The 52,581-nt window shown below is 50.2% G+C and overlaps 1 protein-coding gene across 1 annotated transcript; it reads left to right on the top strand.

The window, feature by feature from the left end:
* Nucleotides 1-10,854: 10,854 nt before the first annotated feature.
* LOC144149059 (leukocyte elastase inhibitor-like) lies at nucleotides 10,855-44,208 on the top strand. The gene is made up of 4 exons (XM_077680603.1): nucleotides 10,855-12,141; nucleotides 21,346-21,504; nucleotides 37,002-37,157; nucleotides 42,824-44,208. Exons 1-4 carry the CDS (start codon nucleotides 11,779-11,781, stop codon nucleotides 43,361-43,363), a joined length of 1,218 nt encoding a protein of 405 aa, XP_077536729.1. The 5' UTR covers nucleotides 10,855-11,778; the 3' UTR covers nucleotides 43,364-44,208.
* The last annotated feature ends 8,373 nt before the right edge of the window (nucleotides 44,209-52,581 follow it).

Raw genomic sequence — 52,581 nt, 5'->3', positions numbered from 1 at the left:
CGTAAACTTCGCTCAAATAAGCTACATAATTAGGAAAAACGGGAATGGTCATGCGACCCACCAGCTCATTTCCCGCAACAGAACCTATGATGTCACATGAGCTAAGCTCTGCGATTGGCGGAGGCTGGCAGAAGCAGACGCAAATTAGGTAGAGCTTACAAACTAGACGAACGAGCGATTTGCGCCTAAATTTAGGGCACATTCTTTATAAAGCAATAAGAATGATGGGACAAACAGTGGAAGTTACGAAAGCACATGTAAACATAGACGTACTGATGCGTTCTGCTGTTCGTACTGCGCACAGCATGCTTGGTTTAGCTGCACAGCACTACGGGGCTTAGGGTTGTCTCAGACGACACTGGCCGATTGACGCAAGCAACGGTGTCTTACGTGACCCCATTTGTCGAGCGAGCACTGTTTCAGGGAACGAATATTTTCTCCCAGAACAAAAACAAGCCAGGTTTAAATGCGGGCAAAAACAAACCAAACGCTTGCCACGGTATGGTGGCGCCATCTAGGTTACGGAACGTAAAGAAACGCGGAAACAAACCAACACCGCTGTACAGGGTGGAGACAACCTTTGAACGGTCCCGTGCCGCCGCAATTGGGCCAACGGGCTCAACGCGTTATTCTTTTCGTTTCCCACGAGACCTAGCAACGCGAAACAGACAATATGATTCAAACTTCTTCAGTAAACCGCGTTGCGGCGATACTTTTAGCGCGGTTTTGACTCAATGACTTGCTTCGGCGGCGAGCGAGTGACTCAAAATGGCGGCGCCAGCGTATACGTGTCTCTACCCTGTACGGCGGATGCGTGAATGAAGGTACTCTAGGCTGCAGAGCGGTCGGTTCCTGTGATGTCATTTGGGACCACAAAAACGCACGATTGAGCGGGAAAATCAAAATTTTAACCTAAATTGTTTAATTTCTCAGTGAATAAAGCACCGTTTGTATCCGGACAAGCGCTGGGGGCACTATAAAACACGAAATCTTTCGAATAAAACCAACTTGCAATTTCTCTTCATGGCTCCTTTAAGGGGGCAGTTGGGTCTTTGGGGCCGAAAAACGGTAAAAAAAAAAGCGTTTTCTGAAAAATGGCATTTTCGGCCTCCGCGGTCATTTTTCTATAAGTCTGTAAATTTCCTCATTAAAAGGCACCATATTTGGTTGTTGTTATAGTATTATAATAGCATTTTAAAGTGCACTCTCCAGCTCAGTTAGCGCAGAATTCGATGGTGAAACGGCACTTTTCTTGCAATGAATTAAGCTAGCATTTCGTCCTCAGGTATCTCGGCACCCAGAGCAGGTACAACTGTAATTCTTTGCTTCTGCTACCGAAATGTGTGGAGAATACAATGTTCGAAACAAATTTTTTCAAATGGAGGCTTTGGAAAATTATTATTCTTTCAAGTGGCACCACCTGCGAGCCATTTGTGGCAGAGCACGGGAGAAGTGAAGTTCAGTGTGTTGTAAAATGACCAGAAATAGCTGATTCATCAAAAAAGTTCTTCCTACGTTGTATTCTTTAGTAATTTGTCTGCCTAGCCACGTGGTTATTGCCATTCTGTATGTAGTGGTTATTTTGTAACTGTGACCAGAAATAATGGCAATTAATCATTAATTAGCTCAAAATATAATCAACTTACAAAAAATCTAATGGCAGATTTGAAATCAGCACAAAACACTCTATAATGCAGGGCAGTTTCATTAAAATTGGTTGGTAAATAAAAAAAATAGCTCTAAGACCAGTCTGCCCCCTTAAAAGCTCGTGCGTAAATTTTAAGCCTGTGCGCTAAGGAGCGAGCCACTGTGGCTTGCATCCTCTGGGACTGCAGAACTAACCCGCGCGAAGCCAACGAGGTGACGACGATCCCTCCGCAGCTAGAAGCTGCCACGAGGTACTACGATCCAGACATACAACTTCAGGCCGTCCAGCAGGTCTCGGCAGCCCTGGAACGACAGCGACCGAACGAAACCATGGACAAGAGACGCGGCCCCCCTGCCAAGGGGCGGCGGCCCTCTCGAGTCCCCGGGAGTAGCGAGGACGCTCGACCTCTGGGAGCAGGAAGTCGAGATTAACGTACAGGCCGCGTTGGAGTAGCATTTCCCCTCTCCGCGTGAAGGAAGTGCTTACTTCTGCAGGCAACTCAATAAAGTTGTACTCTCTCTCTCTCTGAAATGTAAGTGGCTGAAATCTGTTCAACAAACTGTGTTCCTAAACTATGCAAAGCCAGTAGAAAAGACACTGCACGCAAAAAGAGAACACAAGGACAGCCAGTGGACTTATAACAAATGTTTACTTAAAAAACTCCCTCAAACAGTTTTCGCCTCAAAACGGCACAGGGGAAAATGGCACTTCACTGCCTCCTTTTGTTTTATTGTACTATTTTTTCTTTGTTCAGTACAAAAGAAGGCTGAAGAAGCCTCGGCACCCTCAAACACGTGTCGCCCATGTCCCGCACGATTTCTTTATCCATCAAAAAATACTGTTAAACTAGCGCATTTTTCTCATTTCATCATCCGAAAAGCTTCCAGAAGTTCCCACTCATGCTTGGACACAATGCCCTACAATAGTCCACACCTGTAAAGTCCATAGTGCAATTGCACTAACTGTGTTCCCTTACAAGGGAGTGCGTCAAATTTTTCTTGGCTTGGTGCAAGTGCTCCGTTTAAATGTAGGAATGAGGCTTCGCAGCCTTCTTGCTCCCATTTACTAAGTTGTCTTGAGGCAAGTTGCAGCCTTGACAATCATTAGACTGGCAGCATTGCTGCAGCGATTTCTTTATCCCTCAAAAAGGACGACTGTTGAACTCGCATTTTTCCTCGTTTCTTTATCAGAAAAGCTACCAAAAGTTCCCACTCATGCTTGGACACAATGCCCTACAGTAGCCCACAACTGCCAAGTCCATAGTGCAATTGCACTAACTATGTTCACTTACAGTGCAATGCGTCAAATTTTTGTTGCCTTGGCGCAACTGCTCCGGGTTGTCATTGACCACGGGGCGACTGTTTACACCGAAAATCAAGAGAATAGTTAGCTTGCGACCGTCGTTTGCCTGGAAATCATCTGCATAAAATTCACATCATCTGGGATGGCAGCGGCCTGGTGGCTCGGCCCTATGTCACCGGCCAGTCCGCAGGCCGTCAGTACGACGGGGAAGCCGTCCCTAATGGTAACAAGGACGTCCTCGCGGCACGTGTCGTTCTCCAAGATGACACGAACACTGGCGCTTCGCTTGATCTTATAATCTCGGGTCGCTCTCTGTCACTGGCGATTCGTAGGTGATCTGTGCGTGTTCATCAAACTCCGCAGGTACAGCTTCTGAGACGAGATCCAAAGCTGTGAATTCGATCTCGTCCTCTATCCCGTAGCCGGGCTGTCTGGGAGGGCCGCTGCGTGCTTCCAGAAGAGCCTCGGTGTTCAGCCATCGAGGAACGTGAGCTTGCTTCGTGTTGCTGTTTCCGAGCCCTGCTGGACAGAGATGCGTCGCTCAGGAGCGAGTCGGATATTTGAGCCGCTCTTTTTAAAGAACGATTTGTCGTGGCTGAGTAAATGCGAACGACGCAGTGACCAGGTTGAACCGAGTAGCAGCGCCAACTGAGCGGAAGGCCATACGGATGTGGAAGACCTGCCAGATTGCCGAATGAGCCAGGTCTGATGATAATGATTAAGAGCCTCCTCTTCTAGTCTGGGTGACGGCATGCACCACCTGGCCTACGGTATTGGTGGTGGTGAAACTTTATTTCCAAAAAGGTTCCTGAAGGACACCTGACCGGTGTCAAGGTGTAGAGGGCATCTCCCACGTCGGGACGGGGAGCCCGAGACTCTCCGCCGCTACGCGGGCCTTCTGGACAGCCCAGAGTTGATCGTTAAGTTCACTGCTCCTGAGAGCACTGTCCCACTTGACCTTATCCTCCAGATAGGAGGCTTGCGTAGCACAACCACACAACATATGACCCAAGTTCACACGCCCATCACACTTTGAACACGTAGCAGTTCCGTCGTAGTCCGAGTCGATCGATGTTGGCCTACGGTATTCATTTAATTAAATTTAGCTGAGCTACCATTCCTATTTCCCTTTAATTCTGCCCTGCCGCTATCCCTGGCTGTGATGACCCTTTCTTTCCTACCCTTTTTCCACCAGTACTCTAGTCGCCGTTTTGTAATATCCACCGCTGACCCGGGAATGCTGCCCTCAACTGCGAATTCCAGCGCCTCAGGAAGTACGACCATGCCCCCAATTCTAGCTGGCTGGATCTGTTGGCATTCCATTACTACATGGTTGATTGCTTCTTTATCCCTGCCACAACCCACACGTCTCGTCCTGTAAGCTCGAGTTCTCAAGCCGCCAGCCTAGCCTCAAAACAACGCACTGCCTTTATTGTTATCACGAAAGTTCTCTCTCCTGATATCATGTTTTCCTGCTTCATAGGTGGTGGTGGTAGAAACATCATTTATCTGAAGCTGTATGGAAAGAGGCGCCAGTTGAAAGCACCGGCACACTGCAGTCCCATAGTGCAGTCCTCTAGGCGTGTGATGCGGGCGCATGCGTGATTTACATCAAATATTCTGCGGTTGATTCGTCTGTCATAGGAATTAGCAAAACACGAATGTGAAATGTGCAGCGAAATCTGCAGCTGAGCATGATTTGCGGGTTGGCGGCTGTCTTGTGGGTGTGCTTGGCGAGCGACGTCATGCTGGCGGGCCGCTTCGGCAAAGGTGTACTGGCGTCATTTCCGTGGCGGTATGACGTCAGTGAAATCTTCGTCTATACCGGCGTAAAACGCTTTTGTGTAAAACGTAAATCCCCAAAAAGAATCACCCTAAGCATAACGTGCTCTCAAAGGGACATTGAAGTGAATTTGTCAAGCTTCTGGTTTTGCTTTGGCTCAAATTACCACACTTCATCGTTTATCCGGTTGATAAGTCGGTAATTATTTTACAAAGCGGGAAAGAAGAAAAACTTCCATGCGCGGTCTGTGGCGGCTGCACCAACTAAAGGGTGTGACGACAGCAGTAGATGCACCTTGATTGGACGATGTGCAAGGTTAGCATTCAAATAAGTTTCGGTTTCGGTTCTGTAAAACAACATGTTTGACATCCGACGGCATCGTTGGATGGGCATTCTCGATATCTCAGTAATCGTCGTACCGCCCTTCTGCCATGTTGTCGGCTGTAAAATGTCTAAGATAAGCCTTCCAGGACGGCTTAGAATCGTAGCAATCACTAGCCGATGCCTACGCAGTGGATGAACGCCCTCCGCGTCACCGCAGACGCTCAAATGCCATGCGCTTTTCCCCCATCTTTGGAGCTTGCCTCTCTCATGCCTGTATCGTAAAAAGCGTGTTCGCACCAGGCCAAGGGTTTGCTGATTCTGGCCTGTGCCCACTGCCCGCAAGTAGTCGGTGCTTGTGGCAACAGCACGCCAACGAGAACTTGCTAGCGCGTCAGTGTCGGTCTGCGAGCGTTCTGCGTACTCGCCCGTGGAGCAGTGATCGTTACGCCCCAAAAATGGTGAACTCAGTTTAGAAAACATCGGCCGCAAACGAAAAAATCAACTTAAAAACAAGCATTTAGCCTCGGGGATTCGAACTTGCGACTTGCAAAACACTTATCCTAGCGCTTCAGACCACTCGTCCAAGAGCCAGCGCTGCCGAGGTTGGATATATAATTAAGGTGTATAATGTACAAACAGTTCACACTTTTATTTAGTTTTAGCATTTCAAGTACCTTAGGTGCACTATTTATTGTATAGCGATCGTGCAGTAAGCGTCCGTCCGCCAAACTTCAACAATATCTTACGTCTAGCAGTTGCGTTTCTTAGACGGAAAAGCGTTCGCAGATGTGTGGTCATGCTGCTGACCGCTGTGCTTGTTCACCCAGCGCAAAAAAGTGCTTCCTGTTCCCTAGTTTTGCGCTGTACGGCAAAAGTTTCAGTTTTTATTTCCCGAGTACCTATATTGACTTCGCTGACACTTCTCCCGCCTTTAAGTGGCCTTAGATTTTCCTACTAGCGTACCAGTCAGCGAAGCGTCGCATGTGCACTCGTGCAGCGCTTGTGTGGAGCGACCTTGACTCGGAGATCGATACAGTGTACAAACTAACAAAGTAAAGAAAGCCACATTCTTCCATTCACAAACCTGTTGTAGTTTTAACTGAGCGAGCGAATTGCGACGACCCGTCGGCGGCCGGAGGACTAAACGCTAGGCCGACTGACTCTGTCGGAAGGTCGGCGAGCTGTGCAGTAGCGCAGCCAAATGCCAGCTCATCTCCTCCTGACGTCACACGAAAACGACACAGAAAATGGGCGAGGGTGCCGAGAAGAGGACAGCATTTTCGAATTGATTTTTCTACTGAATAAATTCGCGTGAACGCGCTCAGAGTGGTCGAAACATGGCCTAGGGACTCCGGACTACAATTTGCGCTAGTAATCCCGCAATGTTTACAAGTCACTTCAGTGTCCCTTTAAGTACCAAAGGTTGCTTCTCCGCAAGAAAACCCTGAAGCTGGCCTGGGTGGTACCGGTGCCTAAACCTAACAAAGATACAGCAGATCTCTCATCATACAGGCCGGTGTCGCTTACTGCTTGTGTCTCAAAGCTCATGGAAAAGCTAGTCTGTGCCAGACTGATGTGGTGGCTAGAGCATTGGAAAAAGCTTCCTGCCTGCATGACCGGCTTCCGCCAGCGGCTGAGTGCCCAAGACAGTGTACTGGATTTGGTCAGCCACTTGGAACGTAATAGAACTTATGGCTTGTCCTCCGTTGCGGTGTTTCTTGATGTCATACGACTCTGTCTTGCCAAGTGCTATTTTGAGTCATCTGCAAGAAATGGAGGTGACAGGACACCTACTCCGCTTCATTCGAGTCTTCTTGACCGACCGCTTCATGCAGGTGCGGATAGAGAATGTTTTTAGTTCAAAAAGAACTGTAGTACGAGGCGTTCCACAGAGCAGTGTTCTGTCGCCCATTCTCTTCAATGTAGCCTGCCCTGCCTTCTACGCTGAAGAGTCATCGGTCAAAAGCTCGTCTGTCAATATGTGCGGATGACATCTGCATCTGGCTCACCGGATACCAGACAAAGCAATTGCGTGTAATAGCACAACATGCTGTTTCATCTGTTTAAGCGTATCTTTCAACAGTAGGGCTGACTATATCAGAGGAGAAATCGTGTTTTGTTCTATTTCCTGGTGTACGACGCCAGTCTGCGCGTCTCAGGATAGAACTGAATGGCATCCCCATCCGCCAAGCTACTCATGTTTGATTTCTAAAAATTGTTCTCGACCATATGTTGAATTGGCGAAAGGCCGTCGACTCTATGGTTTCCTCTGTGGCGCCCAGACATAATGTACCGCGGAGAATTGCCGGTGTGACGTGGGGAAATCACCCAGCCTCTATGGTCAAGTTGCACGAAGCCTTGATCTTGAACCGCATGCTTTATCAGCTGCCTCTCATATCGCCTTCAGAGACACAATACGAGTGGTTGGAATCCTCACACAGGAAACGGCTTAGGCTGTCTCTTGGCGTCCCTCAAGCAGCTGGAAACAACAAGATCCTCCATGAGGCGCAGTCAACACCTCTTCGTCTTCAGGCGTCTCAACGTTTGCTTATGCAAGTGCTGCGCCTCGGAGAAACAAGTGCTGGCTTAGCATTACTGCGGCATCTACGATTAAGGTTACAGTCTCGTGTTCATGCAACCCTAAACACTCTTGGAGTGCTGTGTCCCAAATGGCCTGGGAAAAGGGCTACTTTGGACTCGCCTTGCTCCCACGAGAGTGTGGATTGTGCATTGACCATCCCTCATATGCGCTCGAAGCGTTGTACACCTATTGCTGAAGCACGATCGTGCTTCAGCAATCGCTGGTGCTGGAGCATTTGGAACGGGAATACGGGGACTCTGCACATATACACTGATGGATCGGTTGACGCAAAAAGTGGGGTGTGCGCGGCGGCTTTTTTCATACCCAGTTTGAATATTTCGTGGGCTGCCAGGGTGACGCCTTTGGTTTCATCTACAGCGAGTGAGTGTGTTGCCATAAAGCTGCGTTGCGCCAACTGTCATCGTTTGAAAGACAAAAAGTCATAATATTCAGCGATTCAAAGTCAGCCATTCACCTGTTGCAGCCGGGTATACCTGTTGAAAAGACCTGACAGCGATCCCTAGTTCTACTAAAGCGGCTTAAGCATGAAGGCTTCACCGTGTAATTCCAGTGGATCGCACGTCGGTGTAGCGGGAAACGAACATGCTGACAGCTTAGCCAAGGACGCCTTATCTTCTACAAGGACGGTGCAAACGCGGTGCGATTTCCAACGCATACAGAAACAGACCGTTCGCGAGCAATTTAGGCAGCTGTGGCGACCGGTACATCAACCAGTCGTGACGAAAGGCCTGAAAAGAGCCGAAGCCTGTCTGCTCCAACGAGTAAGAACAGACTCAGCCCGTACACCAGCTTGGCTACATAAAATCAACATTGTTTCGTCCCCTTTGTGCCCCTCGTGCAGTGTGACTGGTGACATTGATCACTTCATTATGAACTGCTCCAAAACCAACCCTGAGCGGGCGAACTTTTTTCGTGATCTCCAGAAGTTAGGAGTGCCCCATGCTACATCGGAGGACATTATTTTTCCTAGGGACCACTGGATTGTGCGAAGAGATGTGTCCCATCTCCTACTCGGATTCTTGCAGTCCACAGGACTAAGTGAGGTGTGGTGACATTGTGTGTCTGTTATTTTAGGACTAAGTGAGGTGTGATGACTTTGAGAGTTTTGATATGGTATTGGGGACGATTAGGCGGAGCAATTGCCGGCAGCTATGCAAGGCTAAGTCCGCCTTATTCAACAATACTTACTTACTTACTACCTGTGCGCAGAGGTGCACCCTTGTCAGGCCACTTGCTTCGTTGCACTGGCGTCACTTCCGTGACGGATATGACGTCAGGGAAATATTTGTTGCCCCGGAATAAAACGCTTCCGTGTTAAAAGAAGAAGAGGACGAGCGGTAAGCTATTTGCCGAGGCCTCTTGACTTCTGCTGAAGAGGCCCGGATTCTTGAGCGCTCTGCTAGAGGTCTTGCGGTTCGCTTTTCTTCTCGTTGTAATAACTTCCGTCTTATCGGTCCTCCAGAAACGGATGATTTTATGCCAGTCTCATCTTGTGATCTGACAGAGGCCTTGTCCATCACACGTTCTGCGGCGCCGGGGCTTGATGGCGTGACTGTCGGTGTTATTAAATTTTTGGCTGAGGAATTCCAACCGGTTCTATTGAATGTGATAAATTCATCCCTCAGGTTTTGTTGGATTCCACTCAACTGGAAAGTGTCCAAGATAATTTTGCTCCAAAAAAAGCCAGGTCAGGGTTTCGATTTAGACAAATTAAGGCCGATTGCTCTGACCTCCAACATGATAAAATTAATAGAGCGAATACTTTTTAAACGGATGACTTCTTTCATGCAGGACAGGCAAGTACTCAGTCCTGCTCAGATTGGCTTTAGGCGGGGATGTTCTATTTGGAACGCTCATGTGGACTTAGAGGCGAGGATCCGCTTAGCACAAAAAGGGAACTAGTGCCGGCACTAGTGACCTTAGATGCAGCTAAAGCTTATGACAGTGTCGAGCATGGTATCTTACTTGACAAACTAGCGCGTATAAACTTGCCTACATATCTTTTTGCTTGGATTGGGAAGTTTTTGGCTGATCGGGAATTCTTTTGTACAAACGGAAGGCTATCTTCAGGAAGATTTTCACAAACTAGAGGAGTGCCTCAAGGATCGGTTTTATCGCCTTTACTTTTTAACATCCTTATGAGTGACATTCCTATATTCCCAGATGTAACAACCTACGTTTATGCGGATGATATAGCGTTTTTCGCGGCCGCAGTCGACATTCATTCGCTATATGACCGTTCGCAGGCCTATTTATCTGTCTTGGAGACATGGCCTGACAGCATTTATTTAACGTTAAATGTGTCGAAGAGTGCTTTACTTGTCTTCCCGGTTGCAGAAACAATTTCAACTTCTCTCGCTTACAAAAATCAAGTCATTCCGCAGGTGGATTCGCTGAAATATCTTGGTGTTACATACACGTCTGCTCTTGATTGGAAGGCACACTTAACGCATCGGTCACAAAAGCGGAGAGAGCATTTGGTCGCATGAAAAGACTATGTGGGAAACGAGCAGGAACGCGCCGGGACACACTTTTGCTGTTGTACCGAGCCTACGTCCGGCCAGTCATGGAATTTGGGTGCGTCTTGTTTTGCAGTTGTCCTATCTACAAACTGCGTCCGTTATACCTGTTGGAGAGGCGCATTTTTCGACTTTGTCTTGGCCTTTCCCGGTTCGTTTAGAACCGAGTTCTGTACTTAGAGGCACGCGTTCCTGAACTTAGGGTCCGTTTTCTCTTGCTGACCGTGCAAACTTACCTCCGCATGTACGAAGCCCCCTCTGGGGCTGCCAAGCCTGTATTTATTTGTGAGCCGAGTATATTTTTTACATCTCCGTGGCCTAAACGTATCTCCCCCCAAGTGCTATTCGTTCAATCATGCCTGGATTGTATTTCTGTTAAGTTATATGAGGTCATTCCGGTATCCACAATCGAGCGAGAAACTGAGTTGTACTTTCAAAACCCCTTCCCTTCCGCTGCAAAACTTCTACCACGCTCGCTATTAGCCGCTATTTTAAATGAATATTTATCGAAGTATCCTGCTTCTTCTGTGATTTATACTGATGCATCTCAAAATGGTGAGAAAGCTGAAATTGGTATTTTTTCACAATCTTTAGACTGGAGTTATTCGCTGCGAATCCCGGATTACACACCCATTTTTATGGCCGAATTGTTAGCAATAGCTCTCGCTGTATGCAAAGTACCGCAGCATGTATCAAAAATCATCATATTATCTGATTCGAGGGCAGTTATATCGGCGTTAACTTCCTCTTCGGACTCTCCATTGTACCGCACACTATTATTTTTTGTTCCCAGGCACGTGAAGGAGGTACGCTTGTCTTGGGTCCCTGGCCATACGGACATCAGGGGCAACGAGCAAGCGGACCATTTAGCTAATCTCGCCGTCACAGCTCCCATTCAATTCGGAATTCCTAATCTGGCTCTATTTGCATCTGCGAGACTAAGACGATATTGGCATTTAGACGCCACCCGTTCCGATTCACTTTTATCATTTGAAGAGTTCCAACATTTAAAGTTCGGGTGGAATGTTCATTTTTGTGGCTCTCGGCAATGCGAGGTGACCTTCACCGAGCTGCGCTGCAGGGTTCCAAGGCTTAATTTCTATCTGTTCAGATCAGAACTTTCACCTACAGAACTATGTGTGCGGTGCCAGGTCCCCGAAACAATCGAACATTTTTTTCTTCTCGACTGTCGCCGTTTCTCAACAGCTAGACAACTGTTTTTGAAGGAACCGATTGAGCGGTTGGGGTTGACTTTATCGATAACACTTATATTATCTATTGGCGCATCAAAGCTGGGGTTTGCAAGAAGGGATATATATAATTGCATTCAAAATTTTCTTTCTGCCTCAGGTCGTTTGAATTGCTAAACGGTGCTGATTAATGGGTAATTCGGGTTTCATTCACAACTCTTTCCGGAAATAAGTATTTTGAAGTCCCCACGTTTTTAACCGGTTTAGCCCTGGCCAATCCCCCTTTGTGGGTATGTGCCAAAATATTTGAGGACATCATCATCATCACCAACAGAAATCATCATCTCCAGCCTGGAACGGGGTGCCTGCCCCTAGAAGAACGAGAAGGGCCGGAGCGAGGCACCGCGTTGATGATGGCCTCGGGCAGCGCTAATCACCCGATGTTCTCCTCCACGAAGGACGGCCAGCGCAAACTAAACCCCAAGGAGCCGCCGTCACCCGCGGAGGGACCCGCGCGCCCCTTCTGCACGCTGACCGACTTCAGTATCCGGCTGATGTCGTACTTCCTGAATGAGGAAGGCGGCGCCCAAGGCTGCAACGTGTGCCTGTCGCCGTTCGGCATCGCCGTCTCGCTGGGCATGGCCATAGTGGGCAGCGGGGACCCCTCCGTCGCCCAGGTGGTCAAGGCAGTGGGTGCCATCGACTCAAACAACATGTACCGGACCTGCGAGAAGGTCCTCTCCATGCTCAACGACGCCACGCTGAACACCAAGGTGGGATATACACCGCACTGGAAATGTGGCCAGAAGTTATGTCGCATGGGTCCTATATACGTGTCAACCGACTGGGGCAGCAGCTTTTCCGGGATACAGAATGTCGTGACCAGAGGATATTAAAGCGAAGCTTTAGTATCCTCGCTCATGACGTTCACGGCTGTACGCCCTGCCGGAAATTCACCTTTCTCTGTCGATGTTGATGAATAATAATGGGTAAAAGGAATGAAAAAAAAAAAAAAACGCGTCCCATGGTGGTAATCGAACCTGGGTCCCTCGCGTTGTGAAGCTGGCGAATACTCGATTGCAACGCCAAGCAGCCGATATACCGATTCGCGCCGTACACCCCAAACCCAAACGTTAGGCCTACGGAGTGCACGCCAGAGAGCTGCTGTGGGTATTCCAGAAAAGTGGTGCACGTGGGTAATCCCACGTGGGATTACCCAACCAAAGAATCCATCACGAGACAGCTTCGCTTTCAACCATCCTCGTGGTTAGGTGGAGACATGCATGCTTCTTTTTCATCTAGGACAACAACGCAGCAGTTCAACTTCAAGTGATATTTCGTGCAGAACCCGAAAGTGCAGTTTACACCGAGTGTGACCTGCAATCGTTCAAAGCTATACCAATGATCTCGAGCGGCAGACCCAGCGATACATAGGGTGTGGCATGGGCGTCGGCAGGATTTTGTCTTGAGGGGGGGAGCAAACCCATTGTATTGAAGGGAAAGAGGGAGAGGGCAAGGGGGCGGGGCAGTTGTTCTGGAGTGTCTTGGAAGGTGGGCAAGTGCTTCGTTTGCACACCCATGCACGTACCTACCCAGGGGGCTTGTCATACCGGTAAAGATTACGGCTGCGTAAGCTACTCCGAGTGCAAAAGTACCCAACAGCATAGAAATCACGTAGTGACGTCACCACACTTTCATATATAAAAAGGGAGACCGGTATAGCCCCTTCTTCGTGTCATTCCAGGCTACCTGGTAGGCCGCGTATATAATGTAAAGACGCCAGAAGAACAGCCAGAAGAAGAACATACGACCCAAGCAAATTTTTGTGGCAATGTCAGCAGAAAACTCTCATCATTCAGAAGGCCCCATGGGCGTTGGCAGGATTTCTTGAGGGGGAGGGGGCAAACTCATTGTATTGAGGGGAAAGAGGGAGAGGGCGAGGAGGCGGGACAATTGTTCTGGGGTGGCTTGGGTGGGCGAGTGCCCCTTGTCCACCCCCCTGCCGACTCCCATGGGGTGAGGGAAAAACTGAGGCCAATATTCACACAATTACGTTTGTGGCTGTAGTTCAAGCACGGCAGCACCAATAGTGCCCCTTTTGGCATTCCCTGATTTGATTGATTGTAGGATTTAACGCGCCGACGCAGTGCAGGCGATGAGGCGCGCCGTAGTGGAGGGCTCCGGATTAATTTTGACTACCTGGGGATCTTAACGTGCGCCGAATTTTGGCATTCCCTTCTTGATACCTTGCTGAAATCCGCTTCGAACCTAGAGATTCGTTACTGGCGCGCCGGGACTCCAGCAGCCAGGCATATGATCGTGCGGGCGCGACAAAAAGTGTTCGCGCTATAAAAAAGAGCGGTGTTAAGCCGCAACGGCCATTTGAGCACGCTCGTCTAAACGACAATTCTTAAAGGGATACTGACACAAAAATTTTGCATCTTGTTTTTTTTGTTGCGATAAGTAGATAGTGGCCTACTTATAACCTGTAGAAACCTCATTTGATTCAGCGTGCGACGGTTGTTTAATTAGAGGCATTTTCAATGCGGCCAGTCGCAGTTTCGGTTTCAGCGAGTGCCGCGAAACGATGGATTTTGTGGATTTTGTGCGAACAAAGCTGACAACGTGAGCGCTTTCCATTGGGCGAACAGGAGCACTTCTAACTGCACCCAAAGTGCTCTCGCGAGTTCTGGCGTCTTCCAGTGGTCGGGCAGGAGCAGGGGCGTTGTGTTTCATTGGTCGAGGAGGAGCACTTTTTTGACGCCGAGAGCAGTTCTCGGTGCTCCGTCGCCAGCGGCGGAGTAACAGGGGACGCCGAGGAAGTCACATGACCTCTTTTATGTCATTTCTGGTTTTATTCCCGGGTGGCGGAAGAAAAATGGCGGAATCCAGCAGCTGCGATAGTCGCTCAGTGCGTACGGCAGCAGCTAAGCGCGGCCGTCTGGACGATGCTGCTACCTTCAGATCATGAAAGCACCACAGATTCAAGCGCAAACTCATCATCGGACAGCAGCAGCAGCAGCGACGACGACGACGCTTTGACATTGCATGAGTTTATGTTCGAGCACCTGTTCACCCCGCCGGAGCAGCGACCGAAGGTAGAGTCGTATTTGGAAAAGACGGCGGATGCTGTTATCGTTCGCAGCTAATTTTTGGGAGATACGATGGTGACCCTATCATGGACATGAACATCCGCTCGGCTTCTTCATTCGTCGCCATGCCGTAGGCAGACACAAAACCACCGGCACGTATCTGGCAAAAGTGGCGAGGAACAGCGTGCCGACAACAGGAGCGCGCGAAATGCTCCGGGAAGCGAGAGCGGGAAAAGTTTGGTCACATGACTCTTGACATCACGCCCTCCCCCTCTTTTCACTGCTCCCGGAGCAGCGCGAATGTTTCATTCGCGGAACGAAAGCACACGCCCCCGTTACTCCCGTGTGCTGCTCTGGCTGCTCGCTCCACTTGCTCCTGTTCTCCCAATGGAATTCGCCAACAGAGCAGAGCCGCCGTAGCACTGTCGAATCCGCATCGACGGCAGTTTCTGCGAATGCCCCCACGTACTGATCTCGTGAGGCGCTTAATTAAAAAGCGACCGTGGATGTGACGCAGGCGCTGCGAGTGCAAATGCTACCGCGGCTAAAGAACAACGCGCGACGCTCGAGACGGTGGGTGGCAAGACGCGCGCTGGGAGCAGCCGGCCGGTCTGCCTACAGGTCCGCCTACAGATGTGTTCGGCTTAGCACTGCGGCGGATATTCGAGTGCCGCTCTCGTAAGCGGTGCAGATGACAATTTTTAATGCAACCCGCCATCGCATCATTAACTCCTTTCTCATGTAAACCGCCATGGTCGGGACTTGGGGACAATTTCGTGCAGCGGTAACAAGCTATCACTCGAGCTACCTGCGCCGGCCTGGGCCACTTCGCGGCCGTGCACAGCGACCGTGCGGCTAGCTCAGTGGGCTTTTCGTGCCTCCGGCGCGTTTTCGCATCCCATGGTAATAAACAGTAATAGAAACAGAGTGCCTGGAATCGCTATATAACTTTGGTCGCGGCCAGCTGCCCGATGAGCTGACGAAATCACGGCGCCTCCGCCGCCAACGATCGGGTCGTTCGTTCTCGAGAGCAGAAGCTCCGCCCTCCGGCCCTCCGATTGGAGCGGCGAGCCGGGAGAGCCGGCGAAAAATGCCGGCATTGCGGAAGCGGCAAACACAAACTCGTGACGTGTTTGGATGTTGTTTATTTACACAATATGTCGATTGCGCGTGGTCCTCTGCTGGCTGCTCGGTTGCGTTTCGCACACTTTAAAATTGATTTTAAATATGTTCTAGGCTGTATTCGCCGCTGATATTTTGCAGATGATGTAAATGTGTTCCCACCAATCTATCTCCGAAGTTATCTCGCCTTCAAAATTTTGTGTCAGTGCCCCTTTAAAGGAGTACTGACACGAAAACTTTGATTCATTTTTATTGCTTTTATCGATGCTTAATGGCCTGGCGAACCAGACACAGCGCTTTAAATACTTCAGCGCGCGATACTTAATCACATTGAACGGCCTGAAAATTGTTCGTTTCAGTTTCCCGCGCTTTCACCGCGAAAGGCGCATATGACCGAATCCCGGCATGACCTCACCGCTTTGTGCGGACGTCAAAACACTGCGGAGGCCTGCGGGGCGTTGTTTCGACCGCGCCGCCGCCGGAGCTGAACGGCTGAACTACCTGAAGTTGCTAGGCCTACCATTGCGGCGGAAATTCGATGACCGCTTTCAAGAAAAGTCCTTATGGCGACTTCTATTGCGATTCCAGGCTAGATTATCGCTTCCTTTCCCGTGTGTGGAACTTTACTTTTGCCAACAGTGCCTTTCTGGGCAGCGGTTATGCCTGCAGCTCTGGCTACGTACACCCGTTTGTGAATGCGCCGGCGAACGCTCGCCGCTCGCAAGGCCGCGCGCGCGATGTGACGTCACGAGTTTTTGACGAGCGCTGTCCGCGTCACTTCTTTTGGCTAACACGGCATGATGTCACGCTGACGTCAATTTGCCGAATGCCGTTCCGCGTGCTGTTCCGTCGGCGCGATAAATGAGATCCAATTAAAGTATGTTCTTCGCGTCGCAGGCCGCTCATATTTCAGCCAGAGTATATATTCTGTTGAGCAAAGGAAGCGAACTGTGCAATAATAGTAATGCCGAAAATTGGTGTCAGTACTCCTTTAACGTTTACGACTGTTACCGTAAAAGTAACGGTTTGAGCAATAAAAATGATGCACCCCTCCGTCAAACGACGACGACAGTTGAACGCGAAACTTTCTCTCTACGGATTCTTTGGCTGTCGTCTGAGTTTTCCAAACTGCCTCGTTCATGGCGAAGTGCAGCAATCGGAAAGAAGCCGAATTCATGACGCGAGGGACCCAGGTTCAATTATGGCCACGGGAAGCGTTTTTAGAGAACCAATTGGGTGACCAAAGGCCCCGCTCCTACGTCACACGTGTGGAGACCTAACTAGGCACCCCTGTCAACCGTCCCCATTGGTTTTGGCAAGACATTGGACGGATCCGCCAAGGCGCCGCTTTTGGCTTCCTCAGACTGCCGATAATACATTCATGACGTCTTTCTTCCGCCTCTCAGCCGCCGTAGTGGTTAAATGATTGCCGTGGCGATTTCGTGTTCGTTTTGTGGAGTCGAGACGCCCCGAAGCTACAGGGCAAGACGGGAAGATAACAAGAGAGTGGAACCTCCTCCAGTTGAATGCAGTTTAATAAAGCCCCGTTTGCAATGTATACGTGGAGCCCACTAACAACACGGAACAATGCCACTACCGGTGGCCAACTAACTGCTGAAATTAGGAAGTCATCTTTCTGCACATACCACCTCCCTTAATTTCGCAAAAAGAAAATATGAAACCTGAAGACGATTACAATGAATAATACGCAAGAAAAAGCGCCGATTTAAACTTGGAAGTGGGTCGGGGGTGCGCGCACTTTTCTTGAGCCCCTTGTCTCGGGACGCATGATGATTCAGGCCTTCAGTTCGCTTCACAGTGCCGATGGGCTCCTTTTTTAAAACGGTAGTATTTCCTGGGCTGTTTAAACGAAAATAAAAATTGTTGTCTGTCGTCTGTACCTCGATTCAGCTTTCCGGCCAAAAGTGAAAACATTTCCTCAAAACAAAGTTCATATAAGCAAATTTGACGAATAGCACACATAAACGGGGACGAGAAAAGACACACGGACAAGCCCCTGTGCGTGTTTCCTTTCTTGTCCCTGTTCGTGTGCGCTATTCGTCAAGATGCATCTATTCCAACTAGGCCGGCCCGCTGATATAAGCAGAACCTTTACAAACTACAAAAACTACCACAGAAATTTAGGTATATATAGGCATAAGAAACTCTAGTTTATGCATAAATAAGCCCAATTCGTATTTACTTCAGCAGCGTATTTTGAGACAAATTATTCGTTGATTTTGATTGTAGGGTTTAACGCGCCGACGCAACGCAGGCGCGCCGTAGTGGAGAGCTGCAAATTAATTTTGACCACATGGGGATCCTTAACGTGCGCCGAAATCTCGTACACACGGGCGTTTTTGCTTTTCGCCTCCATCAGAAAAGCGGCAGCCGCGGCCGGGAATCGAACCCGCGACCTCGTGCTCAGCAGCGCAACGCCTTAGCCACTGAGCCACCATGGCGGGTGGACAAACTATTCATTAGCAATAGAAACAGCAAAGCGGACACATCTTGTACTATGGGAAAGTTTTTTTTCGTGAAAATGCGCCATGTAAGAGTTGCCATTTGAACAGATTTACGTGAAATTCGGGTGATTCGGCCCTAAAAGAACGGCTTAAAATGTATGCGAATTCAGCCGTGACAATGTTTTACGGCACGAAGTTGTAAATCCTCTCAGTCAATATTTATGTGCAAAACACTCAACGTCCCCAATGTTGGCAAAACACTCAACGTCCCAGCTAGGAGGTTGGCTTAGCGTACGCCCCATGATCTAATTCCAGCTGGAATATTAATGTTTGTCGCTCGTAACCTTTGGAAGTTCTTTCAGCAGAGAGTATCCAGGAGCTTTTTTTTACGTCTTTATTTTTGCATTTAAGAGGTTACAAACCTTGCGACAGAAATAGGCTTTATGTGATACGTCCCACATAGATTTAAGATTTCGGATGGCTCTATCACCAACTGGTGCTTTGGGGATGGCGGCGGACGTGTTCAGCATTCTCGGCGGGCGTGTTCAGCATGATCGAGTTCAGCATTCTGATTTAGAGGGGTGCCCAAGTTATCCGTGGGTGAATGCTTTCCGCTCACAGTGTGAAACAAGCACACAGATGTGCCAAGTTGCTCTCCAGTGTAGCGTGGTATGGAATTGTCTGGGGCGCAACGCTCTTGTCTGCTGCGAAGCCGCGAATAACCCGGAAGTGTTTGCTGTAAAAGTATTGCACCACCCTTAGGCGTGTTCCCAGGGGTAACAGCAGGCTCTAGTGTAAGAGGCACAATCGGTAACTGCTCCTTGACGACAAAATCGGTGAATACCGAGAATACAATCCCACAACGCCGATGAATCTTATGGATAGCGCAGTAAGGTGCAATAATTCCGGACAAGAAAACTGCTTAATGCTGTACTGCAGAACTGGATGCCCAGTAGGAATACCACTCAGAAGCTATCCTCTTTAGATCGATTAACATTAGACAGCACGCCAGATTATTTACAGCGAACCCTTGCAGCTGGATTGTAGACGAGCCTGAAAGTTAACCGAGACAGCAGATTTTTTATTTTTTTTTAATTTTAAATACCCTCAAGGCAACTGCATTGAAGATGGGAGTGAGTCAATAGATTACAAGAAAAAAATTGCAGTACAAAGAAAGTAATATGAGCACATATCACTTCTAAAAACAAATGTAAAACAAGTAAATAAGGTTCCAATCATTTTTTACAACGTTAGAAACGCGGCTAAGGTGTACACGTTGTAAGGAGTAATACAGGAGGTCAGTTGCAATTTCGTGTTAGTTTTGTAATTCCTGGCAAAACCACTGAAAATAACACAACAAAACAAGAGGGATTGGCAGGAACCAATGTATCGGTACACACAATAGACAAATCTAGGTGATAACGTTACACACAGCGGTACGAAACAATTTCGGGTTGTTAATCGTAGCGATATCAGAAGGAAGATGATTCCAGTTTGTGGAATGAAGGAATGAAGAAAGGCTTTAGTGTTGCAAGAATGAATGCCAACGTTGCGAACATGGTCTAAACGCGAAGATACATATGAAGGGGGAGTAAGTAATGCGGGATAAACCATGCTGTGAGAATAAATTTTATGGAATAAGCCCAAACGTGCAGTATTGCGTCGTGACGCCAGAGATCGGAGATTCAAGTTCGTTTTCATCCTGGAGACACTGGCTGCTCGCTGGTAATTGGAAAGAATGACGGTTCTTTCGACCAGACCGAAGCAGTGGTGAGATATTCGTTCTATAACCTCTTAGTCTAGTTCCTCCTTTGTGCTATACGTGCTGCGTCTTGATGGCTGGATATGTACCCGTGATCGGCTGCTGGTTGTGCGCGTGTTTGTGGCGTCACCTTGAAACTTTCGTGCGTGACATGTCCACGTGGTTTTCCTTGATTGGTATCTTTGACCTTGGGAGGCACATGGGCGGTTGTGTTGCGTCTTATTTGCTTGTTTTCGTATTGCTTACGCAATGTCAGCAGAAGTTTCGCCACTGATACTTGGGCACTACGCGACAGAATAACGTAGAATAATAGAATAACAGAACTAGAAGCGCGTACTGACAACCAGCGGTGACGGGGACTGCGGTGTCGATGTGATCGGGCCCCTGGCGGCCTAGTTTAGTTGCTAGGCGTGCTCAGGAGAGGTGGCGGGCGTGTTTGGCATGGTGCATGCATTCTCCTCGCAAGCAGCGTGAGACAAACGCCGAGTAGTAGGCTTCTGAACTTGGAGTAGTTTAGGGGAACATGAACGCGAAAAACCTCAAAACAGAATGTCTAACCAAAAAAAGGGTATTTTGGGCACTAAAAAGCCCACATAGGCACGAACCTCAAAATAGGCACTTATAGGCACGAACCCCAAAATAGGCACTTATAGGCACAATAAAGTATTGCTTATAGTGTTTCATTTCCCTTAGTTTACGCATATATGTACAATAGGCTTGATACAGACTCAAGCAAAAAAGAAAGCAGCGGCTTAGCTCGGCTATGCCAGGATATACGTAGCGTGAGCTAAGGTTCAGCTGGTTATTCTTAGGTTTCCTGGTTGTCTAGGATTAGCTGATTATCATGCTTACTTCTGCTAAAACTATATCCAATCCAATCCGATCCGATCCAATCCAATCCAATCCAATCCAATCCAATCCAATCCAATCCAATCTAGTCCAGTTCAGTCCAGTCCAGTCCAGTCACTGCTCCTCGCGCATGCGCAGCACGGCTCTCCAGGAGCAACGCGAAACGGCTATCAAGCGGCTCCGGCGCAGCGTCAGACTTGGCTACTGCGCAACGGAGGCGCACAGCTGGGCACGCGCCGGCGGCAGTGCGTCTGCCGCGGCTATGACGTCACACATCTGGAATGCGCAGACCGGCGAATGCGTAGACCAAATTTTTACTCCAATCCAATATAATTTAATCCAATTCAATCCAATCCAATCCAGTGCTCCTCGCGCTTGCGCAGTACGGCCCTTCAAGGTCCACGCGAAACTGCTCAACCTCGGCCAGTGTAGCTTACGCTACAAAATCGGCATTTTGCCTGAAGTTCCGGTCTCTAATGATGGCTTTCCTTCTCTTGTTCAATCAATGAGTCCCTCGTTTCCAATTATGAATAGCGAGCAGCCTTTTTGTTGCGCCGCATCAGCAGAACAACACAATAATCACTGCGAAGCTTTGAACAATTGCGTTTTGAGGATTTCACAAAGGTATACCACGAAGAGAGCGGGAATTTCTGCGCTGGCGTCGCTGGAGAGTGTTTTTCTGGGCAGGTATCGATGGGCAGCAAGATGTTCGTGTCGTCAGAAGTCCCGCTGCTTCCGGAGTTCAACGAGACGGTGATGGAGACCTTCTCAGAGGGCGTGGGCCGCATGGACTTCAAGGGGGATCCGAAGCAGGCCGCCAGGAATATCAACGATTGGGCTTCCAAGGCAAGTTACCAGAACTTCTGACGTGGATGGGTCGCATAGCCGCCATTCGATTGTCTTGTCACCGACACCACACACACACGAGGAAAATTCGCCGACTAATAAAGCCAGTAAACGCGGGCGTGGATCAAACCTTCCTTTCAGACGTTTGCACTGGGCCCTAACAATGGGAATCGACACGGCACTCATGAAAACTGTCAACCTATTCCACTGTATTCGGACAGTGCCTTTAGATATGGCTTGTCTGAGTTAACCCTACACCCAGGTCGGCGTAAGCAGTCATGAGTACAGTTATAACGAGTGAGTACACACATGGCTAGATAAATGTACCCGCCAGTACCTACTCTACTTGTATACGCATGCGAACATACTCATGTGCACATACTTTGAGTTTGAGTACACACCCATGAATTCGTACTAATTGGTTGCAATGCTTTTTGGCAAGAGAACTTCCTCACGAATACGTCCGGATTATGCGTGCTTACTTGCCACCTCAAATAGAGTCATGGGTGCGACTGTCAGCAGAAAAAAAAGTCATTAGCCATGCTACTCTGTGAAGGTGGATGACCAGCGAAGCCGAGTTGACACAGAATTTCGAACAAATGTACGAACTCATTATTATTAAAGGCACGCAGACACACTTATTGCCTTGTCTTTCTGGGTACCTTCGGTGGCGAGTTATGGCTGTGAAAATGACGAGGGGGCGGCGAGTTATACCGATAAAAATGGCAAGGGTATATAGCCTTACATTCGGAGGCGAGTTACGGCTGTGAGAATGACGAGGGGGTGGCGAGTTATACCGATAAAAATGGCCAGGGTATATAGCCTTACATTCGGAGGCGAGTTACGGCTGTGAGAATGACGAGGGGGGTGGCGAGTTATAGCGATAAAAATGGCAAGGGTATATAGCCTTACATTCGGAGGCGAGTTACGGCTGTGAGAATGACGAGGGGGTGGCGAGTTATAGCGATAAAAATGGCCAGGGTATATAGCCTTACATTCGGAGGCGAGTTACGGCTGTGAGAATGACGAGGGGGTGGCGAGTTATACCGATAAAAATGGCCAGGGTATATAGCCTTACATTCGGAGGCGAGTTACGGCTGTGAGAATGACGAGGGGGTGGCGAGTTATAGCGATAAAAATGGCAAGGGTATATAGCCTTACATTCGGAGGCGAGTTACGGCTGTGAGAATGACGAGGGGGGTGGCGAGTTATAGCGATAAAAATGGCCAGGGTATATAGCCTTACATTCGGAGGCGAGTTACGGCTGTGAGAATGACGAGGGGGTGGCGAGTTATAGCGATAAAAATGGCCAGGGTATATAGCCTTACATTCGGAGGCGAGTTACGGCTGTGAGAATGACGAGGGGGTGGCGAGTTATACCGATAAAAATGGCCAGGGTATATAGCCTTACATTCGGAGGCGAGTTACGGCTGTGAGAATGACGAGGGGGTGGCGAGTTATAGCGATAAAAATGGCAAGGGTATATAGCCTTACATTCGGAGGCGAGTTACGGCTGTGAGAATGACGAGGGGGTGGCGAGTTATACCGATAAAAATGGCCAGGGTATATAGCCTTACATTCGGAGGCGAGTTACGGCTGTGAGAATGACGAGGGGGTGGCGAGTTATAGCGATAAAAATGGCAAGGGTATATAGCCTTACATTCGGAGGCGAGTTACGGCTGTGAGAATGACGAGGGGGTGGCGAGTTATAGCGATAAAAATGGCAAGGGTATATAGCCTTACATTCGGAGGCGAGTTACGGCTGTGAGAATGACGAGGGGGTGGCGAGTTATACCGATAAAAATGGCCAGGGTATATAGCCTTACATTCGGAGGCGAGTTACGGCTGTGAGAATGACGAGGGGGTGGCGAGTTATAGCGATAAAAATGGCCAGGGTATATAGCCTTACATTCGGAGGCGAGTTACGGCTGTGAGAATGACGAGGGGGTGGCGAGTTATACCGATAAAAATGGCCAGGGTATATAGCCTTACATTCGGAGGCGAGTTACGGCTGTGAGAATGACGAGGGGGTGGCGAGTTATACCGATAAAAATGGCCAGGGTATATAGCCTTACATTCGGAGGCGAGTTACGGCTGTGAGAATGACGAGGGGGTGGCGAGTTATACCGATAAAAATGGCCAGGGTATATAGCCTTACATTCGGAGGCGAGTTACGGCTGTGAGAATGACGAGGGGGTGGCGAGTTATAGCGATAAAAATGGCCAGGGTATATAGCCTTACATTCGGAGGCGAGTTACGGCTGTGAGAATGACGAGGGGGTGGCGAGTTATAGCGATAAAAATGGCAAGGGTATATAGCCTTACATTCGGAGGCGAGTTACGGCTGTGAGAATGACGAGGGGGTGGCGAGTTATACCGATAAAAATGGCCAGGGTATATAGCCTTACATTCGGAGGCGAGTTACGGCTGTGAGAATGACGAGGGGGTGGCGAGTTATAGCGATAAAAATGGCCAGGGTATATAGCCTTACATTCGGAGGCGAGTTACGGCTGTGAGAATGACGAGGGGGTGGCGAGTTATACCGATAAAAATGGCCAGGGTATATAGCCTTACATTCGGAGGCGAGTTACGGCTGTGAGAATGACGAGGGGGTGGCGAGTTATAGCGATAAAAATGGCCAGGGTATATAGCCTTACATTCGGAGGCGAGTTACGGCTGTGAGAATGACGAGGGGGTGGCGAGTTATACCGATAAAAATGGCCAGGGTATATAGCCTTACATTCGGAGGCGAGTTACGGCTGTGAGAATGACGAGGGGGGTGGCGAGTTATAGCGATAAAAATGGCAAGGGTATATAGCCTTACATTCGGAGGCGAGTTACGGCTGTGAGAATGACGAGGGGGTGGCGAGTTATAGCGATAAAAATGGCCAGGGTATATAGCCTTACATTCGGAGGCGAGTTACGGCTGTGAGAATGACGAGGGGGTGGCGAGTTATAGCGATAAAAATGGCCAGGGTATATAGCCTTACATTCGGAGGCGAGTTACGGCTGTGAGAATGACGAGGGGGTGGCGAGTTATACCGATAAAAATGGCCAGGGTATATAGCCTTACATTCGGAGGCGAGTTACGGCTGTGAGAATGACGAGGGGGTGGCGAGTTATAGCGATAAAAATGGCAAGGGTATATAGCCTTACATTCGGAGGCGAGTTACGGCTGTGAGAATGACGAGGGGGTGGCGAGTTATACCGATAAAAATGGCCAGGGTATATAGCCTTACATTCGGAGGCGAGTTACGGCTGTGAGAATGACGAGGGGGTGGCGAGTTATAGCGATAAAAATGGCCAGGGTATATAGCCTTACATTCGGAGGCGAGTTACGGCTGTGAGAATGACGAGGGGGTGGCGAGTTATAGCGATAAAAATGGCCAGGGTATATAGCCTTACATTCGGAGGTGAGTTACGGCTGTGAGAATGACGAGGGGGTGGCGAGTTATAGCGATAAAAATGGCAAGGGTATATAGCCTTACATTCGGAGGCGAGTTACGGCTGTGAGAATGACGAGGGGGTGGCGAGTTATACCGATAAAAATGGCCAGGGTATATAGCCTTACATTCGGAGGCGAGTTACGGCTGTGAGAATGACGAGGGGGTGGCGAGTTATAGCGATAAAAATGGCCAGGGTATATAGCCTTACATTCGGAGGCGAGTTACGGCTGTGAGAATGACGAGGGGGTGGCGAGTTATACCGATAAAAAAGGCCAGGGTATTTAGCCTTACATTCGGAGGCGAGTTACGGCTGTGAGAATGACGAGGGGGTGGCGAGTTATAGCGATAAAAATGGCAAGGGTATATAGCCTTACATTCGGAGGCGAGTTACGGCTGTGAGAATGACGAGGGGGTGGCGAGTTATACCGATAAAAATGGCCAGGGTATATAGCCTTACATTCGGAGGCGAGTTACGGCTGTGAGAATGACGAGGGGGTGGCGAGTTATAGCGATAAAAATGGCCAGGGTATATAGCCTTACATTCGGAGGCGAGTTACGGCTGTGAGAATGACGAGGGGGTGGCGAGTTATACCGATAAAAATGGCCAGGGTATATAGCCTTACATTCGGAGGCGAGTTACGGCTGTGAGAATGACGAGGGGGTGGCGAGTTATAGCGATAAAAATGGCCAGGGTATATAGCCTTACATTCGGAGGCGAGTTACGGCTGTGAGAATGACGAGGGGGTGGCGAGTTATACCGATAAAAATGGCCAGGGTATATAGCCTTACATTCGGAGGCGAGTTACGGCTGTGAGAATGACGAGGGGGTGGCGAGTTATAGCGATAAAAATGGCCAGGGTATATAGCCTTACATTCGGAGGCGAGTTACGGCTGTGAGAATGACGAGGGGGTGGCGAGTTATACCGATAAAAATGGCCAGGGTATATAGCCTTACATTCGGAGGCGAGTTACGGCTGTGAGAATGACGAGGGGGTGGCGAGTTATAGCGATAAAAATGGCCAGGGTATATAGCCTTACATTCGGAGGCGAGTTACGGCTGTGAGAATGACGAGGGGGTGGCGAGTTATAGCGATAAAAATGGCCAGGGTATATAGCCTTACATTCGGAGGCGAGTTACGGCTGTGAGAATGACGAGGGGGGTGGCGAGTTATACCGATAAAAATGGCCAGGGTATATAGCCTTACATTCGGAGGCGAGTTACGGCTGTGAGAATGACGAGGGGGTGGCGAGTTATAGCGATAAAAATGGCAAGGGTATATAGCCTTACATTCGGAGGCGAGTTACGGCTGTGAGAATGACGAGGGGGTGGCGAGTTATAGCGATAAAAATGGCCAGGGTATATAGCCTTACATTCGGAGGCGAGTTACGGCTGTGAGAATGACGAGGGGGTGGCGAGTTATACCGATAAAAATGGCCAGGGTATATAGCCTTACATTCGGAGGCGAGTTACGGCTGTGAGAATGACGAGGGGGTGGCGAGTTATAGCGATAAAAATGGCCAGGGTATATAGCCTTACATTCGGAGGCGAGTTACGGCTGTGAGAATGACGAGGGGGTGGCGAGTTATAGCGATAAAAATGGCAAGGGTATATAGCCTTACATTCGGAGGCGAGTTACGGCTGTGAGAATGACGAGGGGGTGGCGAGTTATAGCGATAAAAATGGCCAGGGTATATAGCCTTACATTCGGAGGCGAGTTACGGCTGTGAGAATGACGAGGGGGTGGCGAGTTATACCGATAAAAATGGCCAGGGTATATAGCCTTACATTCGGAGGCGAGTTACGGCTGTGAGAATGACGAGGGGGTGGCGAGTTATAGCGATAAAAATGGCAAGGGTATATAGCCTTACATTCGGAGGCGAGTTACGGCTGTGAGAATGACGAGGGGGTGGCGAGTTATAGCGATAAAAATGGCCAGGGTATATAGCCTTACATTCGGAGGCGAGTTACGGCTGTGAGAATGACGAGGGGGTGGCGAGTTATACCGATAAAAATGGCCAGGGTATATAGCCTTACATTCGGAGGCGAGTTACGGCTGTGAGAATGACGAGGGGGTGGCGAGTTATAGCGATAAAAATGGCCAGGGTATATAGCCTTACATTCGGAGGCGAGTTACGGCTGTGAGAATGACGAGGGGGTGGCGAGTTATACCGATAAAAATGGCCAGGGTATATAGCCTTACATTCGGAGGCGAGTTACGGCTGTGAGAATGACGAGGGGGTGGCGAGTTATAGCGATAAAAATGGCAAGGGTATATAGCCTTACATTCGGAGGCGAGTTACGGCTGTGAGAATGACGAGGGGGTGGCGAGTTATAGCGATAAAAATGGCCAGGGTATATAGCCTTACATTCGGAGGCGAGTTACGGCTGTGAGAATGACGAGGGGGTGGCGAGTTATAGCGATAAAAATGGCCAGGGTATATAGCCTTACATTCGGAGGCGAGTTACGGCTGTGAGAATGACGAGGGGGTGGCGAGTTATACCGATAAAAATGGCCAGGGTATATAGCCTTACATTCGGAGGCGAGTTACGGCTGTGAGAATGACGAGGGGGTGGCGAGTTATAGCGATAAAAATGGCCAGGGTATATAGCCTTACATTCGGAGGCGAGTTACGGCTGTGAGAATGACGAGGGGGTGGCGAGTTATACCGATAAAAATGGCCAGGGTATATAGCCTTACATTCGGAGGCGAGTTACGGCTGTGAGAATGACGAGGGGGTGGCGAGTTATAGCGATAAAAATGGCAAGGGTATATAGCCTTACATTCGGAGGCGAGTTACGGCTGTGAGAATGACGAGGGGGTGGCGAGTTATACCGATAAAAATGGCCAGGGTATATAGCCTTACATTCGGAGGCGAGTTACGGCTGTGAGAATGACGAGGGGGTGGCGAGTTATAGCGATAAAAATGGCCAGGGTATATAGCCTTACATTCGGAGGCGAGTTACGGCTGTGAGAATGACGAGGGGGTGGCGAGTTATACCGATAAAAATGGCCAGGGTATATAGCCTTACATTCGGAGGCGAGTTACGGCTGTGAGAATGACGAGGGGGTGGCGAGTTATAGCGATAAAAATGGCAAGGGTATATAGCCTTACATTCGGAGGCGAGTCATGGCTGCGAAAATGGCAAGCGCAGTAGGTCGACTCTCTAGTCACGGCGGTGAAAAGTGCAAGGATATATATACAGCCTTAGCTTCTGCTGTGAATTATGGCGATAAAATTGGCAAGAGTATAATACACACTAAACTTTTTTATACCAAGTTTTGAGCGAAAAGGGTGTAAAAATTTTGACTCAAGGCAGACAAATTTATAACGCGTTTTGACTAAAAAAAAAAAAGAAGGAAGCTCACACTAACGCGTAAGACTTGAATGTAGCGAAGCTGCACGCAACCTTCACGACCATCACGAAGGTTTAAGTCCACGATTGCAGCCCATTTGCTTCTTCTTCGCTCTTACAATGAGCTTTACTCCATCATTGTTGCTATAAGTGTGAGCTTCCTTCATTTTTTGGAGGTGATAATCATTGGACATCATCTTGGAGGGGCGTACACAGTGACGTGTCTTTCTCGTTCCGAGCAAGTGTTGTCACACTTGCGGCGAATGCTGGAGTGTTTTTTTTATTTTGGCCAATTTACCTAAGTGCACCGGGGACGCTGAGCGGTCACCGCGAGGCACGCAAACACGAGCGTTCAGTATTAATTGCGAATGCACTTTATAAGCGACCCCGAACCTTCCGCCGTCCGCATAGCAACAGCTGCGGGTGCGCGCGCTTTTCGTCTTCCTTAGCAACGGGGGGAGATGGGCGCGCGCTGCCTGGCCGCTGACATGGCACATACCCACGTGGGAGATTGGCCAGGAATAAGTGCGCATCATCAGCATGTTGCTTTCCGCAACGTTGTACCGCATCGAATTCGGATCCAGGTGCTTCAACCACGCCAAGATGCTTGTCGCGGATCGCGACGTAAGAAAGGAGCCCGACAGCCGGTCGCCCGTTCGATGGGCTCGTCACACAGAACTGCCCGAGCGCAGGCGCGAGCTGGCCCGTGCCCCCGTTCCCGTGCAGCGGAATCTTTATTGCTATCATCATTGCCATTCTTCAACACCCTCCCCCGCCGCCGATTCTGATGGCGTTGGCGGGTTAGCCTCAAGAATATAAAGGCGCTGAACTGGACGTCTGATTTCTTGTCCGGATGAGACGCGCAGACGACACGACCGTACGACCCCGTCGCGGCCTGGAAAAGTTTCCAACACTCGGCCTAGCTTCCACAGCATTGGGGACGAGGTGTCGTTCTGGATGACCACAACGTCGCCAATCTGCACCTCGGGTCCGGATGGCGCTGCAGCTTCGTGTGCAGAGCGCAAGAGAAGCAGGTATTCTCGGCGCCAACGGCGCCACAGGTGCGACATGATTGCCCGTCGATGTCGTGCTCGACGTTGTAGATCTCCGCTGGCGGAAGTCAGCTCGTGCAGTCCCAGCTTTGTGGCACAGCGGTTGTGCGCCTGCCAATTAGGAAGTGAGCCGGCGTCAGAGGAGAGTGCTCTTCAGCATCTCCTGCTAACGGCGTCAACGGGCGGCTGTTGACGGCCACCTCTACTTCGCAGAGGACCATCTCGATCTCTTCCGGGGACAGTCGACTATGACCAAGAGCCCTTCGAAGCGTTTTTTTTTTTGTGATGCTCATGAGCCGCTCCCACCTCCTGGTCATGACTGGCAGCGCGCTGGCTCCAGGTGTTTCGTTCACCGTCCTTGTCGCCTTCCGGTCCGCCGTTGCCGCCAGGATCGTAGGGGAACTCGTACGGCAGTAGAAACGCCAAGGTGACCACGCAGTAGCCCGGAACCACGAACTCGCTCACCAACCGTAGACGACAAGAGCGATGTCCGGTGCCTCCTGCCTGGTCTCCTCTTGGCCCGTCGTAGCCACCAGGGTCATAAGGGAATTCGCCCTGCTCGGGCTGTTGCCTCAGACTGACGAGCTCAGTCTCGTGCCCGTGGCAGGCACTTGCGTAGCCTTTGCCGGGTGGCACGGCTGGTAGCTGCTTACGGTTGACCAGTCGTCGTGTGCACAGATCGTGATTGCGAACTGCTCCCCCATGCCTCAGGAACGATGATCGTGGCAGCGGATGGTGCGGCTTCCAGGAGCTTCCCATGGGGCCGCCAAGCGCGGCAGTTGAAGCGGCCCGGTTGCCGGTCACGAGCTCTCCGCAACCAGGGTCACGTGACGGTTCGCGCGGCCCAAATCGGAAGGCAGGTGCGCCGGTCAGAGTCGGGGATACCAGGAAGCGCTGACGCCAGTGGAGATGCCAACGGAGAAGCCAGCGCCGGGAGCAACACGGCCATCGTCGTACAAGTGGGAACGGCGCCCGCTTGTGGCACCTAACGACCACGTGCTCTCTCAGCAAGGAACCCCCTCGAGCGGCAGCGATGTCCGAAGCGTCGGAGAAAATCACGCTGGACGGGTCCGCATCACCGCTCGTCGTGGTCATGGGGTCCTTGGAGAGGTCAGTTCCGTGGCCATCCTGGACCACGGCGCAGTCACCGCTGGGCGGGCGGCTGGGTACACCCAGTTTTGCCTCAGTGAAGCCGGTCGTGCTCTCCGCTGGTCTCTCTGGCGGGCCAGACTCGTCGGCAGCTGTGAGGACGTTCCGACGGTCAGGAACGCACGGCTCACACGCCACGGGAACGTTCGCCATCTTGTGAGACTCCGCGGTCATCCCGCTGTCACCGGAGGGCGCCGCGGTGTTGCCGTGCCGGATCACGGCGGAGTAATCGCTGGGCGCTCCGGTACTCCGGGCAGCAAGTGGCGAAGGAACAGCAGAGGGTCTGGCGAAGCACACCAGTGTACGGATCGTGACGACCTTTTCGTCGTACTCGTAGCTATTGAATAAATCGGCCTCAAGGTCGTCCAAATCAATGGTCTCCTCATATATGCGCTTATCTAGGGACTTCAACTCCTCGTAGCTGCTGTTGACAGCGTGCAGGTGCGAACGGATCTGGCAGGTCGACGAGAGGGGATCCTGCAGTAGCAATTGAATGGTAGCTACGCCCTTTGTGACGGCTTCCCTCACAGTGTCACGGTGGCGGCGAAGCTCCTCCATGGCAGACGGCGCGAACGCAGCCGACCGGGTGTCCTAGGCACGAGCACGAGCGGCAGACAGGTTTCGATGACGAGGCTCGCCGAATTGGGCAGCTGCCAGGAGACCCCAGCCTAGCGTCCTCGAAGACTGCGCCGCATCAGGGCAGGTCTGCTCGTTGGTTGTCTCCCGGGTTTGACGGCACCAGAATGTCGCGGATCGCGACGTAAGAAAGGAGCCCGACAGCCGGTCGCCCGTTCGATGGGCTCGTCACACAGAACTGCCCGAGCGCAGGCGCGAGCTGGCCCGTGCCCCCGTTCCCGTGCAGCGGAATCTTTATTGCTATCATCATTGCCATTCTTCAACAATGCTACCACGCTTTACTAGTCCGCGCCTGTACGTAGCCGGACTCACCAGCCTCCGCTTCACGTGCACGTCTATCGCAACGTCCTCGGGAACCAGCCGCGGAAGACACTCCACCACGCTCGGAACGTCGATGGGCACGTTCACGATCTGTCCCTTAACGCCGTACTGACCGTTGCCCCGAGTCGTCTCTGAGCGGCGAAGTACACACGGCATGCGAGAGGACGTTGGCGTAGACGTGTCCAACCAAGCACACGCCGCAGTACTCGCCCCGGCTTCCACTCCGAGCGAAGGAGCACGGGTCGTCAGTGGGACACGTTCGAGGCGATGCATCAGGAGCGAGGTCGGCGCGCTGTAAGACCAGGAGTTGGGTCCGGTCCTGCTGTCGCCTGAGCTCTTCACTGAAGGGGCGGTAGCGCTTTAGGAAGACATCCACTCCACCAGCCCTTCTCTCGGCGAGGGCCCGGGTCACGCGATCGTAGCCACTCAGGGAGACATCGGCAGCGCAGTCACCGGAGGAGCAATCGCTGCGCCTCTCCCCTAGCCTGACAGCTCCCCCTCGCCGGTACTGCGCCTCTCAATTAAGGCGATGGCACAATTACTACGCCGTGTACTCTCGGCGCAAGAAATGCATGCGCACTTCCTCACGATTCCCTTCGGGGAGGTGGGGGCAATTTTTTTTCTTGGTATTTTTTAACTGCGGACGGGAGAAATGGTGTTAACCCTAGAATAAGGGTGTAAGGCTGCTTAAAGGGGCCCTGAAAGGCGTTTTGAGCAAACTAAATTGACTAGCGCAATCGTTAGATTGGGCCGTCAACATAATCTGTGCCAAGTATTACTCTTTTACGCGCAGCGGAAAGCTCACACTTTTGTTGCAAAGTTTGTCGCTTTTTTTCTCACCCTTTCCTTCGTGTTTTTGGACGCCGCCATCTTCACATGTCTACATCATCGATTCCCCGATGTTCGTCATGAGCTAGACATCCTGCTATTGGGCGGCTTTTTCACGCACTTCCGGCAAAGAGATGAGTCGTCTGCTCAGCGTCGGCTCGCCGGCTGATCTGCCAGCGGAGTGCCGGAGTGCTTGGACATTTTACGACAAACGAAACAAGTGTAAACAAACGCTTAACCGTTTGTATTAAATGCAACAGGGCCATAACACGACATGAATATTCTCTTACTTGAGTACGTTCCATAAAGAAAGCGTTGAAGTCCCGTGGCACTTCTTTCTTGCAATCGCAGAGAACGCCTTGAGCCGAATGCCCGGGTTTGACGCATACATTTTATTCAACTTCCAAACAATCCAGAGATGCGTTTCGAACGAACACAACGTCACAACATACGTTGCAAGTCCAAACCGCGATTGACAGACGATGGGTTGCCTCCTCCTGCCCCTCGTAAATTCGGCACTCACCTCGCGCGCGGTTTGCGGGGACGAATAGCAAGTCACTTAACTCTGGCGCACAAGCCGAGATGGCTTTTAGCCACGCACACTGCACATACCCCATGCGAGGTTGAGTCGTACGCCGCTTGAGAAAGATAATCCAGACCATGGGAAGCACTATCCACCCGCAGAAGCACAACGTCGCATTTCATCGCGAAACAAAGGCGTCCACAACACACACACCATCACCTCCTGTAATGCCAAAGGCATCTCGCACTTCCAAATGGGAGTGAGTAGTATGCCTGCAGTGCCCATATGCCGCGAGGTGGGGCGCCAAGCTGAACCGGGATCACGCAACCGTAACTGACTTCTAGAGCGGTTTGTGCCTTGTTACCAGGGCAACCGATGTTTGATATTGTCAAAGAAATGGTGCTCGCTCCAGCTCGAGGAAGCTCAGAGCCGTGGCGGAGCATGTTTTGCCAACGTTGCCGCTCTCCACCACGCGTCGCCCCAAGCTGAACTGGCGTTTCGTGCACGGGTTCTGTATCGGTTTAAAATGTCTTTTTCACATGCCGCCGGCAGGAATTACCACCGCCACAAAATAAGACCCGGCACCACTGGGGCCACATCTGATACGGCGCTTTTTGGATAAACAGTGCGCTGTGCATCCAAGGGAGCGAGGGCAGGATCCTCCCCGTGCGGCTGCGAGTTCGCCGCCGATAACAAGTCGCGTGCCGCCGATAGCAAAGTTCTGCAGCAACGTACACCGCGAAAGGGCAACGCCAGGTCGCCGCACACATGGGGACAGATTTTTCGTTCGCTTTTCCAGCCTTGAGCGGATTGCGGGATTCATGTTGTCAACAAAGCTTGCCCGTAGCAGACGGCTGTGTGAGCAGCGCAATAGCGGAAGTACGTCACCGCCGAGGAGCGCAGCATCATGGGAGGGAAGGCTCGCTCGCCGTCTACAGCGGAGAGTAAGTTGAAAGGAGGAGGAAACGCGGCGCGACGATAATGCGCGGTTTTTGATTTACGATTTCTCAGCTAATACTCATCGCTTCAACAAAATTCTTGCGGGAGGAGAGTGCTAATACATTGCTTTATTTTGTTACATGTACATCCACGCATCGGCGGAAGGTATTTCAGGACCCCTTTAACACCGTAAAATAAGGGTATGGGCAGCGCAGCTACGCGTGACAATGTGGATCGGCTGAGCTGCTCGACATACAAATGGATTAAACACGCAAAAGTCACACTTGGACCACAATAAATTGAGCAAGAAGACCAATTGGATGCACGGGGAGAGCGAGTATATGCTTCTTTAACTTAAAACTGCATCTGATCTTGGTTTTATAGCCATCCGAGGGATATCCCCTGGTAGAGTCGGTGGGCTTGTCATGAAAATAAAATATTTTAACACTAATGTTGGAATTAGGCATTTTAATGTGAGCTTTAAAAGTCAACATGTCAATTTGTGAAATCTTTTGAATGGTGAGGCGGAGTAGGTTATGTGCGGTAGTTATTCTGTTCAATAAGTTCTAAAATTTTAATAAACACCAAACATCTAATCCACACCGTTTGAACACCCTTTAAGAAGGGTATTCATTATTTCAACGCCTTTTTGCTGCATGGGTGTGAAGCAACAAATTAGGGTGTGGGAACCTAAGGAAAACGGCGTTAAAGACCTCCAAATGTGGAGGTTTTTTCTACTCTCTTACAGTGGCGGACTTCAACATTGTCTACGAGGGAATAAATTTCTTGTACCTCACGGTGTTTAAAACAATTTGAATTGGCATAATTTATTAATAGCTAAGCTGTTCAAGCTATAGCTGGTCCCGTGGCTTCAGAAAAAAAAAATACCAAGAAAAAGCCGCGTCGCCTGTAAAGGGTGCACCACCGCAGATAGGGTATTATAACAGTGAAGCCGGCTTTCGTGCCTGCTCCAGTGTGCGCACAAGGGGCGCATGCGTATGCGCACCTCTTACCATGTTATTCTAAAGGCGATACCCTTTTTTTGGGCTACTAAAACGCAAAAAATTGGTGCAGCTTGTACTAATGGTGCAAGGCTAGAGAAACAGCAGAACTGGAGGGAGGGGGGCATTCAAAACCGATTTATGTTTGGGAAATTACGGACACAAACACAAACGACCTAGCTTGTTTACCCCTTGGATCCGCTGTCAGTGCGGGGGACCGACTGGAACGTCCTTGTAAAATTCAGCTAAACTTGGCCTCACTCCTCAACGCTTAGCCTAGCCTAGCAAGAACAACGCAAAGCCTAACAAAACTTAACAAAGCCTAGCAAAACCGCAAAACCGGCAGAAGGTAGGCCGACCCACAGCTCCACTGTTTCTTTTGCAACTGAGCCTTCATTTTACACCCCTTCAACACCCTACAGAAAATCGAGGGTGTTGCAGTCGGTCAACACCCTTTTGCCACACTTAAAGGGTGTAAAGTTACAAGACAGGAATTTGCAACCTAAGAAAAAAGGGTGTAGTGACTTCCAAACACCCTTATTCAACTTATACTACACCTTTTTTAGGCATGTAAAGAAGTTTAGTGCGTACCAATTCAGCGGCCAGTTATGGCGTTGAAAATGACCACGGGCATGGCCATGCCTTAGGCGGAAAGCTCTACGGCGATGAAAATGGCAAGGGTATCTCCTGACCTTCGGGTGCGAGTTACGCCTGTGAAAAATGGCAAAATGAACTTACCTTCAGCGGCGAGTTGATTGATTGATTGTTGGGTTTAACGCGCCGACGCAACGCAGGCGATGAGGCACGCCGTAGTGGAGGGCTCCGGATTAATTTTGACCACCTGGGGATCTTTATCGTGCGCCGAAATATCGTACACACGGGCGTTTTTGCTTTTCGCCTCCATCAGAAAAGCGGCCGCCGCGGCCGGGAATCGAACCCGCGACCTTGTGCTCAGCAGCGCAACGCCTTAGCCACTGAGCCACCGCGGTGGGTTTCAGCGGCGAGTTGTGGCAGCGATAGTGGCAGGGCTATAGTCTTGCCTTCTGTGGCGAAGTACGACTGAAAATTGCAAGGATATAACTTTACCTGCAGCGGCGAGTTATGGCTGTGAAAATGATGCTATACATGGCTGCCTGATACATTTCACCATTATTTTGTGGATGGGTTGCTGGGCTAAAAGCTGAAGTAGCAGCTTGACGAGGCCCAACTTGCCCAACAAACCGGAACATGTCAGCAACGGCAGCGCCAATATCAACGTGTCATACAGTATCGTGGCATATATAACAGAACAGTAAAATGTACATATTTAATGTATAAAATGGGAAAAAACGTTAACAAATATCATAAAAGCTGGCCTTCATTTTCCAGACAATGGCTACATTTGTACTGTAGAAACGATTTGTTTCGCGCGGCAAGTTAAACAAAACCGGTACCCGCGTTCGGGAAATTAGGGACACAAAGATTAACAACCAAGCAGCACAAACGTGCGCAATTAACTTGAAAGAAAAATTCGTATATACATAAATTGAATGCAGTCACCGTTATGCGCGCCGTTCCCGTGACGATTTCCAGCGTAGCTTGATCCTCGACAGCGTACGCATTATTTTTTGTTTTGTTTTTTACTGAGCACAGATTACCACATGCGATACAGCAGCCGGTGTATGGGGATTAGTTACGTGCTGCGATGTGACGTATGGGCGAGGTACGAGAGCATTGCTAAAGGAGCCATGAAGACAAAATACAAGTTGGGTGTATTAGAACGACTGCTTAGTCCCGATAACAATGATACCAATATCATCGCAATCTTTGAGCAAATAACGGAGATATGAAAGAAAACGCGTGAAGCAGTCGCGACCCCCTAGCCAATTTCTCACAACTTTCCTATGACGTCACGGAACCTTGTTTGTGCGATTGGCAGCCGCCTAACTGACCTGTCGCGACGACACATGACTGGACGTCTGTAATGGGGCCACCAGTTCCATTTGACCACATCACTTGAATGCTAACGTGCAGTTAACGAACTGAAAATTGTTGTATTGTTGGCCCGTATGACGTCATTCTTGATCATAACACGTCACTGTGGCGCAAAATTTGAAAGTTTTTTAATACTTCTTGCTTTTTTTCGTTAAAAAACATCTTTTGTGGCTGTAATGGAGCTGAGTGAGATACTGAATCCTAGTTCTTTCAAATTACACGAAGTTGTATTTTCTCTTCATGGTTCCGTTAAGAATTGTACCCCTCCCCGCAGGTTACCGAGGGCAAGGTGAAACACCTCGTGAAGGACGGTGACGCTTCGTCGAGCACGCGCATTATGCTCGCGAGCGCAATCTACTTCCGTGGCCTCTGGAGCCTGCCTTTCTTCGGACCCTTCAAGGCTCCCTTCTACGTCAACGCCAGGGAGACGGTACTGCTTGCTCGCAGCCTGCCATGCTCCCCCTATCGTGTCGGGTCTAGTAGAAGTATCACAGGGCTTGTTCAAATTGGCGTTTCACGCGCCTAATCTACGCCTGGACCCCGAGGCTCGCCGTGGGGAGTGCTATGTAGGGATTAATTTAGTTCTTATTGGGATCAAAAGGACGTAGAATGGGGCTAGTTGGTGGTTCTTCATGTTTTATTGCGCTAGGTAAACAGACGAAAGGACACTAACGAATTGTGATCCCTTTAATAGGGCCATGCAGACAAAACATAAGTTTGGTTCACTCGAAGAATTCCCTCGTTAGAATCATATTGACAACAATTTTAACGTAAACGTCGCTCAAGTACGATGTATAATTAGGAAAAAGAAGAAATGGCCATGCGACTCACTAGCTCGTTTCCCGCACTAGAACATATGGCGTAATATGCACTGCTATGCCTTTGGCTGGGGTCGGTAAAAGAAAATGCACGTTATAGCTCGTTCTGCAGGCTTATAAGCCCTGCCCATAGGCAGGGCTTATAAGCTTGCAGAACGAGCTATTTTCGCCTAAATGTAATTCATATTCATTTTATAGCAGCAAGAATAGTGAGGTAGACAATGGAAGTTACGAAAGTACGCAGAAACATAGTAGTACCAGTGCGTACTCTTGTTGGTACTGCGCGCACTATGCTTGTTATAGAAGCACAGTAGTCTGGCGCTTTGGACTGTTCCGACCGGGCGGGGGCACCCGATCCGAGCTCCGTGGCCTCCGACATACGAGTGGTAGCGTGTATGATGCAAGCGGCCAGCCGCTGTTGCAGCCGTGAAGAAGTCCAGAAGCCGTAGGCTAACGTAATTGTTTACTTCATAGCGAGATGTGAGCCGAAGCCAAAGAACAATGCCCCGACGGGCGAGGTTACAATACAGGACTCGAGCAGAGCGACAACATCGATTCGCTGGTCTAACAGGAATGAGTTACAACGCTTGGGCAGCTCTATTTATACCCAAAAGCGATAACGGTCAAACGCAAACAAGCTGGAACACGCCATGAACGTCACAGACACACACAACGCTCTTTCCCATGTTCGTTAGTCGTCGGTAGCCTCCGCGCACGTCGAGTCCGAGAGAGGGGAGAGAGGAGGACTCCGTTGCGATCGACGGGGCCTCTGTGTCCTTGAAGAGCGTGGAGACGAGCCTCGCAGGCAGCCGCCAAAGTTTTGAAATGCGCTCAAAGCGAAGCGTCTGACGCGGCTTGTCGCCACTTGTCACCGACATGATTGCGCCTGTTTTCGAAGGCGCACGAGCGGCTTCGCCGCACAGCCGAGGAGTGATGCGGGGAAGTACTGCGGCGCTGGCCGATTCGTAACAGCTTCTCCGCCGGGGGTCCGAGATCCCGATGGTCTTCAACCGTTGTCCGGAGAGATGCTGTCGAAGTGAAGTGCTCGGCAGACGCTCGACTCCAGGCCTGGGCTGTACGACACTGTGCTGGAGCTTCACCGGGCGGGTCACTGGACGAGTAGTGGCCCCCCAAGAACGTCTCTGGCTTGGTCAGGCAAGCAACAGAACAACACAGGAAGACACAACCGCATCGCCGGCAAGTGCGAAGACAAACCCACACTGAAGCTGTACCAGGCTTTTAGTTGCGATAAAATACGCTAATAACTAACTACTCTAGTTATATTTTTGCACAGCAGTACTTTAGACAAGTGACAAACTTGAAAGGTGACATTTCGCGTGATTGGAAATGTCCCACACACAAAAAAAAATCTAATCGTAAAGGGCGAAACCTGCGTCAGGAAAAATAATGAAATTGAGAAAGTCAGGCGTCTACAAGCCACTTCTCGCGCTGAGAGCTGCATTCGAGCTCTCATCATTGCTCCGAGCTTTCCCCAATTTGTATCGCACTTGAGGTGCACCCGTTCTCTGAAAGAGACTGCTGCGACCGCGTTAAATCACACCTGTCGTCTTGTTCGACAAAGGTCGAGCGCGCGGAGGAGCGAACGACAGTTTCCAGCGTTCAAACGAGAGGCGCGCACTCCTTCTTGGAGGCGGCTTTCCCCTGGCGCGATGCGAGCTCACGGCTTTGCCCCTCGGCGTGCCTGCACTGAAACACGCGCCAAAAGTACGCCCGGAAGTTTTCCCTCTATGCTTCTTGCTCGCCTTTTCACGAACGCGTTCGGCAAGCAAACGCCGGAACGCGTTTGCTCTCTCTCCTCTAGGCTGGTTGGTTCCAGACTTCGGCTCAGCCACAGGCGCCACCGAAATCTCAACTAGCTTAGCCCATATTGGCCTATCGTCGGGAGCATCAGCTGGGAGTGACAAGGGCACGACGTGCTCATTAGACACCTCGTAGCATCTAACGGACCCTATCTCGGCGTCCCTCGCCTTTTCCACAACACCCTCAGTAAGCGAACACCGAAGGGTGTTTTCGTTCTGTTTTGCGGCTTTCAAGGCTACACTAGATCCAAGCTGCCCTGTCTGAAAAGACGGCTCAGCCGCCCCAGACACCTGAATCTCTACGAGCTCGGCTGGCCGTTGCTCGAGGTCAGTTACCTGAGCTGGTGGCAGGACGGAATCGGCTTGCTCAGTGGCGAGATCGTCACGACTCCCAACTGAACCGTGCAAACCGTTCGCTGCCTCGGCTGCAGGCTTTGCCACCACACCGCTCGTTTCCGCACTACCGTCCGAAGGAACAACCTCCGTTTCAGCGGACTCGTGCGGCGTCTCGGAAACCTCATCGCTTACACATTCCTGCGAAACGACGCTATCTCGCGAAGTGTTCACGTTCACGTCAGCAGCCGTTCCCAAGGCTTCCCGCGAATTTGAACCGTCCGAACACTCCGCCGAGATCCGAGATCTCCAAAACAAACGCCGACACATTATCGTACACAGTGGACACGCACTGCCCTCTGCCGCCTCTGCCGACAGTCTGAGCTAATGCGCCTTCGTTATCTCTCTCAGCAACCTTGACGCGCTGCGGGGCAGCAACGGTCGCTTCCGACTCGCGCTCCTGAGCGTCTGCTACTGGCAGCGCTGGCACGGTGCTTTCCTCGACAACGAGGTCTTTTTCGAGCAACAATTCAAACTCGGGCTTTACTTTTTCCTGCTCGAGTTGAATTACATGCTCAGTTTTCTTGTTCTCCCGTTGGAGTCTCTCTCCCTCGAGCTCCTTTCTTTCCTGTTCAAGGCGCTCGAGCTCGAGGTCGTACCATCGCATCTTTTCCTCGTGCTTGAGCTTGCGTTCCTGATCCCGTTCTCGCTTTCTTTTCTCGCGTTCCTCACGCTGGCGCTCAGCCTCTGCTTCTGCGGCCTGACGTTTCGCGGTCTCCCTGCCATTGATCAGCTCAATGCATTCCGACAGCTCCTCATCGTCAGCCCCGACAGCGAGTATAGCCTGTATCAGCTCTGGCTTTCTCAGCGCGTCCGTAACATCCAAGCGCAACTCTTTTGCAAGCTCCAACAACTGCGGTTTTTTCAACGCTTTCAAATTCATGGCCGGTCTAGAGTACTGCTTTCCCACTGCTCCACAAATGTTTTGCGCGAATAACCCACGCGACAAAAACACACGCCCTACCAGCTATCCTCAGAAGCCTGGTAAAACTCAGTGAAGACAAGTCCCGCACTCACCATTGACCGCCGTGAATTCTGCGAAGTCCGAAGCCGCCTTGACGTCCGTGGTGTTGGGTCTCGCACCGCTGGCTTCAGGTGTTACGAAGTTGCCATCCCACCGCTGCCACCAGTTGTTGCGACCGGGCGGGGGCACCCGATCCGAGCTCCGTGGCCTCCGACATACGAGTGGTAGCGTGTATGATGCGAGCGGCCAGCCGCTGTTGCAGCCGTGAAGAAGTCCAGAAGCCGTAGGCTAACGTAATTGTTTACTTCATAGAGAGAGGTGAGCCGAAGCCAAAGAACAATGCCCCGACGGGCGAGGTTACAATACAGGACTCGAGCAGAGCGACAACATCGATTCGCTGGTCTAACAGGAATGAGTTACAACGCTTGGGCAGCTCTATTTATACCCAAAAGCGATAACGGTCAAACGCAAACAAGCTGGAACACGCCATGAACGTCAAAGACACACACAACGCTCTTTCCCATGTTCGTTAGTCGTCGGTAGCCTCCGCGCACGTTGAGTCCGAGAGAGGGGAGAGAGGAGGACTCCGTTGCGATCGACGGGGCCTCTGTGTCCTTGAAGAGCGTGGAGACGAGCCTCGCAGGCAGCTGCCAAAGTTTTGAAATGCGCTCAAAGCGAAGCGTCTGACGCGGCTTGTCGCCACTTGTCACCGACATGATTGCGCCTGTTTTCGAAGGCGCACGAGTGGCTTCGCCGCACAGCCGAGGAGTGATGCGGGGAAGTACTGCGGCGCTGGCCGATTCGTAACAGGGGTTGTTTCACACGACACTGGCCTATTGTCGTAAGCTACATTGTCTGATGTGACCCTGTGTGTTGAGCATAGCCCATGTTTCACGAAGTGATAACCCCCTACCGTAACAAAAAGCCTTTGACCTTGAACGCACGAGGTGTTTGCATGAAGGTCAGAAAGACGCTATGCGTTTCTTGGCTGTGTACTTCGAGTAATAGGCTTCGCTTAAAAACAGGTGGGAGAATGCTTGCACATGAGTTATACGCGAAGTCGTTCCAAACTAATAAAACCGCTGCCATGGATCACACATGTCCCCATTATTGAGTGCAAATTAAACCTCGAGCACATGTGAGGCGAAATGTATAAGTGCAGTCATGGGCAGGAAAATATAACTCAGAACACTCAAAACCGAAAAGTACTGCTCGTGGAGGTCAAATAATGGCACGCTACTGATATATTTCAAAAGCGAGATACGCAAAGTTCGTTATTGCAATAAAGTCATGCATCAATTGTACTTGTATGGAAGGAAATCGCGCGATTTGTGTGTCTGGTTCATATTTTCGTATTCACGTTTCGTTTGTCCATGACTGTACATAACCGAGAGCAATAGCGTTCTTTTAATTATGAATACAAGTTGGATTGTGCGCGAGCAGTCCAAACGCAGGAAAATGGAATTGAATGGAGGAAATCGTCATGGAATTTGTCATGTTAGGAAGGAGAAGAGAGGGCAAGAGCGCGGGGTGGAGGGTTACGTGGCAGAGGTGGCCGAAGACATTTAGGCGACATGCCAAGTTTCTTTGCCGAGCGAGACAGGGTGAGAACAAGTGACTGCCAGCGTGACTGAGAAGTTAGAACTAGCTACTGTGGGTGTTAGCGTGGGCTCCAGTGGAACATAAGAGGGCCAGGAGGTGACTATGAGTGTGAACCTAATGAATGGCCCCTCTTAAGCTACTGGGTACTGGGTACCAGCGGTGGACTGGGTACCAGTAGCCACATACCAGAGTGAACCGGGTAAGTAAATAAAATGCTGCACCACGTCCGTCTAACGACAGCGATGGTTAAACTCGAAGATTTATCGTGAGCGATTCCTCTGTTTACACAAAAACCTAAAGCAGGCTTCACCTGTGAAAGAGTATATTTGAGGCAGAGTACGCTTTACGGTCGGAAGTTTGCTTTCCTGCCATGGGTTTTGAGGTGGACTACAGAAGCCATCTACGTCATCAGTGATACATAGAAAGGTTCGCTTCAAAAGCAGTGTCGACGTGACCCCGGCAACCATGGCCAGTGCGTGGAGAGTCTCCGTTTACGCAGGCCTACGTGGACATGATGGAGTCGTGCCGCGGAGCGCTGTACTGCCACAGCACGAGCATCCCGTGCCAGGCGCTGCAGCTGTCGTACTTGTGCAAATCGCTGAGCCTGCTGCTCATCCTGCCGGACAAGGAGGTCGGCCTGCACAAGGTGGTGGGCGCGCTCAACCAGGACAATGTGCGGCGCCTCTTCAAGGAGCTCAAGCCCATCACTTCGATGGCCGTGTTCTTGCCCTGCTTCCGCATACATCGCTCGCACGAGCTCGTGCCGGCGCTCAAGTCGCTGGGCGTCACGATCCTGTTCGACGACCAGGCCGTTGACCTGAGCCGCATGACGGGCTCGAAGCACGGGCTCTGCGTCGACAGCGTCGTCCACGAGTCCTTCTTCGACACCACCACAGAAGGGCTGGGCGAAGCGAGCCGGCCCCCAGAGCCGCTGGACGCCAACATGATCGTGTTCCGCGCCGACAGGCCCTTCATGTACATGCTTCTGCACCACTACAACCACGCTGTCGTCAACATTGGCGTCGTCTACAGGCCCTGAACAACGTCCTACCGGGACTAAGCAGCGTGTGGGGGCTGAGCTCGACGAATCAGCTTAATCGCTACCGCGGAATGCTCGGCGTATGCCCAACCGAGCTGCTTGGAAAAAATCCTTTGTTCAAATTAGCCCTCGACGCTCTTCGCCTCTATTTTAAATCCAGTTACGCGTATAGTTCTCACGCGCGGACCAACCAAGGCCGCAGCTCGCCGAACGCCATACTCTCGAACAATCAATTGCCGTAAAAGTACATCTCGCCGTACATTTTCTTTAAAAACTGAGAAGCTTCCGTTCTCATATAATACAAGGCTTTGTTTGTGTACTACAGCACAAGGCGGGATTTATTTCAAATCGCGAATGCAGTGAATGATGCATGAATGAACAAAGCATGCGAAGAAAACTGTTTTTGCGCTATAGGGTAATAAACAATATTTGCGTGGAGGCCGCGCCGTGCCACTAGGAGATATTTATGCACCGAGCTGTGCGCAAACTGTGGAAAGCGTTCATGAGTGGTCGCCTAGACTGCCCTTGCTTCGATTAGCCGAAGATTTCCATCATTATCCAACGATAACAAATAGCTTTATATGGTTTGATAGGTTTGTTGCATTCGGCCTTCCCGCTAAGTTTATCTCTTGTGTGCACGGCTATAACTATGCACCGCCAGATTTGTACGCAGGAGACATGTGACCCACCCAACATGCATCACATGCATCTTGCCATGCTGCGTAAATTCGTCCCCTGGTTCAAATCGCTCCCTGCCGTTAGTAAATATGGTGCAGGCTGACGCGTCAACACCTGTCTGGAATCTCCGCTGCTGATCTAATTAGATGTAATAAATAAAAAAATGTAATAATGTAACTTAAACCTGTGGTTGCACATTACTTGAGAAGACGCAGCACCTTTGCAGAGACGTCTGCCGTTCTCAGGACAGAACTGCGAACACTCAGCGGTCCTTCGCTGTATATCTACTATCAGACACCTAACCTCTCCGGCTGTACGGGAAGGAAGGCTCGCACGACACCACTCGCGAAGACCACAGCGCTCACTCGCTTCGCTCGTTTGTAGCATTGATTTGGTGGCATCTGAAATTCGCCTTTTGGAGCTGCTCCTTCCGTGTCAGCCTTTTGTTACGCCTTGCTTTATTTTGTTTCGTCGCAGGACCAAGTTTTTCGAGAATGCCTACGGTAAGTCCGACGACAAGGGGCCTGGCATGGCGGGACGATTGGCTTAGCGGTAATGCCCGACTCATCCGGCTAGTGGAAGCGTTTATTATAAGCCGCATCACGTATGTCAGATAATACCCTCACCTAAAAAAAACTGAACAATGTAAAATTGACTGCATAATACGCAAAGCCTCTAAACAGGCCGCGGGCACTCCCATCACGGCCTCCGCCGAAAGTTTCGTGGCTATCGGCATCCGTAATAGTCTAATGGAACTTGTAGAAGTGCAGTGCGCAGTTCAATGCATGCAATTATCAAGAGCAGCCCCAAACATGCACCCAGAAACATGCACCCGGTACACCACCAGAGTCGCCATCATGCCCGAGCGTCTGCCCTGCACCAGCGCTTGAGAGATGACCCCGACGTATCCTCTGTTGACGCCGCTGACTACCACCCCACGCACGCCATTGCCATCGTGGCAAATGATGCTAAAGGCAACTCTATAGCATGCGCCTCGATTTACACTAATCACGCAGAGGAAGGGGGAGAGGCCGCTGCCATGCTTGCCATCGCCTCCACAACGGCTGATACCATCGTGAGTGAAAGAACAGCTCTCAGGAATCACGAAATTGGGAGGATTTCTAGTACAGCCCTACTCATCTTACGCTCCGTCCAGGCCGGTCGTACGCGCAACGTGCAAATAATCTGGCAACAGGCCCATGCATCTCTCTCAAGTAACGAGCTAGCAGGCAACGAGCTAGCGGCCCGAGATTTCAGCTCCTGGGATATCCTTGACGACGCTCCTGGCTCGGACCAGATGGCCAGGGACAGGCTGGTGACCTAACGGGACATTGCTCAACACTATCGCATGGAGCGCCAGGAATATCCCGCAGCGCATCCCATGCTCAGGAGACGCCAATCTGTAGGCTGACGTCAGATAAAGGCTAAATCATTACCCGATCTTGCATTATACAGCCACATTTATCCCGACCTTTACAATGATAAATGCAAGCGATGCACCCAGCGAGCCACACTCACATGATTTGGACTTGTGATGCTCAGTCACTCGCTTACGAATTACCAAGGACACCGGCGTGGCTTCATAAGCTAAACCTTACCTCCTCACCTCTGTGCGCAACGTGTAGTGTAATATGTGACATTGGACAGTTTGTTGTGGACTCCCAAAAACATGCGACGGAGGTTAGCAACAAAACTTCGAAGGAGAGCCGCTCCGCGTGCCTCTTTGGTTGATGTAATTTTTCCTATAGGCCATTGGATCACCAGAAGAGACATTTTGCGTCCGATCTTCGGGTTTTTAAAGGGACGGACAACCGATTTTTGTCGCGTATATATTCTCTAGCTCATACGAAAGCCAGAGTTTTATATAGCCAGCTAACCACAAGCAATTTATAAACAAATTGACGGAAATAATTTTAATTTGGCAGCAAACGTTTTGACATCGGAAGGGTGGTGGTTCGTAGTGTCGAAACTTGACACGTTTAACACAAGTATTTGTATAAGTTTAGATTGCATATGCATTTTTAAACACTATTTTGAAAATTTTTGAGACACGCCGCCCGCCGCAGCTCGGTTCCTCTCAGTGTGGCTAACTGAGCCTCCATGCCCAGAATCAACGGCAGCGTAGACTAGCAGACCCAGTGAAGGAGCTTTGACGATTCTGCCTGAGTCAGGGGCGTTTCTTCTGCCGAAATATTCGATTTCGGTTTACAAATCCGCCAACGGCAGCTTAAAAAAAAAAGCACTCGCCCGGGGAGAATCGAACTTCCGACACCCACAACGTAAAGCCACATTCTACATATCGTCCATCCCATCAGATGGCGCCTTCGTTCAAAATACACTGGCGAATTGCAAAAAAAAAGCACATAAAGGAATAAGAAAGTCTGCGATTCACACTTTTTTTAGCCGGGGGCACGTTTTTAAATATCGCTTTTCATTTCGCATTCAGACAAAAGTATGTTGCCGCGCTACTGTATGTCATGATTGCCAGCATTTTTTTTTTTGGGAGGACACATACGGCTCGTAGATCTAAAAACTTCGATTTAAAAAGTTCTAGGGCGTTATCAGCAAAACTGCTTCTCGTTAAGGTGCTTTAATTAAGTGATGCCCTTTCATTTGAGATAGAGAATATATACTCGACAAAAATCGGTTGTCGGTCCCTTTAAGGGACGCACGCCTTAGTAACTCCTGGTGATTTCCCGCGCATAGCGGCAAAAAGGTGCTGATCAACCCCCGCCCACTCCTGGTGATTTCCCGCGCATAGCGGCAAAAAGGTGCTGATCAACCCCCGCCCACTGCAGGATCGATGTGAATAACGTCCTTCCCAGTCCAGTCCAGATTTCCGTGCATAGCGGCAAGAAGGCGTTGATCGGGGGAGCAATTGCGGGCACATCACGCATGGCTGGATCCATACGTTAATAAACATCACCACCACCACCACCACCGTCACCAGTGCGGAGCAGTGGGATGCCTGTTTGCTTAGCTCCGACCCTGAAACACAGATCAACGTATTCCAACTGGCCGAAGATGCCGCTCGCACCCAGGGGCTGCAGGCCGCCATCTGAGGGGAAGGAATACAGGAATTCAGGAAAGCTCCCACTTCCCCTTCCGCCTTTCACCCAGTTTGGGGCAAAATAAAGTTATTTTCATCATCATCATCAGTGCCCGACTTTGTGGCTGGGTGCTAAGAGTACCGGATGCGTGATGGTGGCCTGTCCGCTGTCATTCTGACCTGGGCAGAGTATAATTTTCTGGATTTCTTCCCAAATTGCACCCGGCTTAATTCCAACACAAATTTGCGGAAATCGTCCCAATTTAGCGCTTTCGTCCGAGTAGTGTCTTCCATGCCTCAGCAAAGATGGGCACCACTCCCTCACACTCACACAGAAAAATATACTATCTTCAATCAAGGATCCCGCCCACATCGAGATTGTGTGGACACCAGGACATTCTTCCCTCGAATGAAACGAAGCGGCACACGCCGCTGCCCGCGCTCTTACATTTCGCGCGTTTTCGTCGACGGAAGAGGACCTTTCCGAACCCTCCATCTATCCCCCGGTCCCTCCACAATATATCATTATCGCCAACTGCGGTTTGAATACCCTCCTCCTCACCCACCCCTCAGCACACAGGCGGCTCGCATTTGGCGTCGACTGCAGACCAACACATTCTACAACACCACGATACTCCACTTCATATCTCCCTCCACTTACCCCTACAACTGCCCTTCTTGCTCCGCCCCAAACAGTCTACAATCCCCTTCCCAAAGAAATCACTGATCATCTATCTCCAACAAGTCATCTCTAACGATTGAGTGATCACCTCCCCCTCCTCCCTTCTTCCCCTTCCCCAACTACGGCCATGTGGCCTCCCCCATCTTAATAAATGTCATTCATTCATTCCTACCACCTGATCTGGGAATGCCCCTACGCGCCAAACCCCCTCCCTTCCCCATCCCCTGAGCAATGGGAGCGCGAGCTAGCCAGCTCACGAGCTAGCCAGCTCACCACTCGCGCCCAAGCAGCTGCGCTGGCTCACGGCTATCTGGACTAAGAAAGCCACCCAATTTTATGCTCAATAAACGTTTTAAATTGGAATGCATTTATTAGCCGGGGGTTGTCTTTCTCCGTTGGCCGGCGTGCGCCTGCATTCCTCCAGCGCGAGCGCACGTGAGCGCGCGCCTCGTAGTTCTGCCTTCGTCGTCGTCGTCGTCGTAAATGCGAATGCATTTCTTAGTCGGGGGTTGTCGTGCTCCGTCGGCGTGCGCCCGCAGGTGTTATCTCTCCGCGCTCCTCCTCGCCCCTAGCAACAGCTGTGGCGCGCCTAGCAACCGGAGCAGGTGGTAGCTCGGGCGGGAGTAGCGGAGGGCAAGGGGAGAGGAGGAGCGCGCTCGGGCGTGTGAGGGCGCTCGCATCGCGGAGCTCGGCGGGAGAGAGAGCTCGCGCGCGGGGCGGGCGTGTTGCGCGGGTCTCTCTCTCCTCTCCGCGTACCCTCTCTCCGCTCTCTGCGCTCGGAAAATGTATATAAATGCAGTGGAGCGCACGCCTCTCTCCATTACTGCTTGCCGCTGCGCACTCATCGGTGCACCCAATGCATTCGCATTTCCGCACGATCCCCTTCGGGGAGGTGGGGGGAGTTTTTGCAATCAATCCAAATCACGCACTCCCTCACACTAACGCTCACCAGTCGCCCTCGCCACTCGCGCTCACTCGTATTAACGCTGACTACGCGCCCTCCGCAACTCGCACACACTCACGTACGCTCACGCTCATCACTCGCGATCACCACTCGCACTCCGTCGCACTCACTCGCGCTCACGCTCACCACTCGCCGAACCACTCGCACTTGCTCACGCTCACCATTCACCGTCACCACTCGCACTCACTTGCGCTCGCGCTTACCACTCGCCGTCTCCCGTCACACGCGACTGTACAGCAGACCCTCTTGCGCAGACCTGCTTAATGTTCCACAAAGGCCCACCAGGTCGCATCGCCCGTTCTTGACCGCTGCGCGCAACTCGAATCATTCTCCTGTGCGCAGAATACAGAATTGTTACAAACGCATCTTTGAACGCCTTGACATCTTTCAAAGTTCCTTTACAATTTATCGTACTGCGCTGTTGAATACAGTATGTCATTTTCACTACTTCAATTTGTGTGTGTCTTGTCGCTTGTTTGTTTCTTGCAATATGTTTCTTGCATTTTGTTTTTATGTAACCATCCGTGCGCCAGCACTCAGGCCTCTGGCTGTTCCTGGGGACGCAAATAAACATGATTGATTGATTGATTGATTGATTGATTGATTGATTGATTGATTGATTGATTGATTGATTGATTGATTGATTGATTGATTGATTGATTGATTGATTATTAACTATGGTCTTTTTGTCACTAGCGGACGATTTCTTTTAAGGACGGAGAAAGGTTGGTTGCAGCAATAGGTTCGAGCACGTTGGTAGTGCGTGGCTTTCGCAAGGACTACAAACACAGAAAGGTCGAAGCTTTTCCAATAAATATTGATTATTGCTGGTGTGCGTATTTATATCAACGTTTAATGCTCAAAAAGAAAAAGCAAAGGAAAAGGCCCAAACAACGCCGAAACAAAGAAAGATAAACGAAGTTCTCCCAACGCTGCCCATGCAAAGAAATGAAGCTCCTGGATATGATAAGGAAACGGAAATCCTGTTAACACATTCGTTCCTGCACAGGCTATTTGTACCGCTTCTAGAATTTCCCTGGTCGCACTAAAATGGTTGTTGTGCCGGGCACAACAACAAAAATACCTTCCTTCCTTCCTTCCTTCCTTCCTTCCTTCCTTCCTTCCTTCCTTCCTTACTTCCTTACTTACCTACTTACTTACCTACTTACTTACTTACTTACTTACTTACTTATTTACTTACCTACTTACTTACTTACTTACTTTACTTACTTTACTTACTTTACTTACTTTACTTACTTACTTACTTACTTACTAACTTACATACTTACTTACTTACTTACTTACTTACTTTTTTACTTCTAGTCCCTCCACCAGCACGTGAGAGGACTTTAATTCCGTTCTCTCGCGTAGCAGATCAGAGGGGTCCGGGAAAGTGCAGGCCACCTTCTCAAGCTCTTGCTGTCGCGGCGGGCCATGGGTCTTGCTGTCAGTACTTACGGAACCTGGGTTTCTAACCAAAGTTTTCTCACTATCCTTCAACAGCCGTCGTTCGGGTGCCATGTGAAGGGACATCACTTGGAAGTGCCTCCAAAGACAGTCAACCCCGGCTCCCTACTAACGTCGTTCTTCCTCCCCTCTTGAGGTCAGGATACAAAACACTCCTGTCTGGAGTAATCTCACCGCGTTGCTGGTCCCTCGAAAACAGGCGGAGCAGTGTCGTTAACGCTGGACTCTGCGCAGCTTAGGACGTGAGCTTGACGCCCCGTGTGCAATTCAACGCTTTCGCATTAAAACCAAGACCTTTCACTTAAAAAGAATTCTTCGGGACATCTAAGTGTGCTTTCATGCTTTGAGATCGAGGCCCCGTGGATAGTTTTTACAACTTCTTTGCTTCCACATCGTATTTTTGTCCCTAGGTTCGCTTTTGTTTCTTGGTATTGTCGTTTTAGTGGGGACGGAAGAGCAGCAATGATGTGATCGTCGCTGCAAAACCCCCTTTTCAATACATGTGAACGAACGCCCGATAGCGCGAAAAGCAGCTCTGGCCTCCCTGTCGGAAACTCCAGGCATTTCAAGAGCAGGTGCAGCAGGGACAGCACGGTCGCTCGGCACTGCCGGAAGGCGGGGTTGTTGGCCAGCTCCAGCTGCTGTTTTCGTTAGGCTGTCGACACGGCCCCCACGCCAAGGCGCAGGACGGCTGAGCGCCGCAGTAGCGGGCCTCCCACTTCGACCCTCCGCAGCCAGTTCATGTGATACCAGGGCCCGCTGTCCTGACGTCCTCTCGAGCTTCCACGTCCCGCTCCGGCCAGCGTCACTGCGAGTACCGGGGCAGGGGAAGACGCCCTTGCTGTGCTTACCCTCAGGCTGACCTAAAATTTCGCTCAGCTTGGCCTGTAATTATTAGAAGCAAAATCAGAGTAAAATCGCACACGCAAACATTTCAATTGGTGCCATGTAAGGGAAAACAAAGCATGCGCTCGCAACAGCACGCCTTGTAGAAGCAGCCAAGGAAATTGCAGCAATTGCTCTATGTGTGTTCCTGCTCTGTCGGAATTGATAAGAAAAAAAAGCTTTATATTAACCTTAGGCATCGGCACCAGTAATTTCTACATGAAAATGATTGAATTGAGCAGTTTATGGGCCTGGGCGACTTCAATTGGGATGCACAACAGCAGTTTCTCCGCTGTGGTTTCGACCGTATTACTTAAATTACAAGCAATCCTGTCTTAATAATTCCCTATGTCACAGAAGGGGCGCACACTCAAAATTTCAAGCCCGTAGCCGATAACAAGAGCGTCCTACGAAACCCCATCTTCATTTCTGCAAATAGAGACAATAATTCAAAAAGTATAGGCTTTGCCCCACTAATTGCATAATTTTTTTTGGGGGGGCATAGCATGAGGTGTTGGTTGTTTTTTACATTATCTTCTAGCTCAGACTGAGGACATATTGAAGTCTGAACTGCACACATTTACACTAACAAAAAGGAGAAATTCAAACAGCCCAAGTGTTGTATCCAAACAGTGCTGTGTACCCCTCTCCTTCTTCTAAATGTGCGCTATACACACCTTTAGGTCCAGTCACCAGCTAGCCTAACGTGTACAACAAAACACAAAATCAAGTTGCAAACTGATAGTTGGAAAGCAAGCTGAAAACGTGCAGTAGAGCGCTGACACTCTACTGTGCGTATTGCTTTCTGCTTCTTCGTGGCTTCTGTTCTCTTATCGTTCTGTAGCGGAGAACAAGTTCACTACAATAAACCTTGTCTATCAAAAGATACCGGCGTCGCTCTTTGCTATGTGGTAATATGAGCAACTGACACGACAACTGTATATGTACATGTACATGTACATCGCTTCAGAAAGCAGCGGCAAGAACAAAGAATTTTGTTTGCTCATTTATGAGCACACCATAATAACTCCTGTACCCCTCTGAAGAGCGGGATCGCTGAATGCAATTGTTTGGTAAACCATATTAACACAATAAAACTGTATCATGAGCTTGCCTCATCACATTATACTCGGATACAAGTTAAGAGCAGCAATAGCTCACGTGGTGTATTACATTGCGGAAGCATCGGACCCAGATGTCAATGAGCGCGGGCGTTTTGAAAGGGGATTGAATTCATGAGTGGACCTGTCTACTGTTTCTCACCTACTTTCTTTCTTGCCACTACGGTAATATATAACCAGATCAAGTCCAAAAGATCGTGAAAACGATTAGTGTCACATTAAACATACTCGCAGTAAAGTACTCTGCGCCACGCGGAACAACAGCCGGCGCGGAGACGAGGCGTAGGGACACTTCCATTGTCGTTCTTAAGTTGTACCCAAATGTAGTTGAGAAGTGGGATGTGACGCTTCTGTGCCTTACACCAGACGATG

Source organism: Haemaphysalis longicornis, unplaced genomic scaffold (genome assembly GCF_048455015.1).
Source record: "Haemaphysalis longicornis isolate Haplotype H1 unplaced genomic scaffold, Haemaphysalis longicornis Haplotype H1 scaffold_8, whole genome shotgun sequence".
In the NCBI taxonomy this organism is placed as follows: domain Eukaryota; kingdom Metazoa; phylum Arthropoda; class Arachnida; order Ixodida; family Ixodidae; genus Haemaphysalis; species Haemaphysalis longicornis.
The sequence above is the reverse complement of the archived record's forward strand: the minus strand, read 5'-3'. Positions and strand labels throughout refer to the sequence as shown.

Bases quoted from the DNA above. Each gene is read 5' to 3' on its own strand.
- LOC144149059 (XM_077680603.1), top strand. From the start codon at position 11,779: ATGATGGCCTCGGGCAGCGCTAATCACCCGATGTTCTCCTCCACGAAG. The intron at 21,505-37,001 runs GCAAGTTACCAG...CCCTCCCCGCAG, and splicing joins TCAACGATTGGGCTTCCAAG to GTTACCGAGGGCAAGGTGAA. The intron at 37,158-42,823 runs GTACTGCTTGCT...CCGTTTACGCAG, and splicing joins ACGTCAACGCCAGGGAGACG to GCCTACGTGGACATGATGGA.